A 72,089-nucleotide genomic window follows, 5' to 3' on the forward strand; every position below is an offset into this window, starting at 1 on the left:
ATGGGAAAATCAGAACTTGGGCTGTCATTTATATAAACTAAAGAAACAAACAAACTATAAAATATCCTTAAAAAAAGGAAACAGAAAGGTCCTTTTAGAGACTGAAATATTTTAGTAGCTGAGAAAATGGAAAGAGTTTCAGATTCTTGTTAAAGACCTAATTTTCCCTAATTTACATAATAATAAATGGATTTTCACATATTTAAGTCAAAAAGTCATAAATCGAAGAGAAAAATGATCTGCATTTTATGTTAAGATCCTTAAAACTGGAAGTCAGAAGCGAAGTGTACAGCTGAGCTTTCTCCTGGGAAAAAGGGCCCAGACCCTTCTATGCACATTCACTTTTCTCCTTTTCCTCTTATGTTATTGTTAAAAGGTGCTCAGAGATTGGATGAACATGGGCCAATTTTGGTAATTATGAGCTCTGTGCATTGATCTCTCAAGGCCACTCAGGAGTAAATAATTAGCCAGTGCCTCCAGCCCTTCAGGCTGCCAGTCTCAGTTAAAGTTCATACCTGTCTTTTTCTCCCAGAGTTGTCGCCTGCATCAGGAGATCCATGCCTGAGTGTCTTCCTCCCAATCCTGAGGACAGGACCTCCTCAGCCCTCATCATTCACCAGGCAGGAGAAGGCAGTGGAACTCAACTCCTAGGTCATGGTTAAGGAGAGACACAGCACAGAGCAGTAAGTGCCAAGGAAGATGGTGGGTGGAGGAGGTATTATGGAAAAACTTGTTTCCTTATAATCAAGACAGCAGGACGACTGAGATGGCCAGACTGGAGAACATTAGTATGCAAAGTTTCAGCTCAGAGGCTTGTACTTTTTATGTTTTCTTTTCTGTTGGAGATTTCAGAATTCTCATTTAGAATTCTGCTCTTTGCTGCTTCCATTCCTAGCTTCCAAAGTCATTGCTCATTCCTGAGCAGGAATCCCAAAATGATCACAAATGCTGATTGTGATCATGATGCGGATAAGGAGAGTAATCACAATGTCACAAATCTTTATTGAAGTTTTACTTGTCTCAGGCTCAGAGCTATGTGCTACGTAACTTTAATTTTAAATCTGCATGATACCCCCTTGTTGGTATGCTCACATTAATACTTTACAATGGAGGAAAGGAACACAGTATTCTTATTTAATTTAAAACCGATCCTTGTGTAAAAAAGAGTGAAATCAGGTGTGCATCTGAGCAGTGAGATCTATTCCCAGGATGCAAAGTGCAGGACAATGTCTTCCCATACAATTTAGGTTCATGTGGCTATCATACTCTTGATATGTGGCTACTTCAAATGAGATGTGGTGTCAGCATAAAATACCAGATTTTTGAAGATGTACAAGAAAGGAATGCAAAAATATCTTAATTTTGTGTGAAATTATAATATTCTTGGTATAATGGGTTAAATAAAATGTTAAAACTGAAATGCACCAAAAACCAAGGAACCCGTATCACCTTCCCTTTCCAGGTCGCTGTAAGCGAAATACCTGCAGGGAAGTGACTCAGTCTCTTCCTTCCTTCCTTTCTTCTTTCCTTCCTTCCTTCCTTCCTTCCTTCCTTCCTTCCTTCCTTCCCTCCTTCCTTCCTTCCTCCTTTCCTTTCCTTCCTCCTCCCTCCCTTCCGTCCGATTAGCCCAACTGGTCTCCTTCCTTCCTTCCTCTTTCTTTTCTTCCTTTCTTCTTTCCTGTTCCTTATCTTCTCTTATTTTAACATGGGATATACTTCAAGGGTGGTTCTCTCTATCCAGGTCATATTTATAAATTTCTTCCTCCAGAAAACCTCAAATCATTATCTTCAGGGTGAGGGAACTCCTTTATGATGTTGATTGCTTTGTAGAGTTTATGTACCATGTGCTTAAATCAGGTCGAAATTAAGCCCTTTCTTGTGCCACAGAAGTGCCATGGATGTCATCCTAGAACCCTGAGGATCCAGATCTTTGTCAAGACAAAGCCATGGGTAATACCAACAGCAGACATATTTAAAGGTCCTGGGAGCTCTCTGTGCTTATGAGTGCAGACCTAGCATGACACACATTAGCTGCATTTCTTTCTCCCTTCCTCTCTCCCATCCCCTCTCTTCCCTTGCCTTTCCTCGGTCTCTCTCTGTCTCTCTCTCTGTTTCTTTCTCTCTGTGTGTCTCTGTCTTTCTCTGTACTTTCTGTCTCTCTGTCTCTCTCTCACCACCCCCCACAGTTCCCTTTAATGACTACTCTTTTGTGAGAACCATCACGATGGACCTATATTGCACACAGGGTAAATTCTTTCCCCTGAGCACCATAGGGGCCAATGCATGGTTGAAGAGCACACCAATCAGGGTAAGAATCTTTCCCCTGACCCTATTGTCATTCACATCTTCATTCTAAGATACAAATAGGTCTGGGCCAAGACACAAGACCCATTAAGGAAAGATCTAACTGCTTAATTTTGTCTCTATTAGCTATGTAATTATAGAGACTTCTTCGTGAGGGTGATAAGATCTATAGGAAAGGATTGGAAAGACTCAACAAATGCAGCGCAATGCAGGACCGTCCAAAGTGCAAGCTTGCCATCACGCAGCAGAGCCAGAGCAAGAAAAGACACTTTGGATGCTGGTGGTCCTTGTCTCTGTACCCCACTCACCACAACAAGTGCAGTGAATGCTCTGCAGGAATAGGATGAGCTCTCACCCCAAATATGGCTTGGACATTGAGGCTGAAAATTCTACACATTGAAAAGGGTATAAAATGTTTTATTCTTCATATGAATATCTCCCTTTGTGGAGGAAGCTTAGCAGCCCATCTAAGGTGGTCTGCAATGACATGAGAGGTCAAAGAAAGTGACTTTTTAAAAAAATTGCGGTTAGGTTGTGGATTTAGAGTGGGTTTAGAGAGTTCTTGCATATGTGAAGTTTGAACCTCTCCTTGTCACCAAATGAGGAAGGAGACAGCCTTTTTAAAAATTGAGATATATTTGACACACAACATTATATTTCTTTCAGCTGTACAACATAATGATTTAGTATTTGTATATACTGCAAAATGATCATCACAAGCCTAGTTAAGATCTGTCACTATACATAGATTTAAATTTTTTATTGTAATAAGAACTTTTAAGATCTACTCTCTTAGTAACTTTCAAATATGATATATAATATTAATTATAGTCACCATGCTTTATATTACACTCTCATGATATTTTTATTTTATAACTGGAGAACCCCAGCTTTCTTATCAGGTGGTCCAGATATTGGGTAGAAGAAGAAGAGGAAGAAGAGTGGTTTAAAAATTGGTTAGCCAAATATCATACACACAGGAAATGGCATCAGACACTTTATTACATAGCTCTTTCATATGTTTATAAATAGTCCAAATCAAGGGAATTAATTGCACTGCACTTGGATAAAATAAAATACATTTAAATGCTTATTAGTGTCCTTTAATTAAAGAAACTAATAAAGACCATTTTTTTTTCCTTGAGGGAGAAGGATATTTCTCATTTCTTTGCTTCTTTCACAGGAGGGGACTGAGAGGTTACGATGTTTATGGATTTTTAGATCTCTAAATAACCTTGCTACTCTAATTTCTCTAGTTCATTCTTTCCAAAGGGATGCATGTAGTAACAGGTTAATGGAGCAAATCCAATGTGAAAAAGGTTCTCAGAATAATATTTGTCATAACTGCAAAATACTACTGAAGGAGTATGGTCTTCGAGTGTGAATACTTTATATATGAATTGCTTAAACTCAAAATATTGACTCACTGAAGGATACTTGCATACTTGTTCCCTTTATACCAATCCTCCTTTATTTTCCAAAAGGGGTCTCTGCTATGTGGAACCACAGAACATAACAGGTGTCCTGAAATTTCTCCTCCTGGGACTCTCAGATGATCCAGAACTGCAGCCTCTAATTTTTGGGCTCTTCCTGTCCATGTACCTGCTCACCATGCTGGGGAATCTGCTCATCATCCTGGCTGTCAGCTCTGACTCCCACCTCCACACCCCCATGTACTTCTTCCTCTCCATCCTATCCATGGCTGACATTGGTTTTACTTCTACTACCATCCCCAAGATGATTTTGGACATCCAAACTCACAGCAGAGTCATCTCCTATGCCGGCTGCCTGATTCAATTGTCTTTTTTTATTATTTTTGGATGTCTGGACACTACACTCCTCACTGTGATGGCCTATGACCGGTTTGTAGCTATTTGTTACCCTCTGCACTACCTGGTCATCATGAACCCCCGCCTCTGCAGCCTGCTGGTTCTAGTGTCCTTTTTGATCAGTCTTTTGGAGTCTCAGCTGCACTACTTGTTGATGTCACAACTTTCCTTTTGCACAAATGTGGAGATTCCTCATTTCTTTTGTGACCCTGCTCAACTCCTCAAGCTGGCCTGTAATGATACCTCCACCAGTGAAATAGTGATCTATTTTATTGGTGTCATCTTTGGTGGAGTTCCAGTCTCAGGGATCATTTTCTCTTACTATAAAATTGTTTCCTCCATTCTGAGAGTCCCATCATCAGGTGGGAAGTATAAAGCCTTCGTCACCTGTGCTTCACACCTGTCAGCTGTCTGCTTATTTTATGGAACAGGCCTTGTGGTGTACTTCAGTTCAACTGTTTCACGTTCTCCCAAGAAAGGTGCAGTGGCCTCAGTGGTGTATATGGTTGTTATCCCTATGCTGAACCCCTTCATCTACAGTCTGAGGAACAGGGACATCAAGAGAGCCTTGCAGGGGCTCCTCAACAGAACAGCATAGTTTTAATACTCACTCCTCCCCACAATTTTTGGTCTATGGATTAGAAATTACTGCAAAACCAAACATCTAGACCTGGTACACATGTCTCTTTTGGCACAGAATTTTTGTAGTTTATGGTTTTAATTTCTTTTGATCTGTTATATCTTAAAGTTGCTTATTTTGGCACATCTTTGATGGGTTTAAAGGACTATTCTGTGATCCTATGTATGTCGAAATTACTGCACGATCGAGTTTAATTACAACTATGGAATCTTATGTTTTTGTCAACGATGACCCAGGCATCCTGTAGAAATTTACAGTTCTTTTTTAAATACATATCTACATATGATTCCCAACTATTTTCACCATCTATGCCTATTTTCATAAAACTTTGACTTTGTTCAAATTCAGATTGTGTGAGAGAATGTGTGTCACTGGTCCTCAATCTATGATTCTTACTTGAAGCACCCGAAGAGCTTTAAAAATATTTATGGCTGAGTCCTATCACCATAGATTATGATTTCATTGGACTGGAGAGTGAAAATATCATGAATGCTTTTAACAGCACCCTAGGTGGGTCGAATATGCAGCCAGGTGAGAACTATTGAATTTTGTCCCTCTTTTTATTCCAGGTTGACCTATATGTCTTGGGTTCTTTACTGTTTATGATTAGGTCCTGAAGTTCTGAAAATGGTCAGTGCTCATAAAGGCGAAGATACAAAAGAGTTTTCCTTAGTAACAGCCAATGCAATTTTTTCCCTTATATTTCTGGTAATAAATTTCTTTCCACATATTCTCTCCATTCACACTGTACAGCTGTCCCTCTGTGCTGGATATGAAGCTATTGTTTTCTGCTCCAAACTTAGCCATATATAATGTATCTTGTGATGCTGTGGGAATCTTTGAACTGCTGCTCTGATTTTCCATCCAGTTTCTCTATACGTTCATCCAGTAAGGTCCATTAAAGCAGTTTGGCTTTACCCCTTACCCCTTAGACTATGGTGCCGTCACTGTTTCCTGCAGTTATGACACTGTGTTACCATATTTTTTCCTTTCATCTTTTAAAAACCATCTAACCACAGCTATATGAAATTATCTTCATTAAATAATTAGTGTGGTTTTCTTCTTGATTAAACCCTGACTGGTAAATCATAAAATGGGCAATAAATTTGAGGAATGCAAAGTGAGCTCAGGATAAGTAGGGGATTATAATGCTATGTCTTGATCAAGGGTGTACAATTGAGGTTTAAAGTAGTGATATTTAATTTCCAGTGCCTGTGTGATTCTAACTGTCCCTGTAGATCGTCACGTCACCCAAGTCATTATGAGTAAATTTAACCCTATCTTCATTTTCATTACTCAGCAGTAGTACAGAACCATGTCTTCAAAAAGGAGATATCTTTCCTTTCACTAGTAACCACCTCATTGGTATTCTATGTAGTAACAATGCTTTTTTCTCTTCTGTCTTTGGCCTCCTTCTGTCTTCTACATACGCAGGTCACTATGTACACATCCTTCTTTCCTTTAGAGATACTACATATAGTTTTTGAGGTAGCAGTCTGAGATTTCTGAGAAGCTTTCCAATAACTGGTTTAATCTATTCTGACTTTTACTACTAAGCTAAATCGACTACCAACTTCACTAACAATGAACCTAGTTCCTAATTGGCTCAGTTTAATATTAGGATTTTCCTCCTGCCCAAGCAGTCTAAAAGGTCTCAACACTCACACCTCCTTCTCCAATTCTTCTCTATACTCCTGCCATGTGGTCATTTGGGCTCCCTAAAAATTTCTTCTGTCATTTATGCACATAAACATAATTACAGTAATTATCTCATATCTGATTTAACTGAGTAAGTAGTCACTTTTTCTTCATATCAGTTAATGAGAAATTAGTCTCAGTGTTCCTCATACATAGACACCTGACTCAGGAAGACTATAGAGATTAGACACTAAGGTTGTTGAAACCATGATGCCCATATGTCCCACTTTGTTTCGCTACATAAGCCAAACTGCAATTAAAAAGAGAATTCAAGAGTTAAAATACAAAGGTAATGAAGAAAATATAAGAATGGCCGGGATAAGCTCTTACTAGTTGAGCAGAAATCAGAAGATTCTAGAGTCGCTTGTTGAATTGATCCTGAAATGGCCATTGCTTCTCTTGGCAAAGATGAAAGAACTCCATTGGTATAAAAGAAACCATGGAGACTTCTTTTCTTTATGTGGCCAGAAACAGCAAGCTAGGGTCTGCAGAAATATCTAAAACAGAGCAAGTTCTTCCATGTGTCAGTTCCTTTCTAGTAAAGACATTTTTTTAAGAAGGCGGTGATGTGAAGGTTTCGGGACTATGCAGGAAAGCAGAGAGACATCTCTAGTGTCTTGTTGTGCCTAGAGTCCAAATTCCTGATGGAGACTGAGGTTTTTGTGGTTAGCAGCCTCTCAGATGTTTCCAATATACCCTACCTCTTTTCTACATGCCCATGTGTATACCCATCTCTGTGGGGATTGGGCCTTGAAACTTACATGCAATGAATAAAATGTCAAAAAATATGGGGGAAAACCTGGTAGACCTAACTGGTAGACCACAGGGGATCTTGAGGCTATCATGTTAAGTGAAATTATATCAGAAAAAGTTTACAATGATGTGATTTCCCTTAAATGTGAGATATAAGAGTGAAAGCAACAAAAGAACAAGACAAGCCAACAAAACTCATAGAATTAGACAACAGTTTAGAGGTTATCAGAGGGAAAGAGGGAAGGGGAAGTTGTGGAAAAGGGTAAAGAGGGTGAAATATATAGTGACGGATGGAAATTTAACTTTGGGTGGTGAACACATGGTGCAATATACATACTACATATTATTGAATTGTACACTCGAAACTTATATGATTTTATTAACCAATGTCACCCCAGTATATTTGATATTAAAATTTTTTTAAAAAAATATTGGTATGTCACTCCAACGTTATTGCATAAATGGACTCAGTCTTCTGACTATCAGCCATCTTCTACTCTCTCACCAGCTCTCTCTGGTGGAAGAGAGCTGTCATGTTATCAGCTGCCCAATGGGGAAGCTCCGGTTGCAAGAAACTGAGGGATGCCTATCATCAGCTGCACATGAGGAACTGAATCCTGCCAAAACCACGTGAGTGAGCTCGAAATTGGATCCTCTTCTAATCAAGATGTGAGATGACTACAGTCTTACATTTAGAATACAGTCATCCATGAAACCCCCCATAGGATTTAAGAAAATTGTTAATTCGATATGTCAAAATAGATGGTTGTCTAATGTAACAACATACATAAATTCTACAAAAAAATTTAGAACTTTGGCTGTCATTCAAAATAACAAAACATATATCTTTAACACATAAAATTCAAAACCCCCAAGCAGGACTATTGGGGAAAAAAAAATTCTAAGACAGAACAACCTTCAATAAAAACAGAAATTACATCATATTCTTGGTATAGAAAACACAATTAATCCTGCATGGAATAATTAATTCAGTGAATTTGCAGACATACAAGTTACACGCTGATTTTTTTATTGAAAAAAATTGTCTGGTTTATAAAATCCCTGCAACTTAGAGTTCTACGTGAGGCGTACATGCAAGCTACCTCCTGAGAAGAGGAAGGGCCCAGAATCTTGAAAGTACATTCTGTTTCCCTTTTCCTCTTCTATTAATAACAGCAAGTCCTCAGAGTTTCGGATAACATGGACCGCTTTTGCTAATTGTGAGCTCTGTGCATTGAGCTCTTAAGGCTATGCAGTAATAGATAATTGGCTTGTTACTTCAGCCCTTCGGGTTACACTTTTAAGTCCAGTGAGCTTCACATCCTAGTCCTGCTCTGACAATCACTGCATCACGTTGCCCACAACTAACTCCACCTCACTGCCAGTCCTGGGGAAGGAGCCTGAATCTTCATCGCTTGCCAGGCAGGACACGGGCAGTGGATTCTCACTCCTTGGCCATATTCTAGCAGAGATAGAACAGCCCACTGAGGACCATGGAGATGGAGGATGGAGAAGGGTCTGTGAGGAGAATTATTTTCTCACCATCATGACAAACAAGAGAGTTGGGACGAACAGATGAGAGGGCACCAATGTGGAAAGGTTCAGTTATTTTGTCCTTACAAAGGTAGATTCTGAATGACTAGAGAGAGACAACTGAGTCTAATTCATTTCTGATCCCCCAGAGCATACACTTTGTTTGGCTGAGAACAACAATCTCTGTTAAATCCGGAATAGACTCTTAGACTCAGAAGCAGAGCAAAGGTAACATGACTTCCACACAGTGCTTTCCTTCCTGGACTGTCATTCCTTCCAGCAATGACTCATAGGACTGGACAGAAGATAGAACGGGGCTTATCTTTATCTATGCCACAGATTTTCTAAGAAACTTATCATTTACACTTTTAATAGTATCTACAACATTTAAATATAAAGAAAAGGGAGCAAACATTTGGAGATGAAAGGAAATCTAGTCTGCGTGGTGAACACAAAATGCAATATATATAAGACTATCTGTTGAATGATACACTTGAAAATTATTTGATTTTGTTAATCAATGTCACTCCAATAACTTTTAATAAAAAATTAATAAATTCAATCCAAAGAAAAAAATAATTGTGGAGATTTTCATAAGAATGAAAAATCAAAAACACAGGAAAAGAGAAGGCGTGGTAAATGTTATAGTTTGGATTGAGACAGATTTTATGATTTCCACTCATTCTATGAATGAATTACCATGAATGAATGGGGCATGATAGGCTTCTCCCTCTCTGCTATACAATAGAATAAAAGGTCATTTAACCTGTGTTGAGATTGTATTTAATGAACAAGCCCAATATTCCAATATGATTCAAAAACCATGACTGAACATTTATTAAAGACAGACCTGTGTTAGGTGCCGCACGTGTCCCAGAGATGCGTGTCATTTTTCCTATTTCTGTATAAGAGATATCAGCATAGAGAGGTGGAGAGATTTACATGCTTTCCATATTGTGTGGGAGAGGGCTGTGGACTCAAACATCTCCTGATTCCCATCCCAAGGCTCTGTCCCCTCCACCACAGCACAATCGTTATTTCTCTCCAAATGTGCTTTAGTCTCAGATGAGCAAATGGAGGCTGAACCACCAATTTTTTTCTTTGGGATTTGCCCAGTTCATCTGTGAATTAGCAGAATGGACCAAGTGGCTTGCAGGGAACTTTACTGCATGACTATTGTACATCTTAGGGTTTTCTATGAATAGTAATGAATTTTGCAGGCCATTTGGTACAACCTGAGATATGGACACATCATTCCTTATACAAAATGGCAATTTTCACGTGGCTCTATCATGAAAAGTCTATTGCTAGTCAGACTTCAGGGATCTTTCTGATTTTACACCTTGGCAGTCAGAGCATGTAGGTGATTTTGTCTGACTTTTCTATTGGGAAAACAAGTACAGGTAATTAATTGTAAAGTTGCACAGGTATCAAGTTTTTATAACTCACACAATTATGTGTTTCTATCTCTAGGAAATTCTCACCTGTGTGACATTAAGAGGGGCATAATAATTTTCTTAGCAGTGTCATTAAAAAAATAAAAAATAAAATAAAGATTATCCCTCAGGTAATATTATGCATCATTTAAAGTTTTGAATAGATGTATGGCATTCACACAGAGCCTTAAAGCACAATGCTGTAGTAAAAGAGAACTCAGAAAACAGTATGTGCAGCATGAGAGTTTTTAGGCAAATTTTCAAGAGAATGGTTTGTGAATATATACATCAATATGAATATTATAAAAACCATGAAAGGAAAATGCATCCTCCAAATTCATGACAGCATTTGCCTTTGGACAACTAAAGTGCAGGAAAAGAAAAAGACCGTAGGGAAAGCAAATAAAGAACAAAAACTAAACAAAACTCTCAGGTTTTATCAATAATAAATATGAGTTCTAAAGCAAGGATTATCAAGGATTTATATTTTAATATGGGTAGTGGGTAAAAATGGTACTGATAATAATTGATAAAATTAGTACAACATTAATTAATTGCCTGGCAATAATTCTCTACCCTGGCTATAAGTGAGTATGCCCAATGGACTTATGTGGAGAGATTCTAATTTAATTGGTTCTGGGCTATAACCAATCCATGATTAAATTTGAAAAGATGGGCAGGTAATTTAATGATCAACTAGCATTGGTAACCACTGTTTAAGTCTTTTATATTTATAATTGAATTTTATTTCTTACAGCAACCCTATAATGTCAGCTCAAAAATATATCCATTTTACCGGAACAAACTACCTGGGTGTTTGTGCTATTAGTCTTTGTTCTTTTTCCTTTTGATTTTTCTCAAATTGCATCATGTTTTGATCTGTCAAGAGAAATGAAGACCTGAGTTGCCTTCAGGGAGCTGAATTTAGGAGAAATGTAATCCATGTATAAGGAAGGATTGACTTGAAAAGATCCTTAGCTGGCATAAAGTAGGCCAACTTTATTTTGAGACCTGATGTTGAAGCTGAATCTCTCAGCTGCTTATTAGAGGGTTAATTTTGACGAGAAAACAACCCTTCATAAATGTTTATTGAGACATATTTAAAGAGTTTTACTAAGTGACTACAAATAAAAATAGTAAAGAACAAATTCAACCTCAGATATTTCTCTGAGATTGTGTATTAGTGATAGGAAATAACCTTTCAAAAGGAAAAATAAGTCCAGAGTACTCATGAAAGTTAATTATTATTTAAACATTGGTGCAATTGAAATGAGTACCATATTTAGGATCAGCGATACTGTTTGATTTCATGCATTTAACAAGAACATATTTTTCAAAATGTGAACTCCAACGAGGCCAAATATTTGTACATTTGAGTTATATTTGAAGAGACTTTGACCAGACAACCCACACATTTGAGTGAGCAGTTACCTCCGTAGAAGATGGCTTTTATAAAACCAAATAACGAAGAAAAACTCTTACGAATAATTGCCATACAAAAATGCTTCTGATTATGAGCATTTTATTTTAATTTAGAATGCAGTTAATGTGGTTTTAGCTCTTCTAGACTACATTGCAAATTAAAAGAATTTCTTATACTGCATTTGGATAAGATAAAGTCCTCTTGAGTGCTCCTTAGCATCTTTTAATTACAATGATTGCTTTTTTCTTAAAGAGAAGAATGCTTCTTATTCCCTATTTTCCTTCAGAGGTAGAAGGCTGATATTTTACTCTGATCATGGATTTGTCTTCTCAGAATGCTCTTTCGTTAATGTCTTTGACCTGTGTCTTTAAAGTGGGTGTTTTTAGAAACAGGTGAATAGCCCGGAGATCAATAAGGAAAGAGTTCTAAAAAGAGTTCACAGCTGAGAAATGTTGCCAAAGGCAATGGGGGTGTATGGTTCTCAAGTGTAAGTACTTCACCTGTTAATGCTTAAATCCAAAATATGGACACTTAGCTGGGCGCCTCTATACTTGTTTTATTCATTCAATACTCTCTTCTTTTTTCAAAAAGTGTCCCATCTGCGTGGAGCCATGCAATCTGACAGGTGACTCAGAATTCTTCCTCCTGAGACACTCAGATGGTCCAGAACTGCAGCCTCTTCTCTTTGGTCTTTTCCTATCCATGTACCTGGTGAGTAAGGAACCTATTCATCATCCTGGTTGTCATCTCTGACTCCCACCTCTACACCCATATGTACTTCTTCCTTTCCAATTAGTCCTTGGCTGACATCAGTTTCAGCACAACTGTAGTCCCCAAGATGCTGGTGAACCTGCAGAGATACAGAAAATCCATCACCAATGCTGGTTGCCTAACTCAGATTACCTTCCTTCTCCTTTGCATGTTTGGATAGTCTACTCCAGGCCCTGATGACCTGTGACAAGTTGGTGGCCATTTGGCAACTCTTACACTATCTGGTCATCCTGAACCCATGTTTCTATGGCTTGTTGGTCCTACTGTCATTTTTCATCAGCGTTTTGAACTCCCAGCTGCACCGTTTGATGATATCCCAGCGCACCTTCTGTGCAGATGCGGAAATCTCTCATTGTTTTGTAACTCTCTTCAACTCTTCAAGCTTGCCTGTAATGACACCTCCACCAATAACATATTAAAGTAATTTATTTGGGCCACCTTTGGTGGTGTACGACTCTCAGGGATCTTTTTCTCTTACTACAAAATCATTTCCTCCATTCTGAGAATCTCATCACCAGATGATAAAATAAAACCTTTCCACCTGCTGTTCTCACCTCTCAGTTGTTTGCTTGTTTTATGGAACAGGCTTTGGAGTGTACCTCAGTTCAGTTGCCTCATCTTTCCTAAAGAAGGATGCAGTGACCTTGGTGATGTATACTGTGTTTATTCCATGCTGAGTTCTTTCATCTATATCTAGAGGAACCTAGAGTGCACTGTGGAAGATTATAAAAAAAAATAGTCTAATCTCAATACCTGTGCTATCTTTTTTAGTTCATAGAACTGGAAAAACAGAAAAATCAAACAAGTGCAACAGGACTTTCTGACTCTGCAGTCATATAGTGCATATGTATCTATATGCTCTCCTCTCCTCTTCATATAGTGCATATGTATCTATATGCTCTCCATTACCCAGGACTCTTGGTCATAAGCAGTCTTGTTTCTATCTTTGTAAAATAATTACAGATCTTTCTCTCTCTTACTTATTTTTTCAATAGTTTTCTCATGATTTTTCTCTAATTGCTAGTAGGCTCTAAACCATACTTTAAGAACCAACACATTAATATTTTTGCTTCTTCATTATGTTGGCCAGATTCTTGATCAAATAGGATGACTATTTAATTCTGTCTAAGCCAGGGTGTTTTGAAATTGAAATGGAACAGTAGTAATAATGAGTTTGAAGAAATTATTGTCAACTGGAACTTTCTTAGGAAACCTGGGATGTATGATTCCAAGCAAAGAGGATTCCCAATTTTCCTGATAATTCTCCTTCCCATTCCAAAATCTCCCTAGTCAATTAAGTAGCCAGACATAAATGGATAAATAGTGTATTATTCCACTTATATGAGCCATCTAAAGTAGTCAAATTCATAGGGAGATAAAGTAGAATAGTGTTGCTAGGAGTTGAGAAAAGAGGAAATAGAGATTAGTGTTTAATGGGGAAATAAAGTTTTATATACACAAGATAAAAAGAGTTTTGGAGATGAATGATGATGACGGTTACATAACACTGAGAATGTACTTAATACAACTGAATTGTACACATACAAATGGTTAAGATGATAAACTTTATATTATGTTATTTTACCATGATAAAAAAGGTCTACTGTTTGGAATGAGGGTCCTATTCCTTCAGATGTTGCGCGTACCACTTATCCCTCAGCATCATCCCCCATAGATCTTCCTCAGCTGCAGACAGCCACGTAACCATCATCATGCCTTCTTCTGGGAAAGCCCATACCCAATGACATTAGGCTCCTTATCCCAAATCCAGCCAACTCTAAAGGATCATCCTAGACCCAGAGTTCCCTACTGACTTTAGGAGGGTTTTGATGGGCTTCAACTTAACTTGACATTTTTCACTGCTCTTCCTTGCTACAAAGAACTGGGGAAACCACAGAGTCTGAGGTAATAGACCCTTCAAGATCTCTTTACTTCAGACACCAGCCACAGTCTCAGAAGTACCCAGGGCCGATCTCACTTTAGACCAGTTAGTTACACATTCAGTCAGGCACTCCCTCACATTCAATAATTTTTTAGAAATACTTAATCTGAAAGAACTCCTTCTGGTTCAATAATTCATCAGAATGAGTCATAGAATCTGGGACATTTTATACTTATGATCACAGTTTTATTATAGCAACAGAATACAAATTAAAACTAGCCATAGAAGAACTCATAGGGCAAGATTTGGAAGTTCCCGTATGTAAATCCTCTTGTTGTCCTCTCCCTGTGAGTCTAGATCTCTTACTGCCTCCTGGCCATACTGTGAGACAGCACTTAGAGTGTTTCCCTTCAGGTAGCTAACCTGAACTTCAGAGTCCAGAGATTTTATTGAGGCTTCATTATGTATGTGTAACTAATTAAATTACTTTTCATTTGATTGATCTTAATTTCCATTCTCTCTCAGAAAAGTTTGGGCAGGTATCACTTTGACTAGAGCTCCAACCCTTTATTTATGTGGTTGATGTTTTTGGAATGGCCAGTCCGCACTTTGAGTCATCTCGTTGGCACAGACTACCAGGTATGGTCCAGGGGGCCATCATGAACAACCACTCACTTGCAAACTACAGCTTCATGAGTTCTAAAGAAATTTCAAGGTTAAATGTTACCTTCCAGGAACTGTGACAAAGGCCATGTATTTCTTTAGGTGAGGCCAAATTCCTTAAAAACATCTGCACTTGCACAGATGTTGATTCCAGGAGTATTGCCTGGTAAACATCCTGCATGCGAATCACTCAGAGTCTGCGTCGTGAGGGGTAATGAAATTATTTTGAGAAGATTTTAAAGAAGGTCTCAAGGTAGTTCTTTGAATTGTCAGCAATATTCCATACATTACAAAGCTAATGCTGGACTCAGTGATAGGAAAATTCAAGGAGAGGAATTGAAGTATAGAAATTTGGGGACAGTCTGGAGGTCCTCAAAGAAAATCTGAATGAACACGGTAATCCAGACTTAGAGACGTTTGATAGAAAGGAAGTGTAGAATTTGAAATAAAAAGGTAACATAAAATTTACTTGAGCATTATACTTCAAAATGTTTATTTTAAAATATTAAAACACAGGTTGTGTAAATAAATATGACTTAAGAATGATAATTTATTTGGCCTCTGTCAAGTCTTCAAATTTCTAGAAGACCTATGGTCCAATCATAAGCATGTACCTGCCCCTGATTTTGCGTACAAGTTTGATCAATGTCCCCTGATTCCTCTGATTGTTAGGTTTTGGAGGCATTGAGCACAGGAGCAATCAGTGTTTAATAGTAAGGATATTCCTGTCCTTCTGGGAAGAGCAAGTTCCAGAAGAACTGAGGAGTATTCCAAGGCTTGTCCTTTAGAATAAAGAGATACACAGATGGGAGAGTCCAAATACTGGAAAGACCTTTCACAGCATGCTGGCAGACACACTACTTAACTTTCTTCTTGTTTCCACTGTCAACATCCACTAACATGTAGCTGCTCGGATTCTCAGAAATAGAAATTTACTCTTTTCCAGGTCACTAGCTCCTCTAGCCACCACCGAATCTTGTCATTTAGTTTCTCTTTTCCTCTCCGCATATCATAGCAATTAAATTATCGGAGCAACATTGCCTTAGTTATATGATTTGCTTTCACCATTCTTCAAAAAGAGCTCATATAAACATTTTGCTCTTGCAAGACTGTTCTAAATGGTTTCCAAATATTCACTGTGTCTTTCTTTACACAGAAGTCAGATTGATTTTTTAGGAGTCATCAGAAGTTGTGACTTCTCTACTTAAAAACTTCCAGTCATTTTGTGTTACTCCTAAAGTAAGATCTGAACTCTTTGCCAAGGTCTATAAAACCCTTCATTATTAGTCTCTTCTATTACTTCCCAAATTCCTCACTGGTCGGTGGACCAGCACTGTCAGCATCATCTGTGAGGTATAAATGCAAATGTTCGGCCCATATTTCAGACCTGCTGAATCACAACCTCTGCATCTGGAACTCATGTAGCTGTAGTTTAAAAAACTTCCAGGGTCTATCATCACACACCAAAATTAACTCAAAATGGATTAAGGACCTGAACATAAGACCTGAAAGAAGAAAATTCATAGAAGAAAACATAGGAACTAAACTCAAGGACCTGTGACTTAAAGAGGATTTTATGAATTTGACCTCAAAGGCATGGGAACTAAGAGCAAAAATAAATGAATGGGACTACACCAAACTAAGAAGCTTCTGCTCATCAAAAGAAATTGTCAACAAAGTAAAGGGACAAACATCTGAATGGGAAATATATAGGGCCTAATATCCAAAATATACAAAGAACACATACAACACAATTACGACAAAACAGGAAATGATCCAATCAAAAATGGACAGAGAACCTGAACAGATACTTCTCCCTAGAAGACACTCACATGGCCAACAAAGTTTTGAAAAGATGCTCAACATCACTAGCTATTAGGGAAATGCAAATCAAAACAACAATGAGATACCATGTCACACCTTTTAGAATAGCTATAATCAACAGGACAAGCAATAACAAATGCTGGAGAGCATGCAGAGAAAAAGGCACCGTCATACACTGCTGACGGGACTGCAAATTGGTACAGCCATTATAGAAAACAGTATGAAGGTTCTTCAAAAATTAAGAATTGATCTACCATATAATCCAGCAATCCCTCTCCTGGGTATTTACAACAAAGACTTGAAAACCCATATGCAAAAAGATATTTGCACTCCGATGTTCATAGCAGCACTATTCACAGTGGCCAGGATATGGAAGCAACCGAAGTGTTCTATCATAGATGGTTGGCTAAAGAAGCTGTGGTACATATATACAATGGAATATTACTCAGCCATAAGAAGAGAGGAAATACTGCCATTTGCTATAACATGTATGGAATTCGAGGTAATCATGCTAAGTGAAATAAACCAGACAGAAAAGGTTGAAATTTACATGATATCACTTACATGTGGGATATAAACCTAAAAGCAACAAATGAACAGGACAAACAAAGAGACTCATGGACATGGACTATAGACCAGTGGTTACCAAAGGATAAGGAGTGGGAGTGTAGTGGGTAGGTAGATGGCGTAAAGGGGGTCAAATATAAGGGGCCAGAGGGAGGGTGAAGTGGGTAAAGGGGATCAAATATAGTAGCTGAAGGAAACTGGACATTGGGCGGTAGACACACAGTAAAATATACAGATGTCAAATTATAATGTACACCTGAAAATTATATAATTGTATGAACCAATGTTACCGTAATAAACTTAATTTAAAAAAATAATAAATAAATATCAAAAAAAGTTTGCTTACAATAATTCTATATGGTAGATTCAATTATTATCTTAATTTTAAAGATGAAGAAACTTCCTAGGTGCATTTACATTATTCTATTTGCATTTTTTCTCAAATCACAGTGTGAATTGCCAAAATAATGTATATAATTCACCTTCAGGTAGCTGAAATAAGAGTATTGCAATCCATGTATCATAAAGGATTGACATGAAAATCGGTTAGTTAGGTAAGAAGTCTGGGTCTTAAAACTGGCTATGGAGCTTCCCCTGGTGCTAAACTCCTCAACTGTAAATAAGACGTGTTATGACCAGAAAAAAAGAAACCAACAGCCATAGAAAAAGGTCCTTGACATAACTAACCATCAGGAAAAGGCAAATCACATTATAAAGCATCTTATAGCTAATTGAATAACTATTATAAAAAAGAAAAGACGAGTGTTGGCAAGGATGTGGAGAAAAGGGAACCCATGGGCACTGTTAGTGGGAATGAATATTGGTACTGACATTACAAGAAAAAGTATGGAAGTTCTTTAAAAATTAAAAATTACTAAGTAAAAGAGATCTAATATAAATGTATGCTGTATGCTATCGAATGCTTTTTCTGACTCCATTACTATGATCATATGATTTTATCTTTTATTTTCTTTATGTGGTCTATTCCATTGATTAATTTGTGCATGTTGAACCACCCTTGAACCCATGGAATGAAGCCTTCTTGATTGTGTGGCATAATCTTTTTAATGTATAGTTGTATTCAATTTGCTGTATTTTGTTTAGATTTTTTGCATGTGTATGAATCAGAGAAATTAGTTTATAGTTTTCTTTTTGTTTGTTATCTTTACCAGGTCTTACTATTAGGGTGATATAGAATGAGTTAGAAAGGATTGCCTGTTCTCGTTTGGTAGATTTTATTAATGAAGCCATCTGGTCCTGGACTTTTATTTATTAGGAGGTTTTTGATGACTGTTTCAATTTTCTCACTGTTGATGGTCTATTTAGACTTTCTGATTCTTCATGATTCAGTCTAAGAAGGTTATAGTTTCCTAAGAACTTATCCATTTCTTCTAGGTTATTGAATTTGGTGGCATAGAGTCTTTCATTGTATTCTCATATGATCCTTTGTATTTCTGTGGTATCTGTCATAAATTCTTACAAAAATGCACATACAAGGAACGTACCTTAACAGAATAAAGGCTATGTATGACAACCCCTTAGCTAATATCATGCTTAATTGTGAAAAACTAAAAGCTTTTCCTGTAAGATCAGGAACAAAAAAAGAATGCCCACTTCACCACTGTTATTCAAGGTCGTATTGGAAGTCCTAGCCAGAGCAATCAGACAAAAAAGAGATATAAAAGGCATACACATCGTAAACGAAGAAGTCAAGTTGTCACTTTTTGCAGAAAACATTATTTTTTTAATGTAGAAAACCCAAAAGACTCCACCACAAATATTAGAAACAATAAGCAAATACAATAAAGTTGCAGGATACAAAATCAAGTATAAAAATCCATTGCTTTGCTATACAATAACGATGAAATTTCAGGAAAAAAAGATAAAAAGATCAATTCCTTTTGCAACTGCAACAAAAAGGATACAATACTTAGGAATAAACTGAACAAAAGATGTTAAGCACCTATATACTGAAACTACAAGACATTATTAAAACAAATTTAAAATGTGGTACATATAGAATGGAATATTACACATCCATAAGAAAAGATGAAATATTGCCATTTTCAACAACATGGATGGATCTTGACAGTATCATGCTAAGTGAAATAAGTCAGAAAGAAAAAATTGAGAACTATATGATTTCACTCATATGTGGGATGTAAAAGTAAAAGCAACAGATGAAAAAGACAAACTAATAGCAACAGATGAAAAAGACTGGTGTCATAGACACAGACATCAGTTTAGTGGTTACCAGAAAGGAAGGAGGGAGGGATGAGGCAGTTAAGGGTAAAGGGAGTCAATTTTATGGTGATAAAAGATTTGACTAGGGTGGTGAACACAAAATGGAATATACAGATGATGTATTATTGAATTGTACATTTGAAACCTATATAATTTTATTACCAATGTCATCCTAATCAATTTAATTAAAAATGTAAAATAAAAAATAGAACTACCATATGTCCAGCAATCCCATCTCTGGGTATATATATGAAAAGAATGAAATCAGTATCTCAGAGAGGTATCTGATCTTCCATGTTCATTGCAGTATTATTCACAAGAGCAAAGATATGGAAACAACTAAAGTATCTGTTGACAGAAGAATAGATAAAGCGAATGTTATCTCTCTCTCTCTCACATCTATCTACCTACTGTCTATCTATAATTTCTCTCTCTCTTTCTCTCTCTCTCATCTATGTATGTATGTATGTATGTATGTATGTATGTATGTATGTATGTATCTATCTATCTATCTATCTATCTATCTATCTATCTATCTATCTATGATTTATCATTTATTTATCATCTATTTCTACCATCTATCTACATACATACACAATGAAATAGTATTTAGCCATAAAAAAAGAAAAACACTGTTGTTTGTGACAATGTAGATAAACCTGGAGGATATTATGTTTACAGAAATAAGTCAGGCACAGAAAGACAAACACAGTATTATCTCATATGTGGAATCTAAGAAAATCTAACTCATAGAACCAGAGAGTAGAACTATGATTGTAAGGGGCTGGAGTGGATGTAATGCAAAGATGTTGGTTAGAGTACTAACTTTCAGTTATAAGATGAATAAGTTCTGGAGATCTAATATACAGCATGGAGTCTACAGTCAATAACATTGTATTGTATACTTGAAATCTGTTAAGAGAGTAGATCTTAGTTGTTCTCACCACACATACACATGCTCACACACACAGTCACTATATAAAGTGATGGATGTATCAATTAACTTGATTGTGGTCATCTTTTCACAGTGTATATATGTATTAAATCATCATGTTGTACAATAAAAACCCTTCATGTTTTACCATATATGAACATATATAGAATTTTTGTTTATCAATCATACTTCAATAAAGCTTGAAAAAAGAAAAACACTGAAGTAATTTTATCATTCTATTACAGAATAGAGTCCAAAAAACGCAAAGAACAGTCCCAAACACCAGATATTTTACTAATATTGTATAGGATTGATAAAAATAACCCTGAATGACATAGAAAATTTCAAGTGTTTTTTAAATTTCATTATTCTTTAATCGTGGTCAGATTCTCTGCACACTAATGCCATCTTTGTAGTCATTGATGCTGTATAATTATGTGTATTTAACTAAACTACATATAACAAAATTTGAAGTACACTAAAGCCAAGGATAGGAATTATATAAGAAATGATTTTCAAGGACAACCCTCATATGTGAGCACTTATTTCTACGAAGGAAGAAAGGAAAACCAAAGAGTGATAAAACTCGTGAAGATAACTATCATATAATATTATTTTCTGATTATGAACAGTCAACTGAATCTAGAATCTAGATTACACAGTCTTGTCTTGTACAGAGTATTTAGATACTTTAAATAAAGAAACTAGCATTGCATAAAATAAGATATATTTAGCTACTACTTAATTTCGTTAAATTAGAATTTTTTTCCTTAAAGAGGAAAGAGTAATTCTAATTCTGTATTTTTTTCTTAAAGAACTGTGCTCTATTTTCCAATGATCATGGATTTGTTATCTCGAATCTTCTTGTTCTTCTGATACTCTTCAGTCGAGTTTCTCTAAAGTAAGTGTGTATAGAAAGAGATAAATAACACAGCGACAAATAAGAGAACAATTCTAAGAAGAAAAAATTTGTCATACTGAGAAATACTACTGAAGGCACTTGGGTGTATGACCTCACAAGTCAATTGCTAGACCCAAAATATAGAAACAATGTTGTGTGCCATTTACTTATTTACCGCAAAAATTAATAGTGTTTTAATATAGCAATGTAATTAGAGAAAAAAATTTAGAACTGAAGGTTGATTCAAATTAGCCAAAAAAAAAAGGAAAAAGAAAAAACACTTGTAAATCTGCAAGATATAAAATGCTAACTGAAATAAGGTCTAAAGAAATGAAAATAAGAAGTTATCCTTAGAGACAAGTATTAATTGGTAAAGTGGAAATGGTATCACAGGACAAGAAATAACAAGTGTTGGAGAGGTTGTGGTAAAAAGGAACCTTCATACACCGCTGGTGGGAATGTAAATTGGTACAGTCACTATGGAAACGGTGTGGCAGTTTCTCAAAAAACTAAGAATAGAATTACCATATGGCCCAGCCACCTCTTTTCTGGGTATCTACCTCCAAAATTTGAAAACATTTATCTATAAAGATACATGCAACTTGATGTTCATTGCAGCAATATTCATGGTGGCCAAGACGTGGACATAACTGAAGTGTCCTTTGATAGATGATTGGATAAAGATATGATACATATATACAATGGAATATTACTCAGCCATAAGAAAAGATGAAACAATGCCATCTACAACAATGTAGATGGATCTTGAGATTATCATGCTAAACAAAATAAGTGAGAAAATGTTGAGACTCATATGATTTCACTCATGTAGGATATAAAATGGAAAACAACAAACGAACGAGATAAACAAAGAAACAAAAAAAACTCATGGACACGGACAGCAGTTTAGTGGTTACCAGAGGGAAAGGGAGGGGAGGTAGATAAGGATAAAGGGGGTCAAATATTTTGTGACAAAAGGAAATTTAACTTTGGGCGGTGAACAGAAAATGCAATATACATATGATGTGTTATTGAATTGTAAACTTGAAACCTATGGAATTTTACTAAACAATGTCACCCCAATAAATTTAATAAAATAAAAAAGAACAAATTCCGCATAGACTTCATGATTAATACAATGGACTTACAGATGTCAAAATCACACATTGAGTGGTTAAATTGAAAATGTCTGAATTTCTGTTAAAATCCTGCAACTTGGAAGTAAGAAGTAAGAAGAGGTGAACTTGTTTCTCTGGAGAGAAAGGACCAAGATTCTCCAAGGACATTCACTTTTTCCTTGTTCTCTTTCATTAATATTAGCAAGTCCCCAGAGATTAGAACAATGTGGACCAACTGGCTAATTGTAAGATTTGTGCATTGAGCCCCCAAGGTCATGCCATTGTAAGTAATTGGCTGGTGCTTCCAGCCCTTTAGTTTGCTAGTTCTACTATAGTGGCTTCATATACGAGTCTCCTCACTTCATGGACATCTGCATCAGAAGGCCTCAGCCTGAGTCTCTCTTCCTGCCAGTCTTCAGGAGGAACCCTGAGCCTTCATCCACACAAGGTAGGAGAGGAACAGCAGATCAGTACTCCTTGGTCATGCTCCAGCAGAGATGCAGCCCAGCCCAGTAAGTGCTGTGGGAGATGGTGATTGGAGGAGGGACTGTTGAGAACATTATTTCTTCTCAACAAGACCGACATGACAGTTGGGATAGAGAAATAAAGGGTACCACTATACAAAATTTCAGATCAGAGCTCTATGGAGTTTGTGTTCTTGGTTCTGGTTCTGTTGTGAGCACTCTCATTCACAGTTTTGCTTCCACTCTCATTGGTTCTGGCTCTGGTTGGCATCTCTCCCACCAAAGCAGAAAATGGGTCTCTCTAACCTTTCCCCTAACCACTCCGAAATGATTATGAAGGTAGTGACGACAATGATGACATTAACCATAACATCATGTACTTTTATTGATGACTTCCTAAGTGCCAGGCTCTGAGGCATGCATTTTATGTATTTTTGTTTGATCTCTCTCTTGCTCTTGCTCCTGGATTTCACTTCAACTGCCTACTTCTTCCTCCATTCTTATAATCTACTCAATTTCAAAAGGAGACGAAGTCAGTCTTGGGGTCCATTCCTACTAAGGATACTGGAAACAGTTTAAAAACAAACCTTGGATGTACCTGTGGTTAAAACTTCTGTACCTCTATTTAAAACTTTTAGAAAGTTTTGATACAATAAAATTTAGTGCACAAGACTCAGAGACTGACTAGTTTTGAATCCTCTCTGCTATACTTATTTTAAGTGTGCTGTTGGGTAAATTCTTAGTAGCTCTGAGATTTGGGATTGTCACCTGAGTTGATTCCTAGTTGATACAGCTTCACTGAATAAGGATTAAACAAATAATGGATGCCCTCTATGCAATAAATAGGTGATGGATGCATAAAATAAAGGCAAAGTAAATTTTAGATATTTTATTATTAATAATGATAAGGTTAATTCTCATGTCATTTGACTTAGATATCTGGTGACCTGAAGTAATGATTTTCCTACATCCCTGACAGACATTTTAATTTTGTTTATGCAAGTACATCCTTGGCATATGGAAAGAAATGACTGAATCTCATTTATTTCTGGTTTACCCTTCCCCCAAGTTCTTAACTTGTTGGCACAGAGGAAGCATCAAAAACAAAAAATCTTAGTTAAATTTTGAGTAGACCCCTCCATTGTTTATAGAAACAAAGTGGGCAATATGGCCTTTAAACATTTGACCATTCGTATCATCCTTTTCAGGGTGCCCCATAGGACTAGAGACAAGATAAAATAGTACTTATTTCTGTCTATGCCATGGACTTTTTAAGGGACCTACTATTTCCCATTTAACATCATCTATAGTATTCAATTATTGAAAATCCATTGCATAGGGGTTTTGTAAATATGAAAATATGAGGCAGAAAAGAGAGGGTCAGTCAATCTCATTGCATAAGCTGAGATGCATTGTAGGATTTTGTGTCATGCCATGCTCTAGTGCCTTCAGATAGGAAAGGCTTCAACCTTTCTGCCATATAATCTATACAATGTCATCAAATTTTTGAGATTGTATTTCATTACTAAATATACTTGCTAATAGTGATTGAAATTTTTTATTTAAAAAATGACCTAATATTGCTTAAGGTCCAAACTTCCCTTAGGTGCCACACACATTCAAAAGACGGCTGTTAGACTCACCATTTCCAAGCAGGAACACAAGCACAGAGAGATTCAGAGATTTCCATGCAGTCCACATATATAAGGTGAAAGAGTCAGGACTCAAACATCGATGTCCTTACTTCTGCACCATGGCTCAGTCACCTCCGCTTTACCTAATAAGTGGTTCTTTTAGAATCTACTTTGGTCCCGGGTGAGAAATGGAAGTAGAAGAATTGATTCATCCTCTTTTGGTTCAGTGAATCCACCTGTGATTTATAAAAATGAGCTAGTGGTTTACAGGGGCCATAATGTCACTGACATTGTGAGTTATAGGGTTTTCTATAAATAGTCATGCATTTTACAGTCTAGTTTTGAAATCCAAGATGGAAGATATTTCCTACAGAAGATGAAAATTTCATGTGGATTCATCATGTAATGATTAGCACAAGACAGACTTCAAGGATATTTTCCAATGTATAACGTTATAATAAGAGGATATGGTTGACATAAAATGATTATTGTATAGGAACAATAAATACTGTGCATTACATATTAGTAAAATTGAATATGGTTAGAAGTTGAACAACTAATCACCATTCATATCAATACAAATTCTCACTTGGAGAGAGGTGTAAAAATTTTCATAGGATGGTTGTAAGGACAAAGTGATGTAAATAATAATATAAATATAAAATATGTAGTATAAGATAAACATGCAATATAGAAATAAAATATGTTAAATTATAAATGTATTAAATATATTTTTTAAATTTGTCAGACATATAAACTATATAAATATAAATTTATAACTGAATACCATGAAGTCTTTCCTCGTATAATGATGTGCATCATTAAAATGTTTGAAATTGATGTATGTACTTCAAAAAGAGACTCACACACAACTTCATGGTAAACAAGTACATTTCAGAGGCAACGTGCACAGTACACAGTTTAGGTAAGCTTTTAAGAATTTTTTTATAAATACAAAAATCAATATGTTATGGAAACATTGACAAGGGGTTGGTTCTGTAAAGAACTGCGATGAAATTAAGATACCCAAGAAAGTCGGATTTTATGGATAATGTTCAAATCTCTATATAATACGAGATTTGAAGCCAATATTATTAAATGTTTATATTTTTAACATAGGTGGTGGATATGGATGATAATAATAATAGGTAATATTAATGGAGCATTACCTAAGCATTGGGCAGTATTCTAAGGGAGTGTTTCTGAGTCACAGCTGCACATCAGGATGACCAAGAACACCATACGTAGAGATGCTGAATAAATTGGCTTTTGGCTGAGGTCAAAATAACTGTAGGCAAATATGTCAATCAACCGGAACTGTGAGTCACTGATTTAAGCGATTTAAATTACTTTTTAAACATTTTCTTACAATAATCTTATATAGTAGGTTCAATTATTATCTTAATTTTAAAGATGAGGAAACTGTCCAGGTGCATTTACATTGTTCTATTTGCATTTTTCCTCAAATCATAGTGTGAACTGCCAAAATAATGAATCTGAATTACCTTCACGTAATTGAAGTAAGAGAATTGCAGTCCATGTATCATAAAGGATTGACATGAAAATCTATGAGCTAGGAAAGGAGTCTGGGTCTTAAAACTGTCTGTGGGGCAATCCCTCTACTGGGTATTTACCTCAAAGTCTTAAAAAATCATATCCATAAAGATATTTGCACACCAATGTTCATAGCAGCATTATTCACAGTGGCCAGAATATGCAAGCAAGCAAAGTGTCCTATGATCGATGATTGGCTAAAGAAGCCGTGGTACATATATTCAATGGAATAGTATTCAGCCATAAGAAGAGATGAAATACAGCCATTTGTGACAACATGGATGGAACTCGAGATAATCATGTTAAGCAAAATAAGCCAGATAGAAAAAGTTGAAAATCATATGATATCACTTATATGTGGAATATAAACCTGAAAGCAACAAAGGAACAGGAAAAACAAACAGATCATGGACATGGATTATATGCTAGTGGTTAACAGAGAGTAGGGGTTGGGGATGGAGGAGGGAGGTAGACGAGGTAAAGGGGGTCAAATATGTGGGGCTATGGGGAAGGTGAAGTGGATCAAACATATGGTAGCTGAAGGAAACTGGACTTTGCATGGTAAACACACAAAAGAATATACAGATGTCCAATTATAATGTACACCTGAAATTTATATAATTGTATTAAACAATGTTTCTCCAATAAACTTAATTAAAAAAAAACTAACTGTGGGGCCTCCCCTGGTGCTAAACTTATCAACTGTAAATAGGAGAGTTTATGACCAGAAAAATAAAACCAACAGAAAAATGAAATGGTGCTCAACATAACTGACCATCAGGGAAATGCAAATCACATTAGTATATCATTTTATTCCTAATTGAATGACTATTATCAAAAAGAAAGACAAGCGTTGGCATGGATGTGGAGAAAAGGGAACCCATGTGCACTGTTGGTGGGAATAAATATTGGTACAGACATTATAAGAAACAATAAGGAGGTTCCTTAAAAACTTAAAAATTACTAAGTAAAAGAGAACTGCCATAAATATATGCTGTATCTTGTCAAATGCTTTTTCTACATCTACTGCTATGATCGTATGATTTTATTCTTTATTTTGTTTTTGTGGTGTATTACATTGATTAATTTGTGCATGTTGAACCACCTTTGAACCCCTGGAATGAAGCCTACTTGATTGTGTTGTATAATCTTTTTAATGTACAGTTGTATTCAATTTTCAGTATTTTGTTTAGGATTTTTGCATTTGTATCAATCAGAAAAATTAGTTGATAGTTTTCTTTTTGAGTGTTATCCTTACCAGATTTTAGTATTAGGGTAATATTGGCCTTATAGAATGAGTTAGATTTTACCAATGAAGCCATCTCGTCCTGGACTTTTATTTATTAGGACGTTTTTGATGACTGTTTCAATTTTCTCACTGTCGATTGGTCTATTTAGACTTTCTAGTTCTTCATGATTCAGTCTAGGAAGGTCATCGATTTCTAAGAACTTATCCATTTCTTCTAGGTTATTGAATTTGGTGGCATAGAGTCTTTCCTTGTATTCTTATATGATCCTTTGTATTTCTGTGGTATCTGTCATAAATTCTTACAAAATTGCACATACAAGGAAAGTACCTTAAAAGCATAAAGGCCATGGATGACAACCCCTCAGCTAGTATCATGCTTAATTGTGAAAAACTAAAAGCTTTTCCTGTAAGATCAGGAACAAAAAAAGAATACCTCCTTTTACTACTGTTATTCAAGATAATATTGGAAGTCCTAGTCAGACCAATGAGGCAAAAGAAAGAAATAAAAGGCAAACACATTGGAAATGAAGAAGTTAATTTGTCACTTTTTTGCAGACAATATGATTTTTTAAATGTAGAAAACCCTAAAGACGCCACCAAAAAGTATTAGAAACAATAAACAAACACAGTGAAGTTGCAGGATACAAAAATCAATGTACAAAGATCCATTGCATTACTATACACTAACGATGATATTTCAGAAAAAATTGTTAAATATAGCAATTATTTTTGCAGTTGCAACCAAAAAAATACAGTACCTAGGAATAAACCTAACAAAAGATGTTAAGGACCTATATTTTGAATCTATAAGACATTATTAAAACAAATTGAGGATGTGGTACATACATACAATGGAATTTTACTCATCCATAAGAAAAGATGAAATACTGCCATTTGCAACAACATGGATAGATCTTGACAGTACCATGCTAAGTGAAATAAGTCAGACAGAAAATGTTGAGAACTATACGATTTCACTCATATGTGAGATGTAAAACCGAAAGCGACAAATGAACAAAACAAGCAAACGAAAACTCGTGGACACAGACAGCAGTTTAGTGGTTACCAAAAGAAAAAAGGGGATGAGGGGAGGTAGATAAGGATAAAGGGGGTCAAATATATGGTGATGGAAGGAGCTTTGACTTTAGGTGATGAAAACACAATGCAATATACAGATGATGTACTAAAGAATAGTATACTTGAAACCTATATAATTTTATTCATCAGTATCACCCAAATTAATTTAATAAAAGAAACAAAAAATTAAAGAAAACCCAAAGAAATGGAAGATATTCCATGTTCATTGATTAGAAGAATGAACATAGTTAAAATTATTTTAACCTTGCCATATTACCCAAAGGAGTATACAGATTTAATGCAATCTGCATCAAAATCTCAATGATCTTTTTTGTATGTTTACTCTATATTTTAATTATATCTATCAGGGTGACATTGGTTAATAAGATTATATAGATTTCAAGTGTATAATTTAATAATACATCATATATATATTGTATCGTGTGTTCACCACCCAAAGTTAAATTTCCTTTCATTATCATACATTTGACTCTCTTTATTCTTATCTACCTCTCCTCTCCCCCTTTCTGCTGGTAACCACTAAACTGTTTTCAGTGTCCACGATCTCTGTTTGTCTTGTTCGTTTGTTCCTTTCAGTTTTATATTCCACATATAAGTGAAATCATATCGTTCTCTTTTTCTGTCTGACTCATTTTGCTTAGCATGATAATACCAATGGTATTTTTTAAAGAAATAGAACAAACAATCTTCAGATTTGTATGAAATCATGAAAGGCCCCGAATAGCCAAAGCAATCCTGAGAAAAAAGAACATGGATGGATCTTGATATTATCAAGCTAAGCAAAATAAGTTCGACAGAAAAAATTGAGAACTTTATGATTTCACTCATAAGTGGGATATAAAACTAAAGCAACAGATGAAAAATACAAACAAACAAAGAACTCATAGACAGAGACACCAGTATAATGGTTACCAGAGGTGAAGGAGGGAGTGGCGAGGTAGATAAGGGTAAAGGGGATCAACTTTATGTCAACTTTATGGTGATGGAAGATTTGACTTTAGGTGGTGAACACAAAATGCAATATAGATGATGTATTATTGAACTGTATGCTTAAAAGATATAATTTTAATAACCAATGTCATCCATATCAATTTAATTAAAAATGTAAAATAAAAAAATAGAACTAAGATATGTCCAGCAATGCCATTTTTGTGTATATCTGTGAAGAAAATGAAATCAGTATCTCAAAGAGGTATCTGCTCTTCCATGTTCATTGCAGTATTATTCACAATAGGAAAGATTTGGAAACAACTAGAGTATCTGTTGACAGAAGACTAGATAAAGCAAATGTTATCTCTATCTATCTATCATCTATCTATCTATCATCTATCTATCTATCTATCATCTACCTATCATCCATCCATCCATCGATCAATCAATCTATCATCTATCATCTATAAATCAATCAATTATATATCACCTATCTATCATCTATATATCTATTTATCATCTATCTACATATACACACAATGGAATATTATTCAGCCATAAAAAGAAGGAAACTGCCATTTGAGATCATATAGATAAACCTGGAGGATATTATGTTTACAGAAATAAGTCAGTCACAGAAAGACTAGTATGATCTCACTTATATGTGGAATCCAAGAAAGTCTAACTCATAGAATCAGAGAGTAGAGCTATGGTTGTAAGGGGCTGGGGTGAAGGAAATGGGAAGCTGTTGGTTAGAGCACTAACTTTCAGTTATAAGATGAATAACTTCTGGAGATCTAAAGTACAACATGGGGACTATAGTTAATAACACTGTATTGTACACTTGAAATCTGTTAAGAGAGTAGATCTTAGGAGTTACCACATACACACGAACACACACAGTTGCACAAACACACAGAGTAACTATATGAAGTGATGGATGTAATATTAATTTGACTGTGGTAATCTTTTCACAGTGTATATGTGTATTAAATCATCACATTGTACAATAAAAGATCTTCATGTTTTACTATGTATATATATATACACATATAATTTTAGTTTATCAATCATACTTTAATAGAGCTTGGAAAAAGTAAAACAATGAAGTAGTATTATCACACAATGAAGAATAGAGTCCAAAAAAAGCAGAGCAGTCCCATACACCAGACATTTTACTAAAATTGTATGAGATTGATAAAAATAACCCTAAATGACATAAAAAATTTCAAGTGTTTCTTAAATTTCATTATTGTTTAATCATGGGTAGATTCTCTGCACACTAATGCCATCTTTATGGTCATTGATGCTGTATTATTATGTTCACTTAACTAAACCACATATAACAAAATTCGAAGTACATTAAGGCCAAAATAGAAATTCCACAATAAATGATTTTAAAGAACAACCCTTATATTTGAGCACTTATTTCTATGAAGGAGGAAAGACAAAACCACAGAGTGATAAAACTCATAAAGATAACTATCACATAATAATATTTCCTGATTATGAAATTCAACTGAACTTAGAATCTAGATTACACAGTCCTGCCTTGTACATGGTATTTAAGATATTTTAAATAAAGGGACTATCTAGCATTGCATTTGAATAAAATAAGGTATATTTAGTTACTTCTTAATTCCTTTAAATTAAAATTATTTTTCTTAAAGAGTGAAAGTTAATTCTTATTTTATATTTTCCTGTGATCATGGATTTGTTCTCTCTAATTTTCTTGTTTCCCTGATACTCTTCAGTCAAGTTTCTCTAAAATAAATGTGTACAAAAAGAGGTAAATAACATAGAAATAAATAAGAGAACAATTCTAAGAAAGAATTTGTCATACTAAGAAATACTGCATAAGGTACTGGGATGTATGACCTCACAAGTCAATTGCTTGAATCCAAAATGTGGAAACAATTCTGTGTGACCATTTACTTATTTCCTGTTTCCAACCTTCTTTTCCATTTCAAAAGGTGTCCAAGCTACATAGAACCACGAAATCTAACACGTGTCTCAGAATTCTTCCTCATGGGACTCTCAGATGATCTGGAACTTCAGCCTCTGCTCTTTGGGCTCTTCCTGTCCATGTACCTGGTTGCTATATTGGGGAATCTGCTCATCATCCTGACCGTCAGCGTGGACTCCCACCTCCACACCCCCATGTACTTCTTTCTCTCCAACCTTTCCATGGCTGACATCTGTTTTATCTCTACCACCGTCCCCAAGATGATCATGGACATCCAAACTCACAGCAGAGTCATCTCCTATGGGGGCTGCCTGACTCAGATGCCTTTTTTGATCCTTTTTGGATGTATGGATAGTATGCTTCTGACTGCGATGGCTTATGACCGGTTTGTGGCCATCTGCAACCCTCTGCACTACTCAGTCATCATGAACCCATGCTTCTGCCGCTTCTTAGTTTTGTTGTCATTTTTCATCAGCCTTTTGGACTCCCAGCTTCATAATTTGATAGTGTTACAACTTGCCTGCTTCAAGGACATAAAAATTTCTAATTCCTTCTGTGATCCTTCTCAACTCCTTCGTCTTGCCTGCTTTGACCCCTTCACCAATAACCTAGTCATGTATTTTGTTGGCTTTATCTCTGGTTTTCTCCCTATCTCAGGAATCTTTGTCTCTTACTATAAAATTGTTTCCTCCATTCTGAGAGTTCCATCAAAAGGTGGGAAGTACAGAGCCTTCTTCACCTGCAGCTCTCACCTGTGAGTCGTTTGCTTATTCTATGGAACAGGCATTGGAGTTTACCTCGGATCGGCATTGTTGCCTTCCCCGAGGAATGATGTGGTGGCCTCAGTTATGTACACTGTAGTCACCCCCATGCTGAACCCCTTCATTTATAGCCTGAGGAACAGGGACATTAAGAGTGCCCTAGGGAGGCTCCACAGCAAAATGTCTGGTCTTAATATCCATGTAACTCTTTTTAGAGTGTGTTTGGAAAACCCAGCAAAGCCAAATATGTAAACTGAAAACTGTGCCCTTGGTCACATTCCTTTTTTGTCTCATGGTTTCCATTCCTCTCCATGCTGCATGTATGAATGTCACTTTTTTTGATTTACTTTTTACTGAATGCTTGTCCTTGCTCTAAAGAGTTTACCAAACCACAGAGTCTGTGTGAATAGATCATTCAAGATCTCCTTATTTTAGACACCAGCTACAATCTCAGAAGTCCCCAAGGCCACACTCACTTGAGACCAGTTAACTACAAGTTTAGGGACTCCCACACATTTAGTAATTTTTTAGAATAATTTTTTAGAACATTCAAACTGAGGGAAATTCTTCAGGTTCAATAACTTATCACAATGAGTCACAGATTGGGACAGTTTATACTTATAATGACAGTTTTATTAGAGCAAATTAGAACTAGTGAAAAGAAGAACAATAGGGCAAGATTTGAAAGGTCCTATATGTCAATCTTCTTGTTGTCCATTCCTTGTGAGTTAAATCTTGTACAGCCTCCTGTCCACACTGTGAGATAGCACTCAGAGTATTGCCCATCATGTAGCTCACCTAAGCTTCAGTGTCCAGAGATTTTGAGGCTATGTGAATAGGCGTGATTAATTAAATGATCGCCCATTTGATTGAACACAGTTTGCAGCCTCTCTCACAAAAGTTTGGGCTGGTATCAATTTGTCCAAGAATTCAACAACTTTTTATGTGTTTGGACTTTTTGGCATGGCCAGTTCCCAGTTTGAATCAGCTCATTAGCACCAAATATCAGGTATTGTTCATGGGGCACATCATGAATAACCAGTCACTCATATCGCTAAATTGCAAGGACTAAAGTTACCTTCCAGGACCTGGGACAAAGCCCATATCTCTCTTTAGGTGAGGCCAAATTTCTTACTACACATCTGCCCTTCCACAGGTATAGATTCCAGATCATTGCCTGGTAAACATCATGCATGCCAATCACTGTTTGAGTCTGCTTTGCAAGGAGTAATAAAATTATTTTGAGAAGATTTTAAAGACAGTTCCAAGGTAGTTCTTTGAACTGTCAACAATGTTTCATAAATTACAAAGCCAATGCTGGGCTCAGTGATAGGAAAATTCGAGAGGAGATGAAGTATAGAAATTTAGAGACTGTCTGAAGGTCCTCAAAGAAAATGTTGATGAACTTAGAAATCCAGACTGAGAGATGTTTGATAGGAAGTGCAGAGTTTGAAATATTAATATCAAATCTACTTGAGAATTATACTTAAAAATGTTTAACATATTAAACTCAGGGGATATAAATAAATAAGTCTTAAGAATGATAATTTATTTGGACTCTGCCAACATCTTCAAATTTCTAGAGGTCCTATGGTCCAATCATAAGCACGTGCCTGCCCCTGATTTTGGGTACAAGTTTGATCCGGGTCCTCTGATTTCTCTGTTCATTAGGTTTTGGAGGCATTGAGCTCAGGGACAATCAGTGTTTAACAGTAAGGAGCTCCTGGTCTTCTGGAAAGAGCAGGTTCCTGATGAACTGAGGGAATATTCCAAGGCTTGTCCATTACAATAAAGAGATACACAGATGGGAGACACCAAATAGTAGAAAGAGCTTTCACTGCAGGCTGGCAGACACACTATTAACTTTCTTCTTGTTTCCACTGTCAAAATCCACTAGCATGCAGCTGCTCAGATTCTCAGAAATTGAAATTTAATCTTTTCTAGGTCACTAGCTTCCCCAACCTCCATAGAATCTTGTCATTGTAGTTTCTTTTCTCCTTTACCCCATATCCAAGCAATTAAATTATCTGAACAACACTGTCTTAGTTATATGATTTGCTTTCACCATTCTTCAAAAAGAGCTCATATAAACATTTCGCTCTTGCAAGAGTGTTATAAATGGCTTCCAAATATTCCCTGTGTCTCCCTTTTCACAGAAGCCAGATCGATTTTTTAGGTGTCATCAGAACTTGTGTCTTCTGTACCTAAAAACTTCCAGTAATTTCGTGTTACTTCTAAACTAAAATCTGAACTCTTTGCCAAGGTCTATAAAACTTTTCATCATTTAGTCTCTTTTTTTTCCAACTCCCTCACTGGGCCCTGGACCAGTATGTCTGCATCATCTGGGAGCTTATATGCAAATGTTCAGCTCCTACTCCAGATCTGATTAATAGGCACCTCTGCATCTGGAACTTATGTAGCTTTAGTTTAAAAGACATCCAGGGTCCTTGACCAAACACCAAAATTAACTGAAAATGGATTAAGAACCTGAATATAAGACTTGAAACTATAAAATGCATTCAAGAAAACATAGGAACAAAACTTAAGGACCTGGAACTTAAAGAGGATTTTATGAATTTGACCTCAAAGGCAAGGGAAGTAGAAACTAAAATTAATCAATGGGCCTACATCAAACTACAAAGTTTCTGCTCAGAAAAAGAAATGATCAATAAGGTAAATGAAAAACCATCCGAAAGGGAAAATATTTTTGGAAGCAACATTTCTGATGAGAGCCTAATATCAAAAATATACAAAGAACTCATACAACTCAATAACAACAAAAAACAAATGATCTAATCAAAAAATTGGCTGAGGACTTGAACAGACACTTCTCCCTAGAGGACATACAAATGGCCACCAAAGATTTGAAAAGATGCTCAGCATTGCTAGCTATTAGGGAAATGCAAATCAAAACCACACTGAGATGACATCTCACACCTGTCAGATAGCTATCATCAACAGGACAAGTAATTATAAATGCTGAGATGATGCAGAGAAAAAGGAACTGTCTTACACTGCTGGTGGGACTGCAAATTTGTACAGCCACTATGGAAAACAGTATGGAGATTGTTCAAAAAACTAAGAATTGATCTACCATATCATCCAGCAATCCTTCTACTAGGTATTTACCCGAAAGACTTGAAAACCCATATCTGGAAAGATATTTGCACACTGATGTTTATAGCAGCATTATTTACAGTGACCTGGACATGGAAGCAACTGAAGTGTCCTACGATAGACGACTGGCTAAAGAAGCTGTGGTACATATATTCAATGTAATATTGCTCAGCCATAAGAAGAGATGAAATACTACCATTTGCGACAACATGAATGGACCTCGAGATAATCATGCTAAGTGAAATAAGCCAGAAGAAAAAGTTGAAAATCACGTGATATCACTTATATGTGGGATATAAACCTAAAAGCAACAAGTGAACAGGACAAACAAAGATAGACTCATGGACATGAAATATAGTCTAGTAGTTACTAGACCTTAGGGAATGGGAGAGGAGGGAGGAGGTAGATGGGGTAAGGGGGTCAATATGGGGTGTAGGGGGAGAGTGAAGCGGGTAAAGGGAATCAAATATGGTAGCTGAAGGAAACTTGACTTTGGGTAGTAGACAGCAGAATATACAGATGTCAAATTATAATGTACACCTGAAAATTATATAATTGTATTATCTAAAGTTACCCCAATAAACTTAATTAAAATAAAATAAAATAAAGTATCAAAAAAGTTTTTTTACAATAATAGTATATGGTAGTTTAAATTATTATCTTGATTTTGAAGGTGAGAAAATTGCCCAGGTGTATTTACATTGTTCTATTTGCATTTTTCCTCAAATCATAGTGTGAACTGCCAAAATAATGAATCTGAATTACCTTCAGTAGGTGAAGTAAGAGAATTGCAATCCCATGTCCTTCCTTCTCTCCAACCTTTCCATGGCTGACATCTGTTTTATCTCTACCACTGTCCCAAAGGTGATCGTGGACATCCAAAGTCACAACAGAGTCATCTCCTATGGAGGCTGCCTGACTCAGATGTCTTTTTTGATCCTTTTTGGATGTATGGATAGTATGCTTCGGACTGCAAAGGACTATGACCGCTTTGTGGCCATCTGCAACCCTCTGCACTAATCAGTCATCATGAACCCATGCCTCTGCTGCTTCTTCGTTTTAGTCAGTCTTTTGGACTCCCAGCTGCACAATTTGATAATGTTACAATTTACCTACTTCAAAGATGAAAAATTTCTAATTTCTTCTGTGACCCTTCTCAATTCCTTTGTCTTGTCTGCTTTGACACCTGCACCAATAACATAGTCATGTATTTTGTTGGCTTTATCTCTGGTTTTCTCCCTATCTCAGGAATCTTTGTCTCTTACTATAAAATTGTTTCTGAGAGATCCGTCAACAGGTGGGAAGTACAGAGAGCCTTCGCCACCTGTGGCTCTCACCTGTCTGTTGTTTGCTTATTCTATGGAACAGGCATTGGAGTTTACCTTGGATCGGCAATGTTGCTTTCCCCCAGGATGTGGTAGAAAGATGTGGTGGTCTCAGTCATGTACACTGTAGTCACCCCCTTGCTGAACTCCTTCATTTATAGTCTGAGGGACAGGGACATTAAGAGTGCCCTATGGAGTCTCCACAGCAAAACAGTGTGTTTTTCATATCCGTGTAAATCTTTTGGAGTGTGGTTGGAAAACCCAGCAAAACCAAACATGTAAACTGAATACTGTATCCTTGGTCACATTCTGTTTTAGGCTCATGGTTTTCATTCCTCCTCATGCTTCTCATATGAATGTAACTTCTTTTTATTTACCTTTCACTGAATTGGGATAGCATCCTGGGATCCTTGTACATTATAATGAATGCATGAGTGGTTCTCCTCAAACACTCTGGTAAGCAGGTGAAATGCATGGCTCTCTTGTTATTTACTAAAACTCTACATTTTTTCCCACAGTTTCTGCATATGTTCCATGTAAATTTTGCTTCCGTCAAATCTATTTATTCAGGTAATTTTTGAGGATGCAGGTAATTTCTGTGGATTTTATGGGAATCCCTTGGGGAGTTTTATAAATACTGATGACTGGGTCTATTGGAAGAGATGATGATGAAGGTGTGACTTCCAGTTAACCCAAGAGCTGGACCTGGGGAATCAGAGTCTGCTTGCCACTCCCCTGTCCTTGGAATATTCATTTCACTTGCCTACCCTCAGGTAGAACCTGGACCAAATGTAGAGCCTTGAACTTGTAATGCATTGTTTAGACCATCTGGTGTTACACATGATTGAATTCAGTTAAGACATGTATTATATATAAATTTTTAAGATTTGGTGGGCAGATGTGTAGATCTTCTTGTGTTGTGGCCACCAAAGACAAGCCTTGTATGTAAAATTTTTAGCTTATGAAAACTGCCACCTAGCAATCTGGAGTGATCTGCTTCTCTTTTTGGTCTCTCTTTGGGCCTCCGTGCATGGGGACTAGTTTTAAATTTCACCCTGGAAGCTTGAGAGATTGCAAACCAACATCGTCTCCCTTGTTAAATAATTGTTAAATGTTGACCATATTTGCAAGGGTTTATTTCTAGACTTTGATTCTGTGTCATGGTCTCTGCGTCTTTATTGAATCCAGTCCTATGTCCTATTGTGGCTGATACTGGTAGTCCCTGCTCCTCTTCCTTGTGTTTAGCTGTGTGTTTATGTTTAAGCTTTGCCGTCCTCTGGGTTGAGTGAAGCAGAAATAGGTCTTTCCTGTGCCCCACTAAAAAGCTGGGGAAGCTGCTCGCAAACTACTTTCCCTTTCCCATGAGGGTAACACCTTTCTGTAGCTGTGGAATTTCCTCCTGGTGCTACATAGTGCCGGCTTGGGTGGTGGGATGATGTGTGAAGCTGTTTTTCTTTTCCATTGTGTGGTGATTCTCAGGTGTTTTGTTCCATGGAATTGCTGAAGCTTAATAAGTGGGCTGCTGAGCTCTCCCAAGGTTGTTTTTGATCACGAGTAGCCAACTAGTTGTTGATCTTTGAGGGGAAACAGAACTGGGATCTACTACTGCACCATCTTGTCACAGTTCCTTCATATCAGTTAATGACAATCCAGTTACTAAATTCCTCATTCAGAGTCCTCTGAGCCAGGAGGACTGTGTGGCTAGAATGTAGCAGTTTGCAAACTATTGTCATTCCCACATGAACTCAGTTTATCAAATGAAAAAACTGGAAGACTGAAAAGAGCCTCAAGCACAATTATTAAAATTTTAGGATTGGTGAACACGAAGTAAGTAAAAATAAAACATCCTGGAATAGGATGAGGTCTTCTTAAAGACCAGAAATCAGAAGCCACTGGGGACATTTGTTGAATTTGGGCACAGAATGGTTGCAGATGGGTGTGATATCAAAGTAGGGCCTCTGGTGATGGAAGAGAAACCATGCTGGCTTTTTCTGACTGCGTGTCCTGAAGGAACATGCTGGCCTCTGCAGAAACACCAAATCAGAGGCAATTTCTACTCATATGTTTGTTTATCTGCAGAGAAGTTTTGTTGAGAGCATCGTGGTGTGATGGGTTGTGGACTATGTTGGGCAGCAGAGAGACATCTTTCCAGTCCCGTGGTGCTTAGAGGCAATGTCCTGAGAGAGGGGAAGGGCTGTGTCGTGGGCAAATTTCAATATGCACCCAGTCACCTCCACCTCCTGTATCTGGACCCATCCTACTGAGTGTGCCCTGGGCCTACTGACTTGCTTCCAACTAACACATGGCAAAACTAATGAGATGTCACTTCTGAAATTAGAGTACGAAAAGCCTCTGGCTTTCATATTCTTGGTTTTTGTTTCTCTGTCACTTATCTGTTTGTCCTAATGGGAGCCAACAGCCATGTGTGAGCTTCCCTGTGACAAAGAACTGAGGAAGGCCTCTGATCAACAGCCCACAGGAACTCCATCTTTCCAAAATGAGTAGACTTGGAAACAGGTCTCTACCCAGTCCAATTTTGAGAGGACTGCAGCCCTAGCTGACACCTTGAGTATACTTGCTACATGTTCTAGTTTATTTAAGAGAAGTAGGAAGATATACATAAGTGCACAAAAGTTCATAGTTTTCTAGTATATCCAGCATATGTCAATGAGAGGGAAATTTCAGAACTTGGTCTGTCATTTAAATAAGTAAAACGAACACATAAACTATAAAATATCCTTTAAAAAAGAGAAACAGAAAGGTCCATTAAAGACAGAAATATTTTATTAACTGAGAATATGGAGTTTCAGATTCTAGTTTGAGAAGACCAAATTATCCCTAATTTATATGATAATAAATGGATTTGCAGATGTCAAACTCAAAAAGTCATAAATTGAAGAGAAAACAGATCTGCATTTTATGTTAAGATCCTTGAAACTGGACATCAGAAGTGAAGTGTACAGCTGAGCTTTCCCCTGAGAGAAAGACCCAGACCCTTCTAAGCACATTCACTTTTCTCCTTTGCCTCTTCTGTTAATGTTAGGAAGTCCTCTGAGATTGAGAGAACATGAGCCAATTTGGGTAATTATGAGCTCTGTGCATTGATCTCTGAAGGCCACTCAGGAGTAAATAATTATCCAGTGCCTCCAGCCCTTCATGCTACCAGTCCCAGTTAAGCTTCATACATGTCTTTTCCTCCTGGAGGTGTTGCCTGCATCAGGAAATTCATGCCTGAGTGTATCCCTCCAGTCCTGAGGAGAGGGCCCCCACAGCCCTCATCATTCACCAGGCAGAAGAAGGCAGTGGACATAAACTCTTAGGTCATGGCCCTGCAGAGACACAACACAGACCAGTAAGTGCCAAGGGGAATGGTGCGTGGAGGAGGTATTATGGAGAAACTTGTTTTCTTACTATCAAGACAGCAGGAAAAATGAGATGGTCAGACAGGGGAGCATCAGTATGCAAATTTTCAGCTCAGAGACCTATAAAGTTTATGTTCCCTTTTTTTCTATTGGGGATTTCAGAATTCTCGTTTAGATTTCTGCTCTTCGCCACTTCCATTCCTAGTTTCCGAAGTCATCGACCATACCTGAGCAGGAGATGGATCCCAAAATGATCACAAACGCTATGATTGTGATCATGATGGGGATAAGGAGAGTAACCACATTATCAGAAAACTTTATTGAGATTTTACTTGTCTCAGGCTCAGAGGTATGTGGTATGTAGCCTTAATTTTAAATTTGCATGATACCCCCAAGTTGGGGTGCACATATTATTGTTATTTTACAATTGAGAAAAGAGGCACAGTATTCTTATTTAATTTAAACCAAGTCCTTGGGGAAAAAAGAGTGAAGTCAGGTGTGCATCTGAGCAATGAGATCTATTCCCAGGGTGCAGTGTGCAGGACAATGTCTTTCCATACAATTTAGGTTCGTGTGGCTATCGAGTCCTTGATATGTGGTTACTTCAAATTGAGATGTGCTGTCAGCATAAATATTAGATTTTTGAAGATGTGCAAGAAAGAAATGCCAAAAAATCTCAAGTTTGTGTGAAATTATAACATTCTTGGTATAATGAGTTAAGTAAAATGTTAAAATTGAAAGGAATCAATAAACCACAAACCTACTCAACCTTCCCTTTCTAGGTCACCGCAGGCAGAATGCCTGCAGGAAAGTGACGCAGTCTCGTTTCTTTCTTTCTTCCTTTATTTTCCATAGCAGCTTTTATGTGTATAGCCAAAAATGGAAAAGAAACCAAATGTCCTTCAACAGGTGAAAAGTTAAACACAATTTGGTACATCCATGCCATGGAATACTACTCAGCAATAAGGAACAAACCATTGATACACCCAATAACTTGGCTGGATCTTAAGAACATTATGCTGAGTGAAAAAAGCCAGTTTCTACATATTACTTACTGTATGGTTGCATTTAGAGAACAGTCTCAAAATGACAAAATTAAAGAGATAAAGAACACATAAGTAGTTGCCAGCGGGTAGATGTGGGAAGGGAAACAGTAACAATAAGGGGGCAGCATGAGGAACTTCCATGTAGTGATGGCACAGTTCTGTCTCTTGACTGTGGTGATAGTGATTACACAAATCTATTCAAGTAATTAAATGCAATATAATCTCAAAGACCTACCTCAAACAAATGAACAAACAACTGAAAAAACAAGTGCATGTAAACTGGTGCAAGATCTGTAGCTAGTTAGCTGTATCATGCCAGTCAGTTTTCTGGTTTTGACAATGCTGAGTCTGATTGAAGCCCCAGAACCTACACTATGCCTGGTGCAGAGCAGGCACTCAAAACAAAGCAGAACAAACAGAAATGCACACATAGACTCTGTTAAAGATTGATTACTGTTCATTAGTTTACAGGGACACAGCATTGTCCATATGTGGCTGCCATACACTGGGGGCTTTCATGCCTGAGCTTTCATCTTTTCTAGGAATGTTCGTGTGACTAAAGAAATAAAGGAGATTCTGTCATTTCCCTCCAAGTGCTCTTCTCAGAGTGACTACTTGAACCTGATGAGGGGGTTATGGAAAGCTCTGATTTGTAGCCAAGCTGGACCAAATTTGTAGGTAAGCTGGGGCCCTTATAGTTGGTATCTGAAGTCAGGAAGAAAGTGGATTCAAGGGACTGAACTCTCATCCTGTGGAATTTGACATTCCAGGCACGTAGTGTCAGAATTGAATTAAATCGTTGGACACTCAGCTGGAATCATGGAGAATTGCTTGATGTGGGGAATCCTAACACCCACATTTGGTGACTGGAAATGTCAGAAGTGAAGTGTTCTATATAAAGTAAAAGAGACACAAAGGAGGTAAAAAACTGGGCAGGTTTTTCCATACAGTGCCAAAGACTATTTATTTTTTTACTCTATTTATTTTTCAATTAAAAAAATTATTTATTTAACTTAGATTCAAGTATATAGTATATTGGTTAGACATGTATATAGTTTATAAAATAACCTCCCTTATTGCTCCTTCTCTCCTCTGGTTTTCCACCTAGTCAAAATATTAATGCTAACTGCATTCCCTATGCTGTGCTCCCCATCCCCATGACCATCTATTAACTACTAATTTGCATTTCTTTAACCCTTCACCCCATTTTGCCAGTCCTTTAATCTGCAACCTTTTGGCCATCACCAGATTGTCCTCTATATTTGTGAATCTATTTTTGATTAGTTTTTTCTTTTTGTTCCTTAGATTCTGCATATAAGTGAAATCATATGGTATTTATCTTGCTCTGTCTGACTTATTTCACTCAGCATAATAACCTCTAGGTCCAACCATGTCATTGCAAATGGTAAGATTTCATTTGTTTAATTGCTGAGTTATATTTCATTGTACTTATTAACCATAACTTCTTTATCCGATCATCTGTGGATGGGCATTTAGGTTGCTTCCATATGTTGGCTATCGTAAATTGTGCTGTAGGGCTAAAGACAATTTAATTATAATTTAATCAAAGTGTCCGTGGCCATTCATGGATTTTTGAGGGCAATTGGTGCTATTGCAAAAGAGAATTTGGACAAAGAAATAGTCTCCAATAATAAAGGTGAGGCATATATGTTATTTATTTTTATGTTTGAGATCCTCACTAAGATTATAAAGGGTACCTTGTTAAAATTTAGTGGGATCCCCAGTTATTACTGTAATTTGAGTCATGATATTGGTTGAGGACATGAAATTTTGCCAATTGGTGCATTTCAGCTGATGTTAAAGTTAAGTCAGAACCTATGTTGAAGAGTTGCAAAAGCCAATTGGTGGCTATTTTTTTTTCTATAAATTCTTTCAGTACATTCTTGAGTTCTAATTGAGTCAAATTATACACCTGTGTTTCAGTTTTTTGCTTCCTTTCACAACAGATCGCTCTCTCTCTCTCTCTCTCTCTCTCTCTCTCTCTCTCTCTCTCTCTCTCTCTCTCCCCTTTCTCTCCTATTCCCTTTAATGACTACTCTTTTGTGAGAACCACCCTAATGGATCGGTACTGCACATAGGGTAAAGTCTTTCCTGAGTACCAATGTATGTTTGAAACACACACCAATCAGGGTAAAAATCTTTTGTGTGCTCCTCTTCCTTCTAAGACACAGAGAGGTCTGGGCAAAACACAAGACCCAGGGCCACATTAAGGAAAGATTCAACTCCATAGTTTTGTCTCTATTAAGTAATATAGAAATTTCTAAGCGAGGTCAGTAAGATCTCTAAGAAAGGATTGGAAAGACTCAATAAATGCAGCACAATGCAGCACTGTCCAAAGCGCAAGCTTGCCATCATGCAGCAGAGCCAGAGCAAGAAAAGACACTTTTGATGCTAGTGGTCCTTGTCTCCTTACCCCACTCACCACAACAGGTGGAGTGAATGCTCTGCAGGAGTAGGATGAGCTGTCACCCCAAATTTGGCTTGGATATTGAGGCTGAAAATTCTACACATTCAAGAGATTGTAAAAAGTTTTATTCCTCATATGGATATCTCCCTGTCTGGAGGAAGCCTAGCAAAGCCCATGGAAGCTTGTCTGCAATGACATGAGAGGTCAAAAAAAGTGACTGTATTTTTCTTTTTAATTGTGGTTAGGGTGTGCATTCAGAGTGAGAGTTCCTACATAAGTTTGAACCTCTTGCTGAAAAGAGGAAGCCTTTTTTCAAAATCGAGATATAATTGGCACATAACGTTATATTAGTTTCAGGTGTACAACATAATGATTTAACATTTGTATATATTGCAAAATATACATCGCAACAAGTCTAGTTCAGATCAGTCACCGCACCAGAACTGATGCCTCTGCTGCTTCTTAGTTTGATGTCATTTTTCATCAAACTTTTGGACTCCCAGCTGTACAATTCGATAGTGTTAAAACTTACCTGCTACAAGGATGTAATAATTTCTAGTTTCTTCTGTGACCGTTCTTAACTCTTTCGTCTTGCTTGCTTTGAAACCTTCACCAATAACATAGTCATGTATTTTTGTTTTCTCCCTATCTCAGGAATCTTTTTTTCTTACTATAAAATTGCTTCCCCCATTCTGAAATTTCCGTCAATAGGTGGGAAATACTGAGCCTTCTCCACTTGTGGCTCTCATTTGTCGGTTGTTTGCTTATTCTATGTAAGAGACATCAGAGTTTACCTTGGATCAGCATTGTTGCCTTCCCCCAGGAATGATGTGATGGCCTCAGTCATATACACTGTAGTCACCCCCATGCTGAACCCCTTCATTTATAGTCTGAGGAACAGGGACATTAAGAGTGCCCTAGTGAGGTTCCACAGCAAAACAGTCTGGTCTTAATATCCGTGTAACTCTTTTTGGAGTGTAGTTGAAAGACCCAGCAAATCCAAACATATAAACTGAATTCTGTATCTTTGGTCACACTCTTTTTTAGTCTCATGGTTTTCATTTCTCTCCATGCTTCACATAGGAATGTCACTTCTTTTGATTTACCTTTCACTGAACTGGGAGAGCATCCTGGGATCCTTTGTACATCATAATGAATGCATGAGAGGTTCTCCTCAACCACTCTGGTATGCAGGTGAAATGCACAACTCTCTTGTTATTTACTGAAACTCTCCATCCTTTTCCACAGTTTCTGAATACGTCCCATATAAATTTTGCATCCGTCAAATCTATTTATTCAGGTAATTTTTGAGGATGCAGGTAATGTCTGTGGATTTTATTAAAATCTCTTAGGCAGTTTTATAAATATTGATGGCTGGGTCTATTGGAGGAGGTTATCAAGAAGGTGTGACTTCCAGTTAACCCAAGAGCTGGACCTGGAGAATCAGAGTCTGTTTGCCCCATTCCTCTCCTTGGAATGTCATTCTACTTGCCTACCCTGAGCTAGAAACTGGCTCAAAGATATAGTCTTGAACTTGTAATGTGTTGAGACTCTCTGGATGTCATACATGACTGAACCCAGATAAGGTCTATTTATACATTAACTTTTAATTTGCCGGACAGGTGTGTAGATCGTCTTGTGCTGCGGTCACCCAAGACAAGCTTTGTATGTAAATTCTTTATCTTATGAAAACTGCCACCTACCAATCTGGAATGATCTGTTTCTCTCTTTGGCCCTCTGTGCATGGGGACTAGTTTCAAATTTCACCCTGGAAGCTCCAGAGATTTCAAACCAACATGGTCTTCCTTGTTAAATATTGACCCTATATGCAGGGGTTTATTTCCAGGCTTTTGACTCTGTACCATTAGTCTATGTGTCTATATTGAATCCAGTCCTATGTCCTATTGTAGCTGACACTCGTGGTCCCTGCTCCTCTTCCTTGTGTTTAGCTGTGTGTTTATGTCTAAGCTTTGCCGTCCTCTGGGTTGGGTGAAGCAGAAACAGGTCTTTCCTGTGCCCTACTAAAAGGCTGGGGAAGCTGCTTGCAAACTCTATTCTCTCTTTTACCACGAAGTAACAACTTTCTCTAGCTGGGGAGTTACCTCCTGGTTCTACGTAGTGCTGTTCTGGGTGGTGGGACAATGTGCGAAGCTGTTCTTCCTTTCCTTTTTGGGGCGACGCTCAGGTTTTTTTTTACCACTGCATTGCTGAAGCTTCCTAAGTGGACTGATGAGCTCTCCCAGGGCTGTTATTGTTCACGAGTGGCCATCAACTCATCAATCTTTGAGGGGAAACGAATGCTGGCATCTGCTACTTTACCATCTTGGTTTTGTCACACTTCCTTCATATCAGTTAATGACAAACCAGTTGCTAAATTGCTCATCCAGAGTCCTCTGAGCCAGGACGACTGCATGGCTAGGATGTAGCAGGTTGCAAAGTACTGTCATTCCCATACAAACTCACTTTATCAACTGAAAGACAGAAAAAGGCCTGAAGCACAATATTTAAACTTTGAGATTGGTGAACACAAAGTAAGCTAAAGAAAATACATCCTAGAATAGGATTAGCTCTTCTTAATGAGCAGAAATCAGAAGCCACTGGGCACATTTTTTGAATTTGGGCACAGAATGGTTGCAGATGGGTGTGATATCAATGGAGGGACTCTGATGATGGAAGAGAAACCATGCTTGCTTTTTCTGACTGCATAGCCTGAAGGAGCTTGCTGGGGTCTGCAGAAACACCAAATAAGAGGCAATTTCTACTCATATGCTGGTTTATCTGCAGGGAAGTTTTGCTGTGAGCATCGTGGTATGGTGGGTTATAGACTATCCTGGGCAGCAGAGAGGCATCTTTCCAGTCCTATGGTGTTTAGAGACCAATGTGCTGATAGTGAGGGAGGCCTGTGTGGTGAGCAAGTTCCAATATGCACTCAGTCACCTCGGCCTCCTGTATCTGGACCCACCCTCTTGAGTGTGTCCTGGGCCTACTGAATTGCTTCCAAGCAACACATGGCTAAACTAATGAGATGTCACTTCTGAGATTAGAGTGCAAAAAGTCTCTGGCTTTCATATTCTTGGCTTTTGTTTCTCTGTCACTTATCTGTTTGTCCTAAGGGGAGTCAAAGCCATGTTCAGCATCCCAATGACAGAGAACTGAGGGAGGCCTCTGGTCAAGACCCCACAGTTAACTCCATCTTTCAAAAATGAGTGGACTTGGAAACAAGTCTCTTCCAGTCCAAATTTGAGAGGACTGCAGCCGTAGCTGACAACTTAAGTGTACTTGTTATTACTCTGGTTTATTTAAGAGAAGTAGGAAGTTATAAATAAGTGTATACAAGTCCATAGTTTTCTAGTATACCCAACATATATCAATGAAAAAAAATAAGAACTTAGGCTGCCATTTAAATAAGCAAACAAACAAACTACAGAATAGCTTTAAAAAAGGGAAACACAAAGTTCCTTTTAGAGACAGAAATCTTAACTGAGAAAATGGACTTTCAGATTCTTGTTAAAGAAGACCTAATTCTCCCTAATTTTCATGATAATAGATTTGCAGATGTCAAAGTCGAAAAGTCATAAATTGAAGAGAAAAGGGATCTGCATTTTATGTTAAGATCCTTGAAACTAGACGTCAGAAGTGAAGTGTATAGCTGAGCATTCTCCTGAGAAAAAAGCTCAGACCCTTCTAAGCACATTCATTTTTCTCCTGTTCCTCTTCTGTTAATGAGGTCCTGAGAGATTGGGAGAACATGGACCAATTTTGCTAATTATGAGCTCTGTGCGTTGATCTCTCAAGGCCACATGGGAGTAAATAATTAGCCAGTTCCACCAGCCCTTCATGCTGCCAGTTCCAGTTAAGCTTCATACCTGTCTTTTCCTCCCATACCTGTCACCTGCATCAGTGGATCCATGCCTGAGTATCTCGCTCCCAGTCCTGAAGACAGGGCCTCAGCCCTCATCATTCACCAAGCAGGAGAAGGCAATGGACCTAAACTCCTAAGTCATGGCCCAGCAGAGACACAACACAGATCAGTAAGTGCCAAGGGAGTTGGTCGTTGAAGGTGTTATGGAGAAACTTGTTACCTTACTATCAAGATAGCAGGACAAATGAGATGGCCAGCTAGAACATTAGTATGCAAAGTTTCAGCTCAGAGGCCTATAAAGTTTATGTTATCTTTTTATCTGTTGGAGATTTCGGAATTCTTGTTTAGAATTTTGCTCTTTGCCACTTCTTTTCTTAGCTTCCAAAGCTATTGACCACACCTGAGCAAGAAATGGATCCCCAAATGATCAAAATGCTATGAGTGTGGTCATGATAGGGATAAGGAGAGTAACCATAATATCACAAAACTTTATTGACATTTTCCTTCTCTCAGGCTCAGAGCTATGTGCTATGTAGCTTTAATTTTAAATCTGCACGATAACCCCAAGTTGAGGTGTACACATTATTGTTATTTTACAATTGAGAAAAGGAGTACAGAATTTTAATTAATTTTTACCAGGACCTTGAGTAAAAAGAGTGAAGTCAGGTGTGCATCTGAGCAGTGAGATCTATTCCCAGGATGCAAAGTGCAGGACAATGTCTTCCCATACAATTTAGGTTCGTGTGGGTATCGAGCCCTTGATATGTAGCTAGTCCAAACTGAGATGTGCTGTCAGCATAAAATACCAGATTTTTGAAGGTCTACAAGAAAAGAATGCAAAAATATCTCAACTTAGGTAAAATTATAATATTCTTGGTATATGAGTTAATAAAAGATTAAAATTGAAATGAACTGAAAAACCTATGAACTTACTCAATCTTCCTTTTCCAGGGCACTGCAGGTAGAATGCCTTCATGGAGGTGACTCAGTCTCGTTTCTTTCTTTCTTCCTTTTTATTTTCCTTAGTAGCTTTTATTTGTATAGGTAAATAGTGAAAATAAACCAAATGTCCTTCAGCAGGTGAAGAGTTAAACACAATTTAGTACATCCATACCATGCAATAAGAGAGGAACAGCAATAAGAAGGAACAAACCATTGATACACCCAATAACTTGGCTGGATCTTAAGAACATTATGCTGAGTGAAAAAAGCCAATTACCAAGTGTTATATTTTTTATGATTACATTCACATAACATTCTCAAAATAACAAAATTATAGAGATAAAGAACACATAAGTAGTTGCCAGGGGGTAGGTGTAGGGGAGGGAGGCCCTAATAATAAAGGGGCAGATGAGGAATTTCCACGTAGTGATGGAACAGTTCTGTCTCTTGATTGTGGGCTTTCATCCCTTCTAGAGATGTCTGTGTGACTAAAACATAAATGAGATTTTGTCATTTCTTTCTAAGCACTTTTCCCAGAGTGACTACTTGAACTTCACGAGGGGTTGTGTGAACCTCTGATTTGTAGCCAAGCTGGACCAAAGTTGGTGGTAACCTGGGGCCCTTACAGTTGGTATCTGAAGTGATGTAGAAAGTGTTCTCGTGGAACTGAGCCATTTACTTGTGGAATCTGACACTCCACATATATTGTGTCAGAATTGATTTAAATCATTAGGACACTCAACTGGTATCATGGAGAACTGCTTCATATGGGGGATTCTAGCACCCACATTTGATGACCGGAAGTGTCAGAAATGAAGTATTCTATGTAAAGTAAATGAGATATGAGGGAGGTAAAAAACTGGGTAGGTTTTTCCATACAGGGACAAAGACTCTTAGTTTTCTATTTTTTTATTTTTTAAACTTAATTTTATTAGTTTCAAGTATACAATATATTGGTTAGGCGTTTATATAATTTATAAAATGATTCCCTTAATTACTCCTTCTCTTCTCTGGCTCTCTACCTAACCAAAATACTAATGCTGACTGCATTCCCTATGTTGTGCTCCCCATCCCTGTGACCATCTATTAACTACTATTTGTATTTCTTTAACCATTCACCCCATTCTCCCAGCTGTACCACCCCCCTCCCTTCTGTCTGTCACTAGATCATCCTCTATATTTGTGAGTCTGGTTTGATTACTTTCTTCTTTTTGTTCCTTAGATTCTGCATATAAGTGAAATCATATGGTATTTATCTTGCTCTGTCTGACATTTCACTCAGCATAATAACCTCTAGGTCCATCCATGTCATTGAGAATGGTGGGATTTCATTTTTTTTAATCGCTGAGTGATATTTCATTGTACATATGAACCATTCATTCGTGAATGGGCATTTAGGTCGCTTCCATATCTTGGCTATTGTAAATTGTGCTGTAGGGCCAAAGATTTAATTTAATTATAATTTAGTCAGAGTGTCCATGACCTTTCATGGATTTTTGAGGGCAATGGGCACAATTGCAAAAGAGAATTTAGACAAAGCAATAGTCCCCAAAGATAAGGGTGAGACATAGATGTCCTTTATTTTTATATTTGAGATCCTCCCTAAGATATAGAGGGTACCTAGTTAAAATTTAGTGGGATCCTTATATATTATTGTAATTTGAGACACGGTATTGGTAGAGGACATGAGATTTTGCCAATTGCTGCATCAGATGATATTAAAGTTGATTCAGAACCTATGTTGAAGAGATACAAAAGCCAATTGGTGCCCATTTGTTTTTCTTCTTCTATAAATTTAGTATGCTCTAGGGTTCTAACTGGGTCTAACTTATACATCTGTTTCATTTTTATTTTTCCTTCCTTCCTTCCTTCCTTCTTTCCTTCCTTCCTTCCTCCTCCTCCCCTCCTCCCTCCCTCCTCCCTCCCACCTCCTCTCTCTCTCTCTCTCTTTCTTTCTTTCTTTCTTGTTCTTTCTTTCTTCCCTTATTTTATCATGGGATACATTTCAAGGGCAGTTCTTTCTATTCTGGTCATATTTAACATTTCTTTCACCAGAGATCCTCAAATCAGTATCTTCAGGTTGAGGGACTTCCTCCGTGATGATGGTTCCTTCATAAGGTTTATGTACCGTGTGCTTAAATCAGGTTGGAATTAAGCCTTTTGCTGTGCCACAGAAGTGTCATGAGTACCATTCTAAAACCCCGAGGATCCAGATCTTTGTCAAGACAAAGGCATGGGTAATAGCAGCAGCAGACACATTTAAAGGTTCTGGAAGCTCTCTGTGCTGAGGAGTGCAAATCTCAGCATGACCCATAATAGCTACATTTCTTTCTCTCCTCTCCTCTCCTCTCCTCCCTTCACCAATATCCTTCCTTCCCTTTCCTTTTCTCCCTCTCTTGTCCCTCTTCTCTCTCTCTCTCTCTCTCTCTCTCTCTCTCTCTCTCTCTCTCTCTCTCTCTCTCTCTCTCTCTCTCCCCAAATCTTTTTCATGACTACTCTTGTGAGAACCACCCCAATGGACCTAGACTGCACACAGGGCAAACTCTTTCCCCTGAGCAGCATAGGGGCCAGTGCATGGTTGAATCAGAGTAAGAATCCTTCCCCTGACCATAATGTCACTCATATCTTCATTCTAAGACACAGATAGGTCTGGGACATGACAGAAGACCCAGGGCCACATTAAAGAAAGATCCAACTCCATAGTTTTGTCTCTATTAGGTAAGTAATATAGAAACATCTAAGTGAGGTCTGAAGGATCTCTAAGAAAGGATTGGAAAGACTCAATAAATGCAGCACAATGCAGCACTGTCCAAAGTGCAAGCTTGCCATCACGCAGCAGAGCCGGAGCAAAATAAGACACTTTTGATGCTGGTGGTCCTTGTCTCCTTACCCCACTCACCGCAACAAGTGCAGTGAATGCTCTGCAGGAATAGGATGAGCTCTCACCCCATGATTGGCTTGGATATTGAGGCTGAAAATGCTACACATTCAAGAGCGTATAAAAAGTTTTATTCATATGGATATCTCCCTTTCTGGAGGAAGCCTAGAAGCCTATCTAAGCTGTTTTGCAATGACATGAGAGGTCAAGGAAAGTGGCTGTTTTTTTTTTTAATTGTGGTTATGGTGCAAGTTCAGAGTGAGAGTTTCTACGTAAGCGAGGTTTGAGCTTTCTCACTATCGCCAGAGGAGGACAGAGTCAGCCTTACTAAAAATTGAGATATCATTGACACATAACATATTAGTTTCAGGTATACAACATAATGATTCAATATTTGTATATATTACAATGTAATTACCACACAAGTCTAGTTAAGATTGGTCACTGAACATAGTTACAAATTTTTTATTGTAATGAGAACTTTTAGGATCTACTCTCTTAGGAGCTTTCAAATACAAAATAAATTATTAATTATAGTCACCATGCTGTACATTACACACCCATGACTTTTTTATTTTATAACTGGAAGATCAAGTTTTCTTAACAAGTAGTCCAGATGTTGGCAGAAGGGGAAGAAGAAGAGGAGTGGTTTAAATTGGTAAGGTAACCCAGAACTGTGGCATTACATACACACACACACACACACACACACACATGAAATCAGACACTTTATTACATAGCTCTTATAGTATGTTTATAAATAGTCCAAATCAAGAGAATTAATTGTACTGCATTTAGATAAAATAAAATACATTTGATTGTTTATTAGTGTCCTTTAATTAAAGAAACTAATAAAGAACATTTTTTTTTCTTAAGGGAGGAAGATATTTCTCATTGCTTTCCTACACAGGATGGGACTGATAGGGTACTATGTTTATGGATTTTTAAATCTATAAATAACATTTTTCCTCTAATTTCTACAGCTCAATTTTTCCAAAGAGATGCACGTAGTAACAGGTTAATGCAAATCCAATGTGAAAAGAGTTCTCAGAAGAATGTTTGTAATAACTGAGAAATACTACAGAAAAAGTATGGTCTTCGATTGTGAATATTTTATTTATGAATTACTTAAATCCAAAATATAGACACATTGATGGATACTTGTATACTTGTTTCCTTTATACCAGTCCTCCTTTATTTTCCAAAAGGTGTCTGTGCTCTGTGGAACCACAGAACATAACAGATGTCCTGAAATTTCTTCTCCTGGGACTCTCAGATGATCCAGAACTGCAGCCTCTAATTTTTGGGCTCTTCCTGTCCATGTACCTGCTCACCATGCTGGGGAATCTGCTCATCATCCTGGCTGTCAGCTCTGACTCCCACCTCCACACCCCCATGTACTTCTTCCTCTCCATCCTGTCCATGGCTGATATTGGTTTTACTTCGACCACCATCCCCAAGATGATTTTGGACATCCAAACTCACAGTGGAGTCATCTCCTATGCTGGCTGCATGATTCAATTGTCTTTTTTTTATCTCTTCGGATGTCTGGACAGTACACTCCTCACTGTGATGGCCTATGACCGGTTTGTAGCTATTTGTTACCCTCTGCACTACCTGGTCATCATGAAACCCCGCCTCTGCAGCCTGCTGGTTCTAGTGTCCTTTTTGATCAGCTTTTTGGACTCTCAGTTGCACTGCTTTTTGATGTCACAACTTTCCTTTTGCACAAATGTGGAGATTCCTCATTTCTTTTGTGACCCTCCTCAACTCCTCAAGCTGGCCTGTAATGATACCTCCACCAATAACTTATTAATCTATGTTATTGGTGTCATCGTTGGTGGAGTTCCACTCTCAGGGATCATTTTCTCTTATTATAAAATTGTTTCCTCCATTCTGAGAGTCCCATCATCAGGTGGGAAGTATAAAGCTTTCGTCACCTGTGGTTCTCACCTGTCAGTTGTCTGCTTATTTTATGGAACAGGCCTTGGGGTGTACCTTAGTTCGACCGTTTCACATTCTCCCAAGAAAGGTGCAGTGGCCTCAGTGGTGTATACAATGGTCACCCCCATGCTGAACCCCTTCATCTACAGTCTGAGGAACAGGGACATCAAGAGAGCCTTGCAGAGGCTCCTCAACAGAACAGCATAGATTCAATACTCCCTCCTCCCCCCAATTTTTGGTCTATGGATTAGAAATTACTGCAAAACCAAACATCTGGAATAGGTAAACGTGCCTCCTTTGGCACACAAGTTTTGTAGCTCATGGTTTTCATTTCCTTTGATCAATTATATCTGAAAGTTGCTTATTTTGGCACATCTTTGATGGGATTAAGGGACTATTCTTCTGTGATCTTATGTATGTCAAAAATCACTGCACAGTTGTGTTTAAATACAACTGGAATATTATATATTTGTCGCTTGTGACCCAGGCATCCTGTAGAAATTTACAACTCTCTTTTGAATACATAGCTATATATGATTCTCAACCATTTTCACCATCTATGCCTATTTTCCATAAAACTTTGGCTTTGTTCAAATTTAGCTTGTGTGAGAGAATGTGTGTCACTGGTGCTCAATCTACGCTTCCTACCTGAAGCATCTGATGAGCTTAAAAATTTTCATGACTGAGTCCCATCACCATAAATTACAATTTAATAGGACAGGAGACTGAAAATACCATGAATTCTTTTAACAGCACCCCAGGTGGGTCTAATATCCAGCCAAGATGAGGACTATTGAAATTTGTCAGACATTTATTTAAAGATGACTTGTATGTCTTGGGTTCTTTACTATTTATTTTTAGGTCCTGAAGATCAGAGCTCATAAAGGAGAAGATACAAAAGAGTTGCCTTAGTAACAGCCAAAGGGATTTTTTCCCTCATATTCCTGGTAATATTATTTTTCAACACCCTCTCCATCCATACTCTACAGCTGTCCCTCTGTGCTAGATATTAAGCTATTGTTTTCTGCTCCAAACTTACCCATTTATACTGTAAGTTGGGGTGCTGTTGTGGGGGCTGGGAATCTTTAAACTATTCCTCTTTTTCCATCTGGGTTCTCTCTAGGTTCTTTCAGTGTAGGCCAGTAAAGGGCACACATGTTCCTTACTCCTTAGACTATGGTGCCTCACTGTTTCCTGCAGTTATGACACTGTGTTACCAAGTTTTTCTTTTCATGCCTTTAATCTTTCAAAAATCATAACTATACCTATATGAAATTATCTTCATTAAATAACTAGTGTGGTTTCTCTTCTTGATTGAACCCTGACTGATAAATCATAATATGGGGAATAATTTGGAAGAATGCTAAGTGAACTCAAGATAAAAAGAGCATTGTAGTGGTATGTCTTGATCAAGGGTATATAATTGAGGTTTAAAGTAGTGGTATGATATTTCCAGGGGCTGTGTGATTCTAACTGTCCCTGTAGATCTTCAAGTCAACCAAGTCATTATGAATAAATTTAACCCTATCTTCTTTTAACCTATCTTCTAACCATGTCTTCAGCAAAGGGGAAATCTTTCCTTTCACTAGTAACCACCCCATTAGGATTCTACATTGTAACCATGCTTCTTTCTCTTCTGTCTTTGGCCTCCTTCTTTCTTCTACATGCCCAGGTACCTATGTATATATCCATCTTTCCTTTAGAGATGCTACATGTAGTTTCTGAGGTAGCAGTCTGGGATTTCTGAAAAGCTGTCCAATAACTGGTTTAATCTACTCTGCCTTTTACCACGAAGCTAAATCGACTACCAACTTCACTAGCAATGAACCTAGTATCTGGCTCTGTTTAATATCAGGTTTTTCCTCTTGCCCAAGCATCTAAAACATCTCAATACTCATACCTCCTCCTCTAATTCTTCTCTATACTCCTGCTATGTGGTCATTTGGGTTCCCTAAAAATTTCCTCTGCCACTTATGCACATAAACATAGTCATCATAATTATCTCATATCTGATTTAATTGGGTAAGTACTTGCATTTTTTTCATATCAGTTAATGAGAAATCAGTCTCTGAGTTCCTCATATATATGAACCTGTCACACAAAGACTGTATATATTAGACACAGATGTTGAAACAACGATTCCCATATATCACACTTTGTTTCACCATATAAGCCAAAAGTGCACATAAAAATAGACTTCAAGATGCTTCCAATATCCCCTGCCTTCTGTCTACATGCCCTTGTACATACCCATCTCCATGTGGATTGGGCCTTGTGACTTATATGCAATGAATAAAATGACAAAAAAATGTTGGGAAAAAACCAGGTAGACCTAACTGGTATACCACGTGGGATCTTGAGATTATCCTGTTAACTGAAATAAGTCATAAAATGTTTAGAACGATGTGATTTTACTTAATTGTGGGATATAAGAGTAAAAGCAACAAATGAACAAGACAAACAAACAAAATATCATAGACATAAACAACAGTTTAGTGGTTACCAGAGGGAAGAGGGGAGAGGAGGAAGTCGACAACGGTAAAGGGGGTAAAATATATGGTAACAGAAAAAATTTAATTTCGGGTGATGAACTCACAACGCAATATACATACATCGTATTAATGAATTGTACACATGAATTCTATGTGTTTTTATTATTCAATGTCACCCCAATAAATTTGATATTAAAAAAGTTTTAAAAATACTGGGATGTCACTCCATCATTTATGTGTAAATAGACTCAGGCTTTCACATATTAGCCCTCTGCAACTCTCTCACCAGCTCTCTCTGTTGGAAGAGAGCTGTCATGTTGTCAGCTGCCCAGTGGGGAAACTAATGTAGCAAGAAGCTGAGGGATGCCTATGGCCAGCTGCACATGAGGAACGGAATCCTGCCAAAGCCACATGAGTGAGCATGAAATTGGATTTTCTTCTAGTCAAGACATGAGATGATTACAGTCCTACATTTAGAATGCAGACATCTGTGAAACCCCTGGTCGAATTCTGTAAAATTGTTAATTTGATATGTCAAAATAGATGGTTGTCTGATATAACAACATATATAAAACAATATAGAGAAAAAAATTAGAACTTCGACTTTCATTCAAAATAGCATAAAACATATGTTTCTAACATATATAATGAAAACCTCAAAACAGGACTAAAGGGAGATAAGGAAAAGTTCTCCTAAAACACAAAAATCTTAAATAAGAACATAGAAATTATAGCATATTCTTCATATAGAAAACACAATTATCCCTACATAGAATAATTCAGTGAATTTACAGACATACAAGTTACATGCTGCTTTTTTTATTGAAAAATATTGTCTGAGCTTCTAAAATTTCTGCAACTTGGACATGGACATGAAGTATATAGGCGTGCATCCTCCTGAGAAGAGGAAGGGCCCAGAATCTTGAATGTACATTCCCTTTCCATTTTCAAGTCCCATTAATAACAGCAAGTCCTCAGAGCTTGCGATAACATTGACCAATTAGGCTAATTGTGAGCTCTGTGCATTAAGCTCTTAAAGCCATGCAGAACTAGATCATTGGATTGTTTCTCCAGCCCCTCAGGTCTTCTGTTTTAATCCAGTGGGCCTCACATCTGAGTCCTCTCCTCTAGAAATCACTGCATCAGGAAGCCCACGACTAACTTCGCCTCACTGCCAGACCTGGGGATGGAGCGTGAATCTTCATCGCTTGCCAGGGGAATATGGGTAGTGGATTCTCACCCCTTGGCCAAACTCCAGTAGAGACAGAACATCCCACTGAGGACTGTGGAGATGGAGGATGGAGAAGGGACAGTCAGGAGCATTGTTTTTTCACCATCGTGACAAACAGGAGAGAAACAGAGACATACAGATGGGAAGGCACAAATATGGAACATTTCCATTATTTTTGTCCTTACAAAGGTAGATTCTGAATGCCTGGAGGGAGACAACTGAGCCTAATTGATTTCAGATCCCCCAGAGCGTATACATTGCTTGACAGACAACAACAACAATCTCTGTTAAATGCTAAATAGACTCTTCTTTGGATCTCAGAAGCAGAGCCCAAGCAACATGGCTTTGACACAATGCTTTCCTTCCTGGACTGTCATTCCTTCCAGCAATGAGTCATAGGACTGGACAGAAGATAGAACAGTACTCATATGCATCCATGTCACAGATTTTATAAGAAACCTATAATTTTCACATTTAATAGAATCTACAACATTTAAATATGCAGAAAAGAGTGCAAACATTTGACAATGACTGGACATCTAACTTTGGGTAGTGAAAACACAATGCAATATATAAATATAAATATATATATACATATATATATGACTTTCTGTTGAATGATACACTTGAAACATATTTGATTTTGTTCATCGATGTCACCCCAATAATTTTTAATAATAAATAAATTCAATTCAAATAGAAAAAATGTGGAGATTTTTTAAAAAGTGAAAAAAAAAGGAAGAGAAAAAGATGTAAATCTTACTATTTAGACTGAGACACATTTTAGGATTTCCACTCATTCTATGGATGAATTACCATGAAAGAACAGGACATGATAGGCTTCTACCTCTCTGCCCTACAATTGAATAAAATGTCATTAAACCTTTTTTGAGACTGTATTTAATTAACAAGCTCACTATTCCAATGTGATTTAAAAACCATGACTGAAAATTTATTAAGGACAGATCTTTGTTAGGTGCCACATGTGTCCCAGAGATGGGTATCATTTTCCCTATTTCTATGTAAGAGATACCAGCACAGAAAGGTGGAAAGATTTGCACACTCTCTGCATTGAGTGGGAGAGAGCTGTGGATTCAAGCAGACATCTCTTGATTCCCATCCCAGGGCTATTTCCCCTCCACCACGGCACAATCATTATTTCTTTCCAAACCTGTTTTAGTCTGAGATGAGCAAATGGAGGTAGAACCACCAATTTCTTTCCTTGGGATTTGGTCAGTTCAACTGTGAATTGGCAGAATGGACCAAGTGGTTTGCAGAGACCTTTACTGCATGACTATTGTGGATCACAGGGTTTTCTATGAATAGTAATGAATTTCACAGCCTGAGATATGGAAATATCATTCCTTATACAAAATGGAAATTTTCATGTGGCTCTATCATGAAAAGTCTATTGCTAGTCAGATTTAGGGATCTTTCTAATTTAATCCTTGGTAATCAGAGCATGTAGGTGATTTTGTCTGACTTTTCTATTGGAAAAACACATGCAGGTAATTAATAGTAAAGTTGCACATGTATCAAGTTTTTATAACTCACACAATTCTGTGTTTATATGTCTAGGAAATTCTCACTTGTGCAAAATTAAGAGGGGCATAATAAATTTATTAGTCATGTCATAAAAAGATTTAAAATGAAGTTTATCCCTCAGGTAATATTATGCATCATTTAAAGTGTTGAATAGATGTGTTTACTTCACAAAGAGACTTTACCCACAATGCTGTAGTAAAAGAGAACTCAAAAAACAATATGTATAGCATGAGAGCATTGAGGTAAATTTTCAAGAGAATGCATTGTGAATATTTACATCAACACTAATATTATAAAAACATTGAAAGGAAAGTGCATCCTCTAAATTCATGACAGCATTTGCCTTTCTACAATTAAAGTGCAGGGAAATAGGACCATAGGGAAAGCAAAAAACCCTCAAGTTTTATCAATAATAAATATGAGTTCTAAAGCAGGGATTATGAAAAATTTATATTTTAATATAGGTGGTGGGCAACAATTATCAGTGGGTACTGATAATAATTGATAAAACTAATACAACATTAATTAATTGCCTGGCAATAATTCTCTACTCTGGCTATAAGTTAGTATGCCCAAAGGACTTATGTGGAGAGATTCTAATTTAATTGGTTCTGGTCTATGGCCAGTCCATCATTAAATTTGAAAAGATGGGCAGATGATTTAATGATCAATTGCATTGATAATTACTATTGAAGTCTTTTATATTTATAATTAAATTTTATTTTATTTACAGCAACTCTATAATATCAGCTCCAATAATATACTCATTTTACAGATGAACAAACTACCCGGATGTTTGTAATATTAGCCTTTGCTCTTTTGCCTTTTATTTTTCTCCAATTACATCATGTTTTGATCTGCCAGGAGAAATGAAGATCTGAGTTGCCTTCAGGGAGCGGAGTTTAGGAGAAATGTAATCCACGTACAAGGAAGAATTGACTTGAAAAGATCCTTAGCTGGAATAAAGAAGGCCAGCTTAAGGTTGGTGACCTGACTTTGCACCTGAATTTCTCTGCTGGTCATCAGAGGGTTAAGTTTGATGAGAAATCAACCCTTCACAAATATTTATTATATGAGATATATTTAAACAGTTTTATCAAGCCACTACAAATAAAAACAGTAAAGAGCATGTTCAACCTCAGATATTTCTCTAAGATTGTATATTACTGATAGAAAATAACCATTCAAAAGGAAAAACAAGTCCAGAGTACTCATGAAAGTTAATGATTATTTAGTCATTGATGCATTGTAAATGAATACCATCTTTAGGATCAGTGATGCTGTATGATTTCATGCATTTAACAAGAACATATTTTTCCAAATGTGAAGTCCACCAAGGCCAAATATTTGTATATTTGAGTTATATTTGAAGGGATTTTGACCAGACGACCCACATATTTGAGTGAGCACTTATCTCCATAAAAGATGGCTTTTATAAAAGCAAATAAAAATGAAACCCTTAAAAATAATTGCCATACAAAAATGCTATCTGATTATGAATATTTTATTTTAATTTAGAATGCAGTTAATGTGGTTTTAGCTCTTCTAGACTACATTGCAAATTAAGAGAATTTCTTATACTGCATTTAGATAAGATAAAGACCTCTTGACAGCTCCCCAGTGTCTTTTAATTACAATGATATCTTTTTCTTAAAGAGAGAAAAGTATTTCTTATTCCATATATTCCTTCATAAGTAGGAGGCTGATATTTTACTCTGGATTTGCCTTCTCAGAATGATCTTTCTTTAATAGTCTTCAGCCCAGTGTCTCTAAATTGGGTGTTTATAGAAACAGGCTAATAGCCCAGAGATAAAGAATGAAAGAGATCCAAAGAAAAGTTCCCACCTGAGAAATGTTGCCAAAGGTAATGGGAGTGTATGGTCCTCGAGTGTAAATACTTCACCTGTTAATTGCTTAAGTCCAAATATGGACACTGAGCTGGGTGCATCTATAATTGTATGATTTACTCGACACTGTCTTTTTTTTTTTTTTTTCCAAAATATGTCCCATTCGCATGGAACCATGCAATTTGACTGGTGACTCAGAATTCTTCCTCCTGGAATTCTCAGATGGTCTAGAACTGCAGTCTCTTCTGTTTAGGCTCTTCCTATCTATGTACCTTGTGACTGCTCGAGAACCTACTCTTCATCCTCGATGTGATTTCTGACTGCCACCTCCACACCCCTATGTACTTCTTCCTTTCAAATAGTCCTTGACTGACATCAGTTTCAGCACAACTATAGTTTCCAATATGTTGGTGAATCTGTAGATATACAGCAAATCCATCACCTATGCAGATTGTCTAACTCAGGTTACCTTTCTTCTCTTTTGCATGTCTGGACAGCATACTTCTGACCCTGATGAACTATGACTAGCTGGTGGCCAATTGACAAATCTTACACTATCTGGTCAACATGAACCCCTGCCTCTGCGGCTTGTAGGTCCTGCTGTCATTTTTCATCAGCTTTTGAACTCCCAGCTGCCCTGTTTGATGATGTCACAACTTACCTTCTGTGCAGATGTGGAAATCCCTCATTTCTTTTGTAAACCTCTACAGCTCCACAAGCTGGCCTGTAATGATACCTCCACCAATAACATGTTATCCTATTTTGTTGGTGCCATTTTGCTGGTGTGCCAATCTCAGGGATCTTTATCTCTTACTATAAAATCACTTCCTCCATTTGGAGAATTCTATCACCATGTGAGAAATATTAAACCTTTTCCACCTGTGGTTCTCACCTGTCAGTTGTTTGCTTATTTTATGGAACAGACATTGGGGTGGACCTCAGTTCAGCTGCCTCATATTCCTGAAGAAGGATGCAGTGGCCTTGGTGACATACACTGTGGTTCCCCCATGCTGAGTTCTTCCATCTACAGCTGGAGGAACCTAGAGTGCACTGTGGAGGATTATCAAAAGAAATAGCCTAATCTCAATACCTCTGTTATCCTTTTTAGTTCATAGAACTGGAAAGGCAACAAAATCAAACATGTGTAACAAGGAATTGCTGACTCTGCAGTTACATTGTGCATATGTACCTATATGGCTCTCTGCTTTCTGTTTACACAGATTTTTCTCTTCCTATAGCTGTAATGGAAGATTATTTTGGGAGATCGTTTTGGAGTCTGCACTTTAGTCATAGCCCCTCCAGGATTATGTATAGTACATCAGTACACGATCTCACTCTCTTTATGCATTACACAGGACTCTTGGTTATAAGCAGTCTTGTTTCTATCATTGTAAAATAATTATAGCTCTCTCTCTCTTTTATTTATTTTTTTTCAATGCTTTTCTCATCATTTTTCTATTGGCTAGGAGCCTCTAAACCCCACTTTAAGAAGCAACACATTCATATTTTTGCTGTTGGTCAGATTCTTGATCAAATAGGATGACTATTGAATTCCCTGTCTAAGCCAGGGTGTTTTGAAATTGAAATGGAGCTGTATTAATACTGAAAGTGTAGAAACAGTTGTCAACTGGAACTTCCTTAGGAAAACTGGGATATATGACTCCCAAGCAATGAGGATTCCCAATTTTCCTGATAATCTTCTTTCCATTCCAACATCTCCCCAGTCAATTAAACAGCCAGACATAAAAGTAAATACTGACACAAAATAAATACTGTATTTTTCCACTTATATGAGGCACCTAAAGTAGTCAAATCCATAGAAACGTAAAGTAGAATAGTGGATGCTAACAGCTGAGAATAGAGGAAATAGAGAGTTGGTGTTTAAGGGGGACATAAATTTCATATTACAAGATAAAAAAAGTTCTGGATATGAATGATGATAATGATTACATAACATTGAGAATGAACTTAATACAACTGCACTGTACATTTAAAAATGGTTAAGGTGATAAATTTTATGCTATGTTATTTTACCATAACAAAAAGATCTCCTGTTAGGAATGAGGGACATGTTGCTCCAGATGTTGGGTGTACCACTTAGCCTTCAGCATCAGACCCCCATAGATCTGCCTCAGCTGCAGAGAGCCACCTAACCACGGTCATGCCTCCTTTTGAGGAAGCCCACATCCAATGACATTTGGTCCCTTGTCTCCAATTCCAGCTAACTCTAAAGGATCATTAGATCCAGAGTTGTCTGGTGAATTTAGGAGGCCTTCAATGGGCTTCAACTTGACCTGACTTTTTCCACTGCTCTTCATTTCTACAAAGAGTTTGCCAAACCACAGAGTCTGAGAGAATACTGCCTTCAAGACTCTCTTACTTCAGACACCAGCCACAATCTCAGAAGTCCCCAAGGTGAGACTCACTTAAGACCAGTTAGCCACCAATTCAAGGACTTTCTCACATACGACAAGTTTTAAAAATGACTCAAACTGAGGGAACTCCTTCAGGTTCAATAATTTATCAGAACAAGTCACAGAACTTGGGACAGTTTATACTATGATCACAGTTTTCTTATAGCAAAGACGACATATTAGAAATAGCCAAAAGAAGTACACATAGGGCAAGATCTGGAAGGTCTCATATGTCAATCTTCTGGTCCTCTCCCTGTGAGTCTAGATCGATTACTGCCTCCTGTCCACACTATGAGACAGCACTCAGAGTATTTCCCAGCAGGTAGCTCACCTGAGCTTCAGTGTCCATAGTTTTTATTGAGGCTTCATTACATAGGTGTGATTAATTAAATGATTACCCATTTGATTGAACTCAGTTTCCAACCTCTCTCCCCAAATGTTGATCTGGTATCACTTTGTCCAAGGCTCCAACACTTTATTTATATGGTTGATATTTTTTGGCACGGCCAATCCCCACTTTGAGTCATCTCATTAGCACAAACTGTCAGGTATGGTCATGGGTCCCAACATGAACAACCAATCACTCCTATTGCTAAATTTCAAGAGCTTAAAGGTTACCTTCTAGTAGCTGGGACAAAGGCCATATCTCTCCTTAGGTGAGACCAAGTTCCCTACTACACATCTGACTTTCCACAGGTATTGAGTCCAGGAACATTGCCTGCTGATCATCCTGCATGCCAATCACTGTCTCAGAGTCTCCTGTGCAAGGAGTAATAAAATTATTTTGAGAAGATTTTAAAGACAGTTTCAAGATAGTTTTTGAATTGTCGGCAGTGTTCTGTAAATTTCAAACCCAAGTTGGGCCCAGTGATAGGAAAATTCAAGGAGAGGAGATGAAGTATAGACATTTGGGGTCAGTCTGGAGGTCCCCAAAGAATATCTTAATGAACCTAGAAATCCAGACTGAGAATATAGAAAGGAAGTGCAGAGATTGACCTAATAAGGTAAGATAAAATCTACATCAGTATTACACTTCAAAATGTTTATTTTAAAACATTAAACCCTAGAGTGTAAATACATATGGCTTAAGAATGATAATTATTTGGCCTCTGTCAACCTCTTCAAATTTCTAGAGGTCCTATGGTCCAAACAAAAGCACCTGATTTTGGTTACGAGTTTGATTCAGGGTCCCCTGATTCCTCTGTTCATTAGGTTTTGGAGGCATTGAGCATGGGGACAATCAATGTTTAAGAGTAAGGATATTCCTGTCCTTCTTGAAAGAGCAGGTTCTTGTTGGGAGCTGAGCTAACTTGGTGAGCTCTAAGATACGTGGCACTAAACCATTTTAAGCACTCAGTATTTTCCAAGAAGGGAGCTTGATAGCAGAGCAGAGAGTTCTGTGTTGTGAGAACTTCATTGTTTTGCAGGATGAGTAATTTGGCTGACCTTGGGTCTTGACTGCTGTTTTCTCATTGCGATGCTATAAGTAGTGTGTTTTAAATAAACTCAGGGACACAGCTTGAATCTGTGATCCCTCCTGCAATTCTGTCTGCCTTCTTTCTTTTCCTCAGTCCATGCTCTCCATTTCAGGTACCCTCAATTACTTCGTCGGCTGGCTCTGAAGGTTCTTGAAGAACTGAGGAGTATTCCAAGCCTTTTCCATTAGGATAAAGAGATACACACACTAGCTACACAAAACAGTGTTAAGACCTTTAGCTGCATGCTGGAAGATACACTACTTAACTCTCTTCTTTTTTCTACTGGCATAATCCACTAGCGTGTAGCTGCTCATGTTCTCAGAAATAGAAATTGACTCTCTTCCAGGTCACTAACTTCCCCCCATCCGCACACCCAATTAAATTTGTCATTGTAGTTTCTGTTTTCCTTTCCCCCATGTCACAATAATTAAATTATCTGAGCAACACTGCCTTAGTTATAAAATTTGTTTTTCCCCTTCTTCAAAAACGGCTCATATAAACATTTTACTTTTGCAAAAGTGTTCTAAAGGGCTTCCCAATATTCACTGTGTATCCCTTTACATAGAAGCCTAATCAATTTTTTAGGTGTCATCAAAACTTCCGACTTCTTTATTTCAAAACTTTCAGTCATTTTATGTTACTCCTAAACTAAAATCTGAACTCTTTGCCAAGGTCTATAAAACCCTTCATTATTTAGTCTCTTCTATTTCTTTCCAACTTCCTCACTGGTTTCTTGACGAGCACTGTAGCATCATCTGGGAGCTTATAAATGCAAAAGTTCATCCCCAACTTCAGACCTGCTGAATCAGGACATCTGCTTGTGGAAATCATGTAGCTATAGTTTAAAAGACCTCCAGGGTCTATCGCCACACACCAAAATTAATTCAAAGTGGATTATTGACCTGAATATAAGACCTGAAACAAGAAAATGCATAGAAAAAACAACATAGAAAATAAATTCAAGGGCCCCAGAGAAAATCTTAATGAACCTAGAAATCCAGACTAAGAGATGTTTGATAGAAAGGAAGTACAGAGTTTGAAATAATAAGAGAAGATAAAATCTACATGAGTATTATACTTCAAAATGTTTATTTTAGTATATTAAAGCCCAGGGGTTTTAAATAAATATGACTTAAGAAAGGTAACTTTTTGGCCTCTGTCAATCTCTTCAACTTTCTAGAGGTCTTCAGATCTAATAATAAGCATGTGCTTGCCCATGATTTTGAGTACAAGTTTGATCATGTTTCCCTGATTCATCTCTTCTTTAGGTTTTGGAGGCATTGAGTGCATGGACAATCAGTGTTTAACAGTAGGGATATTCCTGTCCTTCTGGGAAGAGCAGATTCCTGAAGAACTGAGGAGTATTCCAAGGCTTGTCCTTTAGAATAAAGAGATACAGAGATGGGTGACAGCAAATAGAAGAAAGACTTTTCACTGCATGCTGGCAGACACACTACTTAACTCTCTTCTTGTTTCCACCATCAAAATCCAGTAGCACGTAACTGCTCAGATTCTCAGAAATACAGATTTACTCTCTTCCAAGTCACTAGTTCCCTCTGCCCACACCAAATCTTGTCATTGTAGTTTCTCTCTTCCTTTCCTCCTTGTCAAAGCAAATAAAGTATTTGAGCAACTTGCCTTAGTTATATGATTTACTTTTCCTGTTCTTTAAAAACAACTCATATAAACATTTTACTTTTGCAAGAGTGTTGTAAATGGCTTCGAAATATTCACTGTGTCTACCTTTACATAGAAGCCAGTTTTATATAGAAGCCAGTTTACATAGAAGCCAATTTTTCAGTGTCAGCAGAACTTGTGACTTCTCTACTTAAAAACTTCCAGTCATTTCATTTTGTGTTACTCCTAAAGTAAAATCTGAACTCTTTGCCAAGATCTATAAAAACTATTATTTTTTAATCTCTTCCATTCCTTTCCAAATCCCTCACTGGTCACTGGACCAGCACTGCCAGTATCATCTGGAAGCTTCTAAGTGCAAATGTTCAGTCCCCATCCCAGACCTGCTGAATCAAAACCTCTGCATCTGGACTCATGTAGCTATAGTTTAAAAGGCCTACAGAGTCTATTGGCACACACCAGAATTAATTCAAAATGTATTAAGGACCTGAATATAAGACCTGAAACAAGAAAATGCATAGAAGGAAACATAGGCACTAATCTCCAGGACCTGGGATTTAAGAGTATTTTATGAATTTGACCTCAAAGGCAAGGGGAGTAAAAGCTAAAATAAATGAATGGGATTACATCAAACTATGAAGCTTCTGCTCATCAAAAGAATTTGTCAACAAGGTAAAGGGACAACCATCTGAATGGAAAAATTATTTGCAAGCTATGCATCCGATAAGGGCCTAATATCCAAAATATACAAAGAACTCATATGAGTCAATAACAAAAACAGGAAATGATCCAATCAAAAATAGGCAGAGGACCTGAATACACACTTCTCCCTAGAGAAGATACAAATGGCCAATAAATACTTCAAAAGATGTTCAACATCGCTAGCTATTAGGGAAATGCAAATCAAAACCACAACGAGATACCACCTCACACCTGTTAAAATGGCTATAATCAATAGGACAAGCAATAATAAATGCTACAGAGGATGCGGAGATAAAGGAACCCTCATACACTGCTGGTGGGACTGGAAATTGGTACAGCCATTATGGAAAACAGCATGGAGGTTCCTCAAAAAACTAAGACTTGATCTATCATATGATCTGGCAGATCTCTCTACTGAGCATTTATCCAAATTGCCTGAAAATCCATATATGAAAAGATATTTGCATACCAATGTTCATAGCAGCATTACTCACAGTGGCCAGGACTTAGAAGCAACCAAAGTGCTTTATGATCGATGACTGGCTAAAGAAGCCGTGATACATATATACAATGGAATATTACTCAGCCATAAGAAGAGATGAAATACTGCCATTTGTGACAACATGAATGAACCTTGAGATAATCATGCTAAGCGAAAAAAGCCTGACAGGAAAAGTTGAAAATCACATGATATTACTTACATGTGGGATATAAACCTAAAAGTAACAAATAAACAGGAAAAACAAAAAGAGAATCATGGACATGAACTATAGACTAGTGGTTATCAGGGAGTAAGGGGTAGGGGAAGAGGGGTACGGAAGAAGGGTAGGGGAAGAGTAAAGTGGGTTAAATGGGGGCTGAGGGAGGGTGAGGTGGGTGAAGGGGATCAAATATGGTAGCCGGAAGAAACTGGACTTTGGGTGGTAAACACACAATAGAATTTACAGGTGTCAAACTATAATGTACACCTGAACATTATATAATTGTATTAACCAGTATTACCCCAATAAACTTAATTTAAAAAATAAAATATTAAAAAAGAAGTTTTCTACAATAATCCTATGTGGTAGATTTAATTCTTACCTTAATTATAAAGACGAGGAAACGGCCCAGGTGCATTTACATTGTTTACATTGTTCTATTTGCATTTTTCATCAAATCATACTGTGAACTGCCAAAATAATGAATCTGAATTACCTTCAGGTACCTGAAGTAAGAGAATTGCAATCCATGTATCAGAAAGGATTGACATAAAAATCTGTTAGCTAGGTGAGAAGGCTGGGTCTTAAAACTGGCTGTGGGGCTTCTCCTGGGGCTAAACTCCTCAACTGTAAATAGGAGGGTTTATGACCAGAAAAACAAAAGCAACAGACATATGAATAAGTGCTCAACATAACTAACCATCAGAGAAATGCGAATCACATTAGAATATCATCTTATACCTATTTGATTGACTATGATAAAAAAGAAAAGACAAGCGTTGGCAAGGATATGGAGAAAATGGAACACATGAGCACTGTTGGTGGGAATGAACATTGGTACAGACATTATAAGAGACAGTATAGAGAATCCTTAAAAAATTAAAAATTACTAATTAAAATAGAACTACCATAAATACATGCTGTATCTTGTCAAATGGTTTTTCTACATCCATTGCTATGACCATATGATTTTATCCTTTATTTTGTTTATGTGGTCTATTCCATTGATTAATTTGTGCATGTGGAACCACCATTGAACCCCTGGAATGAAGTCTGCTTGATTGTGTTGTATAATATTTTTAATGTATTGTTGTATTCAATTTTCAGTATGTCGTTTAGGATTTTTGCATCTGTATTAATCGGAGAAATTATAGTTTCTTTTTGTGTGTTATCCTTACCAGATTTTAGTTTTAGGATAACGGTGGCCTTATAGAATGAGTTAGAAACTATTGCCTGTTCTGGTTTGGTAGACTTTACCAATGAAGCCATCTGGTCCTGGAGTTTTATTTTCTGGGAGGTTTTTAATGACTGTTTCAATTTTGTCACTGTCGATTGGTCTATTTAGCTCTAGCTGGGTCAAATTGTACAGCTCTTTTTCAGTTTTTTGTTCCCTTTCTATACCCAGGTTTCTGTCTGTCTGTCTATCTGTCTGTCTGTCTGTCTGTCTGTCTGTCTCTCTCTCTCTCTGTCTCTCCTTTCTTTCTTTCTGCCTTCCCCTTTCTTTCCTTTTTTATTTTATCACTAGATATACTTCAAGGGCACTTCTCTCTATCCTGGTCATATTTATAGATTTCTTCCTCCAGAGAACCTCAAATCAGGATCTTCAGGGTGAGAGACCTCCTCCATGATGATGGTTGCTTTGTAGGTTTTAGGTACCTTGTGCTTAATGGTTTTAAGCCCTTTGCTGTATCACCGAAGTGTCATGAGTACAATTCTAAAACCCTGAGGATCCAGATCTTTGTCGAGACAAAGACATGGGTAATAGCAACAGCAGACATAATTAAAAGTCCTGGGAGCTCTCTGTGCTGAGGAGTGCAGACCTCGGCACGACACATAGTAGCTGTGTTTCTTTCTCTCCTCTCCGGCCATCTCCCATCCTCTCTCTTCCCTTTCCTTCTCCCACCCCAAATTTGGCTTCAATATTGAGGCTGAAAATGTTACACATTCAAGAGGGTATAAAAAGTTTTATCCTCATATGGATGTCTCTCTGTCTGGAGGAAGTCTAGCAGCCCATCTAACCTAGTCTGCAATGACATGAGAGGTCAAGGAAAGTGGCTTTTTTTAAAATTGTAGTTAGATTGTGGGTTCAGAGTGAGAGTTCATACATATGCGAGGTTGGAAACTCTCACTGTCACCAAAAGAGGAAGGAGCCAGCCTTTTTAAAAATTGAGATATAATTGACACATAACATTATATTACTTTCAGGTATACAACATAATGATTTATATTTGATTATATTACAAAATGATCATCACAAGTCTAGATTAGATCTGCCACTGTACATAGTTACAAATTTTTTATTGTAATAAGAACTTTTAAAACCTATAGTTTTAGTAACTTTCAAATATGAAATATAATATTATTAGTTATAGTTACCACACTGTACATTACATGCCCATGGCTTTTGTATTTTATAACTGGAGAACTCCAGGTTTCTTATCAGGTGGTCCAGATGTTGGGCAGAAGGGGAAGAGGGAGAGGTGTGGTTTAAAAATTGTTAGTAGCCAAATATCATGCACACACAACAATGCAATCAGACACTTTATTACATAACTCTTATAGTATGTATATAAATAGTCCAAATCAAGAGAATTAATTGCATTGCATTTGGAGAAAATAAATACGATGATAGCTCATTAGTGTCCTATAATTAAAGAAACTAATAAAGAACTTTTTATTTTATTATGGGAGAAAGATATTTCTCACTTCTTTGCTTTCCTTCTCAGGAGGGGACTGATAAGTTACTATCTTTATGGATTTTTAAATCTCTAAATAACCTTGCTCCTCTAATTTGTCCAGCTCGTTTTTTTCCAAAGTGTTCATGTAGTAACAGGTTAATGGAGCGAATCCAATGTGAAAAAAGTTCTCAAAAGAAAGTTTGTCATAACTGAGAAATACTACTAAAGGAGTATGGTCTTCGAGTATGAATACTTTATTTATGAATTGCTTAAATCCAAAATATAGACACACTGATGGATACTTGTATACTTATTTCCTTTCTACAACCCTTGTTTATTTTCCAAAAGGTGTCTGTGCTCTGTGGAACCACAGAACATAACAGGTGTCTTGAAATTTCTCCTCCTGGGACTCTCAGATGATCCAGAACTGCAGCCTCTAATTTTTGGGCTCTTCCTATCCATGTACCTGGTCACCATGCTGGGGAATCTGCTCATCATCCTGGCTGTCAGCTCTGACTCCCACCTCCACACCCCTATGTACTTCTTCCTCTCCATCCTGTCCATGGCTGACATTGGTTTTACTTCTACCACCATCCCCAAGATGATTTTAGACATCCAAACTCACAGCGGAGTCATCTCCTATGCCGGATGCCTGATTCAATTGTCTTTTTTTATTGTTTTTGGATGTCTGGACAATGCACTTCTAACTGTGATGGCCTATGACCGGTTTGTAGCTATTTGTTACCCTCTGCACTACCCGGTCATATTGAACCCCCGTCTCTGCAGCCTGCTGGTTCTCATGTCCTTTTTGATCAGCCTTTTGGACTCTCAGCTGCACTGCTTGTTGATCTCACAACTTTCCTTTTGCACAAATGTGGAGATTCCTCATTTTTTCTGTGACCCTCCTCAACTCCTCAAGCTGGCTTGTAATGATACTTCCACCAATAACATATTAATCTATGTTATTGGTGTCATCTTTGGTGGAGTTCCACTCTCAGGGATCATTTTCTCTTACTATAAAATTGTTTCCTCCATTCTGAGAGTCCCATCATCAGGTGGGAAGTATAAAGCCTTCGTCACCTGTGGTTCTCACCTGTCAGTTGTTTGCTTATTTTATGGAACAGGCATTGGAGTGTACCTCAGTTCAACTGTCTCATTTTCCTTGAAGGAAGGTGCAGTGGCCTCAGTGGTGTATACAATGGTCACCCCCATGCTGAACCCCTTCATCTACAGTCTGAGGAACAGGGACATCAAGAGAGCCCTGCGGAGTCTCCTCAACAGAGCAGCCTAGTCTCAATACTCCCTTCCCCAATACTGCGGTCAGTAGATTAGAAATTACTGCAAAACCAAACATCTGGAATTGGCAAATATGCCTCTTTATGCACACAATTGATAGCTCATAGTTTTCATTCTTTTTGAACTATTACATCAGAAAGTTGCTTATTCCCCTAATTCCATCGTATTTGATGGAATTAGGGGACTATTCTCTTATGCTATGTATATCAAGATCACTGCATAATTGAATTTATTTGCAACTATAGAATCTTATGTATTTGTCCCCTATTACCCAGGCATTTTGTAGAAATTTACAACTCTCTTTTGAATACATAGCTATATATGATTCCCAATTATTTTCACCATCCATGCCTATTTTCCCTAAAACTTTGGCTTTGTTTAAATCTATTGATCTAGATTATGTGAGAGAACGTGTGTCACTGGTTCTCCATCTCGGCTTCCTACTCGAAGCATCTGATGAGCTTTAAAATTCTTCATGTCTGAGTCCCATCACTTTAGTATACGATTTAATTGGACCAGAGAGTGAAAATATTATAAACGCATTAAACAGCACCCCAGGTTTAGTCTAATACGCAGACAAGATGAGGACTATTGTATTTTGTCAGATCTTTCATTCAAAGATGACTTGTATGTCTTGGGTTCTTTTCTGTCTATGATTAGGTCCTAAAGATCTGAAAGTGATCAGAGCTCATAAAGGAAAAGATACAAAAGAGTTTGCATTAGTCACAGCCAGTGCAGTTTTTTCCCTCATATTACTGGTAATACATTTTTTCCCCACATACCTTCTCTATCCACACTCTACAGCTATCCCTCTGTGCTGGATATTAAGCTATTGTTTTCTGCTGCAAACTTACCCTTTTATACTGTAAGTTGTGATGCTGTGGTGGGGGCTGGAAATCTTTAAACTGCTGCTCTGATTTTCCGCTTGGTTTCTCTTTAGGTTCTTCCAATAAGGGCCAGTAAAGGGCATACACTCTAACTTTTCTCTTA

General features: G+C 37.4%; 4 protein-coding genes and 1 pseudogene across 4 annotated transcripts; all 5 read left to right on the forward strand.

Annotated features, from left to right (window-relative positions):
- Positions 1-3,802: 3,802 nt before the first annotated feature.
- Positions 3,803-4,731, forward strand: LOC120600563 (olfactory receptor 18). Its single transcript, XM_039859970.1, has one exon. It carries the CDS (start codon positions 3,901-3,903, stop codon positions 4,729-4,731), a length of 831 nt encoding a protein of 276 aa, XP_039715904.1. The 5' UTR covers positions 3,803-3,900.
- An 18,272-nt stretch (positions 4,732-23,003) lies between these two features.
- On the forward strand, positions 23,004-32,428 carry LOC120600548 (putative gustatory receptor clone PTE01). The gene is given in 2 exon segments (XM_039859961.1): positions 23,004-23,032; positions 31,423-32,428. Coding segments are annotated over 2 exon segments (1,035 nt in total).
- A 3,289-nt stretch (positions 32,429-35,717) lies between these two features.
- Positions 35,718-36,900, forward strand: LOC120600549 (putative gustatory receptor clone PTE01; annotated as a pseudogene).
- Positions 36,901-52,386: 15,486 nt separating this feature from the next.
- On the forward strand, positions 52,387-53,287 carry LOC120600550 (olfactory receptor 18). The gene has a single exon (XM_039859962.1). It carries the CDS (start codon positions 52,457-52,459, stop codon positions 53,285-53,287), a length of 831 nt encoding a protein of 276 aa, XP_039715896.1. The 5' UTR covers positions 52,387-52,456.
- Positions 53,288-70,140: 16,853 nt separating this feature from the next.
- On the forward strand, positions 70,141-71,094 carry LOC120600551 (olfactory receptor 18-like). Its single transcript, XM_039859963.1, has one exon. The coding sequence runs from the start codon at positions 70,264-70,266 to the stop codon at positions 71,092-71,094; it is 831 nt and encodes a 276-aa protein (XP_039715897.1). The 5' UTR covers positions 70,141-70,263.
- Positions 71,095-72,089: the final 995 nt, after the last annotated feature.

The sequence above is a fragment of the Pteropus medius genome, unplaced genomic scaffold (genome assembly GCF_902729225.1).
Source record: "Pteropus medius unplaced genomic scaffold, Ma_sr-lr_union100, whole genome shotgun sequence".
Taxonomy (NCBI): domain Eukaryota; kingdom Metazoa; phylum Chordata; class Mammalia; order Chiroptera; family Pteropodidae; genus Pteropus; species Pteropus medius.

What these genes read in the sequence shown, in the direction of transcription:
- LOC120600563 (XM_039859970.1), top strand. Translation starts at nt 3,901, where the DNA reads ATGTACCTGCTCACCATGCTGGGGAATCTGCTCATCATCCTGGCTGTC.
- LOC120600550 (XM_039859962.1), top strand. Translation starts at nt 52,457, where the DNA reads ATGTACCTGCTCACCATGCTGGGGAATCTGCTCATCATCCTGGCTGTC.
- LOC120600551 (XM_039859963.1), top strand. Translation starts at nt 70,264, where the DNA reads ATGTACCTGGTCACCATGCTGGGGAATCTGCTCATCATCCTGGCTGTC.